Source organism: Molossus molossus, unplaced genomic scaffold, assembly GCF_014108415.1.
Source record: "Molossus molossus isolate mMolMol1 unplaced genomic scaffold, mMolMol1.p scaffold_m16_p_4, whole genome shotgun sequence".
Taxonomy (NCBI): domain Eukaryota; kingdom Metazoa; phylum Chordata; class Mammalia; order Chiroptera; family Molossidae; genus Molossus; species Molossus molossus.
Window position 1 is genome coordinate 54,555,528 of NW_023425377.1, and position 72,089 is coordinate 54,627,616.

The window sequence follows — 72,089 nt, forward strand, 5'->3', positions numbered from 1 at the left end:
ATAAGAGGTTAATTTCCAAATATATATACAAATCAATAAAAGAAAGACAAAGAATCCAATTAAGTAATAAGATTAGGATTGGAATAGACACCTCTCCAAAAAGAACATACAAGTGGCCAAGAGACACATGAAAAAATGCTCAATGTCACTAATCATCAGAGTGATGCAAATTAAAATGACAATAAGGTGTCATCTCACACCTGCCAGGATGGCTACCATCAATAAATCAACAAATAACAAGTGAAGGCAAGTATTTGGAGAAAAAGGAACCCTAGTATACTGTTGGTGGAAATGCAGCCTGGTGAAGCCACTATGAAAAACATTATGGAGTCTCCTTAAAAAATTAAAGTTAGAACTGGTGTTTGACCCATTGGTCCCACTTCTGGGAACATATCTTATGAACCCTAAAACACCAATCAGATAGGCTATTTGTACCCCTTTGTTTATAACAGCACTATTTACAATAGCTAAGATCTTGGCACATTCTAAGTGACAAATGTACCAAAAACTGTGGTACATTTACCCAATGGAATACTATGTGGCTCTAAAAAGAGGATCTTTTACACTTTGACACAACATGGATGGCTCTGGAGGCCATTATGCTAAGTGAAATAAGCCAGTTAGAGAACAACAAATATTACATGATTTCACTTATAGGTGGAATCTAATAAAAAGACAAACTGATGAACCAAATAGGTCCAGAAGCAATGATGTAATAGACACAATGACAGATCTCAGAGGCTCCCCTCTTAGTGAGAAGAATGGGAGAAAATCAACCAAGGAACATATATGCATATATATATAGCCCAAGGACACAGACAATAGTGTGCTGAATACCTGGGCTGCCATGGGGCCTGGGTGGAGGGGTTGGTGGAGGTGTGGGGTTAAAATATGTGACATCTGTAATAATGTCAACAATAAAAATAAACATTAAAAGAAAAAAAAAACAATACCAATAAAGATAATTTTTAAAATAATTGTATAAGAATGAAGAAAAAATAAGATTATTTCTTATTATAAGAAGAAAGAGAAAAATAATTGCAAAGATAAGAAAAAGGAAAACAGTAAAAAGAAAAAGAGACAAAAAATGTAAAAGGTTAAAAGAAGACAAAGATTAATAAAGCAAAATAAATAATAGAACAAAAAGAAAATTATAGATTAAAAAAATGGGAAAAGAATTTCAAAATGGCGGCCGAGAGAGTGGAAGTTACACAGACCTTCTCCCAGGACCAAACAATGAAAATAAAGACAAATTGATGGGGGAAAGCAACAGAAAATCAGCTTGCAAGGATTATATAACCAGGGATACTGACTCGATCCTGGTAGAATTGCAGAAGCACAAGAGGGGAGATGGGAGCCCACAGACAGCAGCAGCCTTAGCTGTGAGCAGTGCCCTCAGAGCTCCACAGAGCAGAGCTGGGACAGACACTAAAATAGCCACAGCCACTCTCCTTGGGCTCTGGCAGAGGGAGGGTAGACTGGACTGGAACTGTGTGGGGACACTTGGGATTTGGTTGGGGCTCAGAGTTTTGCTGAGTTGCAGCCACACAGGACGGTGGCCATCTTACTCCTTCCCAGGGCTCTGGGGAGAAGTGGCAGCCCCTCCCTCAAAGATTCAACTCCACCCAGGTGGGCTATTGACATGTAAATTGAGGATCACTAACAACAAGCATCTGCCCACCCTTGGGAAATCCCCTTATGCTGAGCACCTGAGGGAGTTTTTTAATTTAACTGAGAACCCAAGGCTCTTCAAGAAACCACTACTGATAGCCTCCAGGCAAAATGCTATAGGATAACTGAACCATTTCTGGGCTAGCAACTCTAACCAGAAAAGTAAGACTTGACAGTGGTGGTTAATGTGGGTCCTCCCTCGATCATCGAAAAAACCCAGGAGACAGACACCAACACCCAAAATGGTGAAACACAGAAACAAAAGCCAAATGAAAGAACTAAAGACCTCAACTGAAGATGAGATAAATGTGGAGCAGTTAAGCAAGTTCACAGAGCTAGAATTCAGAGCCATGATATTGAGGATGCTCAAAAGCATGAGTAAGGATATAGAGATGTTGAAAATCAACCGACTGGAAATTAAAAACCACCAAGAAGAAACCAAGAATAACATATCAGAAATAAAGAACACATTGAAAGGTCTAAACAGCAGAGTAGAGGAAGGTGAGGACCAGATCAGTGAATTAGAAGACAGGGTAGAAAAAAATCAACCAGTCAGAACACCAAAAGGAAAAAACGATTAAAAAACAGAAAGACAGCTAAAGAGAACTGTGGGACGACTGGAAACATAATAATATTTGCATCATAGGAGTACCCAAAGAAAAAGAAATGAGCAAGGGTTAGAGAATATATTTGAAGAAATAGGGAGAGAAAAATTCCCTAATTTGGTGAAGGAAGAAGGCATTCAAGTTCATGAAGCACAGAGAGTGCCAAGTAAAAAGAACCCAAACAAGCTGACACGAAAACACATAGTAATTAAAATGCCCAAAATTAATAAAAAAGAGAGAATACTAATAGCAGCAAGAAATAAGCAACAGGTTACCTACAAAGGAACCCTCAAAACACTATCAGCTGAGTTCTCAAGAGAAACACTACAGGCCAGAAGGGAATGGCATGAAGTATTCCAGGTCACGGAAACAATGATCTGAATTGAAGACTACTCTATCCAGGAAGGCTATCATTCAAAATAGAAGGTCAAATAAAGAGCTTCCCAGACAAGAAAAGGCTAAGGGAATACATATATGCACCCAATATAGCAGCACCAACATATATTAAAAATCTTCTGGAGGACTTCAAAGGAGAAATCGAGAGCAATACAATCATAGCAGGAAACTTCAACACCCTGCTTAAACCAATGGATAAATTCTCAGGTCAAAATGTTAGCAAGGAAATACAGAGGCTAAATGAAGCACAACACCAAATGGATTTAATAGATATCCACAGAGAATTACACCCCAAAACTGCAAAATTCACATTCTTCTCAAGTGCACATGGAACATTCTCAAAGATAGACCACATGATAGGACACAAACTAAATCTCTACAAGTTCAAGAAGATTGAAATCATATCAAGCATCTCAGATCACAATGGCATGTAACTAGAAATCAATTGCAACAAGAACATGCAAAGACATTTGAACACATGGAGGCTAAATAGCATGTTATTCAACAATGAATGGGTTACCGAGGAGATCAAGGAAGAAATTAAAAACTTTCTGGAAACCAATGACAATGAACACACAACAACACAAAAATCTATTGGATGCAGCAAAAGCAGTTCTGAGAGGGAAGTTCATAGCACTACAGGCCTACCTCAAGAAACAAGAAAAATTTCTAATTGACTGTCTAACCTCACAACTTAAAGAATTACAAAGCAAGAAAACAAACAAACAATAAAAACCCCAGAGCACCTAGAATAAGGAAATAATGATCAGAGCAGAAATAAATGACATAGTAACCAAAAACACAATTCAAAGGATCAATGAAACAAAGAGCTGGTTTTTTAAAAAGATAAACAAGATTGATGGACCCTTAGCTAGATTCACCAAGAAACAAAGAGAGAGAAACCAAATACACAAAATCAGAAATGAAAGAGGAGAAGTAAGAACTGACACCACAGAAATACAAAAGATCGTTAACAACTACTATGAACAATTATATGGCAACAAATTTGACAATCTAAGTTCAATGGACAAATTTCTGGAAACAGTCTCCCAAAACGGGACCGGAAAAAGATAGAAAACTTGAACAGACCAATAACAACTAAGGAAATTGATGAGACAATCAAGACTCTCCCGGCAAACAAAAGTGCAGTCCCAGATGGCTTCACGGGGGAGTTTTACCGAACATTCAAAAAAGAACTAACACCCATTCTCCTCAAACTATTTCAAAAAATGCAAGAGGGAAGATTTCTAAATGCGTTTTATGAGGCCAGCTTAATTCTACTTCCAAAATCAGAAAAAGACACTGCAAAGAAAGAAAACTACAGAACAATATACCTGATGAACGCCAAAAACCTGAACAAAATACTAGACAATTGGATCCAGAAATACATGAAAAAAATTATTCACCATGACCAAGTGGGATTCATCCCAGGGATGCAAGGCTTGTACAATATTTGCAAATCAATAAATGTGATACACCACATAAACAAAATGAAGAATAAAAATCACATGATCATATCAATAAATGCTGAAAAAGCATTTGACAAAATCAAGCATCCAATTCTGATAAAACACTCAGCAATGTGGGAATAGAGAGATCATATCTCGACATAATAAAGACCATATGTAAAAGACTTACAGCCAGCATCATACTCAATAGGCAGAAACTAAAAAGCATTTCCCTTAAGAACAGGAACAAGGCAAGGATGCCCACGTTCACCACTCTTTTTTAACATAGTCCTGGAAGTCTTAGCCACAGCAACCAGACAGGAGGAAAAAATAAAAGGGATCCAAATTGGAAAGGAGGAAGTGAAATTCATTATTTGCAGATGACATGATATTATACATAGAAAGCCCTAAAGACTCCATCAAATCTATTAGAGTTAATAAATAAATTTGGCAAAGTAGGAGGAAACAAAATTAACATCAAGAAATTGACAGTATTTTTACACACCAATGATGAACTCACAGAAAGAGAAACTAATAAAACAATCTCATTTACCATCGCGGCAAAAAAATTAAGATACCTAGGAATAAACTTAACCAAAAAAGTAAAGGACCTATTCAGAAAACTATAGGACATTGAAAAAAAGAAATAAAGGAAGATATAAAAATGTGGAAGCACATACCTTGTTCATGGATTGGAAGAATTAACATCATTAAAATTCCCATGTTACCCAAAGCAATCTATAGATTCAATGCAATCCCCATCAAAATACCAATGGCATATTTCACAGAACTAGAACAAATACTTCTTAAGTTCATATGAAACCAAAAAAGAACTGAAATAGCCACAGCAATCTTGAAAAAGTACAAAATTGGGGGGAACACATTACCAGAATTCCGCTTATACTACAATGCCACTGTAATCAAATCAGCCTGGGACTGGCACAAGAACAGGCATATAGACCAGTGGAACAGAACAGAGAACCCAAAATGGACCCAAGGCAAAATGCTCAATTAATATTAGACAAAGGTGGCAAGAGCATGCAGTGGAGTAAGGACAGCCTCTTTAATAAATGGTGTTGGGAAAATTGGACAGCTACATGCCAAAACATGAAACTAGACCATCAACTTACACCCTACACAAGAATAAACTCAAAATAGATAAAAGACTTAAATGTTATCTGTGAATCCATAAAAATCCTAGATTAAAATGTAGGGAACAAAATTTTGGACATCATACGCAGTAGAATTTTCACTGATACATTACCTAAGGCAACAGAAACAAAGGAAAAAATGAACACATGGGGCTACATCAAACTAAAAAGCTTCTGCACAGCAAAAAAAACCAACCATCAAAATTGAAAGGCAACCCACTGTATGGGAGAGCATAATTGCCAATGATATATCAGATAAGGGGTTAATTTCCAATATATATAGAGTGCTCATACAACTCAACAAAAGGAAGACAAAGAACCCAATTGAAAAATGGACAGAGGAACCAAATAGACACCTCTCCAAACAGGACATACAAATGGCTAACAGACATATGAAGAAATGCTCAACATCACTAATCATCAGAGAGATGCAAATTAAAACAACAATGAGGTATCACCTCACACTTGTCAGAATGGCTGCCATCAACAAATCATCAAACAAGAAGTGTTGGCAAGGGTGTGGAGAAAAGGGGACTCTAGTACACTGCTGGTGGGTATGCAGACTGGTGCAGACAGTATGGAAACCAATATGGTGTTACCTCAAAAAATTAAAAATTGAACTTCCATTTGACCCAGTGATCCCACTTCTAGTAATATACCCTAAGAAACCTGAAACACCAATCAGAAAGAATATATGTACCCCCCTGTTCATAGCAGCACTATTTACAATAGCTATGATCTGGAAACAACCCATGTGTCCATCAATAGACAGATGGATAAAACAGCTGTGGTACATGTACACAATGGAATACTATGCAGCTTTAAGGAAGAAAGATCTCTTATCTTTTGAGACGACATGGAGGGACCTGGAAAGTATTATCCTAAGTGAAACAAGCCAAGCAGAAAAAGACAAATACCACATGATCTCACTTATTTGTGAAATACAATGAACATAACAGTCTGAGGAATAGGGTAGATGCAGAAACATGGAAGTTCGATACAGACGGATAACCCTCAGAAGAGGGGCTGGTGGGGGTGGGAAGAGATAAACCACAGAAGTTATATGCATGTACACATAAACAATGGACTTAGACAACAAAGCCGGGACAGGGTCTGAGGGATAGAGAGGAGGGTGTCAATGGGGTAAAAAAGGATAATCATCTGTAGCAAAAATAAGATTAAAAATTAAAAACAACAGGAAAAAAAAGAAAACAAAGGAGGCAAATAAGATATGTGAAAGAAATGAGAGAAAAGAACAAAAATAACAATAACAATATTACCGAAGCAATAAAAAATATAATATTAGAGGGAAAAAAAAACAACGAAGTGAAATTTGTCTTGGCAAAATTTAGTGCCTTCCAGGGTTTCCTTTTGGATTCTGCTCTTATGTTGTTTGAGGCTACGTGTTTTGTAAGCTGAATTCAGCTCTGCCAGGTGTTACTTTTGTGCCAGCCAATGTCGGAAGCTGTCCAAATTTGGCTATTGGTCTCCTGTTAGAAGCTTTAAGAAATCCACAGCTTTCAGCTGCTTTCACTGGCTTGTGAAATTCTGCCCACAGGAGGGGCAGAATTGAACCACTAAGTCAGCTTTTAAGCAACTCAGGGCCCTAAGGCAGGTGGAGGGTGTATACCTAGAGTATTTTTCTGTCCTAGGCCAGGCAGATACCCTCTTAGGTAGGCCAGTTGGGTCTGCTGGAAGCCAGGCATTTCTATCAGCTCTCCTGTGAGATAGAAGTTCCAGGTAGGTCCCAGGATTGTGGGCGTATGTCCTCTTCCCACAGCCAGCCATTGATGCTCCCTGAGGTTGCTGCTCCCTGAGATTGCTGCTCCCTGAGACTGCTGCCTCCTCAGCTGGATTCATGGTGCAGGGTGGGAACAGCAGGATTCCAGAGGGTGGGTTGAATGTGACTCGTTTGGGTGTGGCAAGCTATATCCAAGCGAAAAGGGTATTGGCCTTTCCCTAGCCTTCAGCTGTTGGGAGGGACTTGTGTCTCTCAGGAGAAATGGTCACTGTGATATTGTGGGTATGACTCAGCACAGATATCTCAGCAGCATTCTTCTCTGCCACTCTTCCCAACTCCCTTCACCCTTTTCTCTCCTCGGCAACTCAAGCCCAAACCACCCTCCCTTTGCAGAAAACCAGGGTAAGTCTCTAGAAATGAAAATCCTATGTGCAGGCCCCTCAAAAAAAGTGGCTTTGAATTCCTGCAGCTCAGCTATCTCTTTGATAGAAGCCCTGTTGCTGGTCTCACTGGGGTAGCTGTTGCAGAATTCTGGTTGTTCTGGCTGGGGTGCCCTGCCTGGGGTTCTGGCCCCTCTCCTCTTCAAGGGAATTTCTGCTTTCCCTTTATAATCTCTTATTAAGAGCACACCAATAGCACAGAAAAATTTTGTTCTTTTAGCAGAGAAATAACATTCAGTTTTAGCTTTACATAAGTACACCACTGATTTTAAAGCTTAGTTAAATTTTAAAATTTTAATAACAATTTAAATTTAGCCAGCATAAAAATCTGAAATAATCAGGACACAGTTACTTTCATTTTTTTTTGATAAAAATATGCCTCTATATTTTATATCATTTATTGAAGCCACCTATTATTTTTTTAATATTCATTAAAATTCTTAACCCTTAGAAATATTAATTTCTAGTAACAACTAAAAGCAAGCAATTATCATTCTTTAGATTGACAAATTTATGAATAAATTTTATAACCTCTAGAAACATAGGCTTTTTTTTTAATCCTCACCTGAGGATATTTTTCTATTTATCTGCAGATAGAGTGGGAGGGAGGGAGGGATTCAGAGAGAGAGAGAGAAAGAGAGAGAGATAGACATCAACTGGTTGCCTCCTGCACGACCCTGGCTGGGAACAAACTGCAACCCAGGTACATGCCCTTGGCCAACCAAGGTACATACACTTGGCCAGAATCAAACCTGCAACTTATTGGTCCACAGACCAAGACTCTACCAGTGAGCCAAACTGGGCAAAATATAGGTTTTTTGGTAAACACATTGTTACTGGTGAGATGACAAGACCTCCATTCTTGTCTTCTTGAAGGACAGATTTCAAGTGCAGCAAATCAAGCATGGATTTCTTGGCCACAGCAAGTGAACATTTGAAACAGTGAAACAAGAAAGTTCATAGAAGTCAGAAAAAAGTGGCCTTGGAGACAGGTTTAGGCTGTAAGCATAGAACTAGTGGCTGAAACCCATTGCTCCCATGGTTGCAAGTCTCCTTCTCTGGGCCTAGAACTGAAATACAACTGAGGCTTAGATGTTATTTTAGGGAGAAAAAGACAAGGGTTCCAAACCACATGACCAGCAATATGCTAGGGTAGATATGCTAGGGTGGGAAAGATTACCCTGGAAGCAAGGTCCTTGTTTGCCCTGTTTTACCCCTTGTTAATCACCTGCCCTCTTGCCTTTCTGTACCTGGGCCTTTGTTCTTTGGTTTGCTCATGTGTGTCTAACTGTCTATTACAATATTTTGTGATTTTTAGAAACAAGTGCTTCCTTAAAGCAACACATTTGTTAACAAATCCAGATTTATTTTTTTTAGTTTCTCCATAATGTGAATGAAAAAGGAGCCACATACTAAACATGACAAGCTCAGGGGAGGCCTTCATGTTGGATCTTACAAACTCAGAGAACTAAAGTAATAAAAACTAAAAGTCAGTAAATTTAGATTATTTTAGCAATTAAATGATTGGGTTGCAGCCAAAGTCTCTACTACCTTCTCCCTTGATATATGCCAAGGTCTCCAACTCTCCCCTCCCTTGATATATGAAGAGAATTCTGAGAAACAGGATGTTCCAGAACACTACCACAGGTTTCTAGGTTGAATCACCCTAGGAGTGGAGACCCCCTTGGTCTTCTTGTGGTTATACCTACACAAGTAGCCAAATTACATTGTCTTCTAGGGCTGCCAGCCCCTCACCTATAAATACCCTATGTAATCCTGCCTGTTAGAGATACTGGCGCTGACCTTACCTTAGGAGTCAGCCCAGCAGGTAACTCCTCAATAAAGTTCTCTTGCCTGAACCCAGGTGGGTTTCTCCTTCAGCCGACCTTTCAACTTGGTGCCAAAACCCGGGAATGGTGCCTGCCAGGACCTGCTGGGTCACTCTTTTCTCCCTTTACTCTCTCCCTGGGCTTGATCCACCTCCTGGCTGCCCCTCTTGAACCTGCCAAGAGGGCGCACTCTCTCTCTGGGGCTCTCCACCCCTGCCATTGTCAACTATACAAACACCGCTGGCCTGATTTCTCCCCCTATGGGTGAGTAATGCGGTCTCCTAGTTCAGGTCTCCTGTCTCTCTGTCAGCTTTAGTCCTTGAAAGTTCCAGCACTAGGCCTGGAAGACCCTCTTGACCTTTGGGTACTGATCCTCACTAGTTTGGAAATGCTCAGTTTGTGACTGAACCTTCTCTCTTTCCTCTTGGAGACTGACCAGGGTAACAGGGATGCCCCTTCTTTTTGCCCTTCTCCTCTTAGGGACACTCGCATTCACCCTTGATAGCGTCCAACTCCACATCATGGGAACCTCACAATCTTTTCCTTTGAAGGACACTCCATTGGGATGTCTTCTTTAGAATATTGACCCTCTTGGTTTTTAAGATGTAGTCAAACCCAAAAAACTCATCTTTTATTGCAATACTGCTTGGCCCCAGTACCGGCTAGATAATGGGTCTCAATAGCCTATAAATGGCACTTTTGACTTTAACACACTTCAAGATCTTGATAACTTCTGTCAACGCAATGGCAAATGGTTGGAAATCCCCTACATTCAGGCCTTCTCCACCCTCTGATCTCTCCCCACTCTATGTCAAGCCTGCTCCATATGTCAAATTCTTTTAGCACACTTCAAATCTCCTCTTCCAGCCAACTCTGAAGCTCTCCCCTTTGATCCTGCTGATCATAGTGTCCCACCATCAGCCCCTTTTATTCCCCCTCCCTATGCACTTCGTCAAGACCCCCACTCCCAGATGTCTCCTTGCCATAAGGGGACCATTCAAACTCAGAGTCATTTTTTGACTCCCCAGATATCCCTTCTCTCCCTCATACTTGCTCACGCATAGGATGGCGGGCCCCTGGGGACCCTCCGGCACTTCTCCTCCCCCTCCAAGAAGTAGCAGGTGCTGAGGGGATTGTTAGAGTCCACGTCTGTTCTTTCTCTCAGACCTGTCTTGGACAGAAAAGAGACTAGGCTCCTACACCAACCCAGACACTTATTTGAAGGATTTTAGATACCTAACCCAGTCATATGACCTGACCAGGCATGACCTCTATATCATCCTCTCTTCTTCCTTACTACCTGAAGAATAAAAGCAGGTCTGGCTGGCTTCACAGGAACACACAGACACCCTCCATAGGGCAGACAACCAAAAACCTGTGGGAGTGGCAGCTGTTCCCTGGGAAGACCTCAATTGGGACTATCAGGTTGGTAAACCTGGTAGAGACCTTCATAATCATATGGTCACCTGCCTAATAATCAGGCTCCAGAAGGCCACTCAAAAAGCAGTTAACTATGAAAAACTGAGAAATTTTACAAAAGGCAGATAAAAATCCAGCCCAATTCTTGGCCCGCCTAACAGAGGCACTCCTAAAATACACTAAAATCGACCCCACTCGGTTGAGGTGGCTATCTATACTTTTTTTTTTTACATCCTCACCCGAGGACATTTTTCCATTTTTTATTCAGATAGAGTGGGAGGGAGAGAGAGGAAGAGAGAGAGAGAAACATCAACGTGAAAGGGACACATTGAATGGCCACCATCTGCACGACCCAACCAGGACCAGGGACAAACTGTAGCCGAGGTACATGCCCTTAATAGGAACCAAACCTGGCTCTCTGTGGACTGCAGGCTGATGCTCTAACCGCTGAGCCAAACCAACCAGGGTGCAGCTATACTTCTTAACACTCATTTTATCTCCCAGTCAGCCCCCTATATTTGGAAAAAACTTAAAAAGGCAGAAGAGGTCCCTCAAATACCTCAACGAGATCTCTTTAGTATGGCTTTTAAAGTCTATAATAACCGAGAAGAACAGGCAAAGGCAGAAAAGGCCCAAAGAGATTAGGTGAAATACCAGCTGCTTGCAGCTGCCCGAAAGGGCTCCCACAAGAGAAGCATCTCCAAAAGAAGGTCTCATAAGACTCCACCAGTGCCCTGCTTCAAATGTGAAAAGAAAGGTCACTGGAAAAAAAGCCTGTCTGGCTCCACAGCCCCTGCCAGAGCCATGACCTCGCTGTGGGAAAAAGAGACACTGGAAGGTTTGTTGTGACGCGACAGAGTCAAAGAAAGATCACTAGAGAATTGAAGTCCAATTAAAAGCCATTTATTAGCCGGTCAGCATCTGATTCTGAACACCTCTATGACAGAGTCTTCGGAGATCAGCCCCGACCTCCTTACACACACACCTTTTAAAGCTTAAAATTGCATTTCAGTATGCACTGGGACATAGCAAGCAAGCATGTACAGAAGCAAAAATATGCAGTTAGGCAGTTGGTTAACCTGGCTAATCTGGGAACCTGACATGTCTTGGTCCAGTGCCTAGGGACCTGACATTTCTTGGACATATCTTAGACATTTCTTGTCCAGGGAGTATTCCAATTTACTAAGGTTATTTTGATCTCTATCCTGTTGATTAAATTCTTTACAAAACAGGTTCAGCTAGAGGGCACACAATGACTTTCTCAATCATCAATTATGAAGCTATAAACAAGTCAGCACAGGTTGACTGCCCCCTCTCCCCTCAAAGGGAGGGTTCATCCCCTTCAACCCTTACCTCAGCCACTCCTGACCTAACCTTGCCCAGCCTGCTGGGACTTGCCACTGAGAACTGAAGGTGCCCAGAGCCATTGGCCCCATCTCACATCACCATCAAAGAGCCTAGGGTAACCATCCAAATAGCAGGTAAGCCAATCTCATTTTTTATAAACACGGGGGCCACTTATTCTGCCTTACCTAAATGTTTGGGTCCTGTTCATCCCTCTAAAATCTCTGTTGTGGGGCTTGATGGTCTTATCTCTTTCCTGCTCACCATGGATACTTTGCTTTGTCTTATATATAATGTCTTCTTTACACACCCTATTCTCCTTCTGCCCAGGTGCCCGACACCTATTCTAGGCGAAGACTTACTCTCCAAATTTAGGACCTTTCTCTCCTTCTACCTCCTAACCTCGGAGTTTGCTTTGTTGCTTGTCCTCAGCCAGCTTGACTGCCTACCTTTATTAAAGACCTACCCTTGCCTCCAGATATAGTGAATCCCAAGGTGTGAGACACCTCCCTACCATCAGTAACTTCTCATCATACCCCTGTACAAATCAGGCTCTGGGACTCATCCCAGTTTCCCAACCAGCTTCAATATCCCATATCCCTCACACATCAGAAAGGCTTGAAACCCATTGTTAGGAAACTCTTAAGTTGAAGCCTCCTTCGACCCACCCATTTTCCTTATAATACTCCCATTCTACCTGTAAAAAAGCCAAATGGCTCTTATAAATTAGTCCAGGATCTTCACATCATTAATGCAGCAGTACTTCCTATTCACCCCATAGTACTCAATCCTTATACCCTCTTGTCTCAGGTCCCTCCAACAACCACCCATTTCATGGTCCTAGGCCTTAAGGATGCATTCTTCACTATCCCCCTACACCCTGATACTCAAGATTGTTTATCTTCACCTGGACCAACCCAGACACTCAACAGTCACAATAACTCACATGGACAATTCTGCCCCAGGGCTTCAGGGATAGCCCCCACTTCTTTGGTCAGGCTCTAGCCTCAGATTTAGCCACCTTCTCCCTCTCCCCTAGCACCTTCTCCAATATGTCGATGATCTCCTTTGCAGCCCCTCCTATGAGCTCTCTGTCCAGCATACAGCTATTCTTCTAAATTTCCTAGCCAATCAAGGATACCAGGTTTCACCCAAAAAGGCCCAACTTTCAACCCCTGAGGTCATGTACCTTGGAGTCTCCCTTACTCCAACAGAGAGAAGGATTACTGCCAATCTCCAGGGCGTTATTGCCTCACTTGCCCCACCCACTTCCAAGTCAGACATACTTTCCTTCCTAGTCCTGGCAGGTTACCTCCACCTATGGATCTTAAATTTTATCCCCCTAGCCAAACCCCTTTGGGCAGCAAAAGGAGACTTAAATGAGCCCCTCGATCCTGCCAAAAACATTCCCAGCCTTTAAAACTCTACAAAAGGCCCTTGTGACTGCCCCAGCTCTTGCCCTACCTGATATTACCAGACCATTTTTGTTATATGTAACAGAGAAGCAAGGCATCGGTCTGGGAGTCCAGGGGTAATATAAGGGCCCCACTTTTGCCCCAGTAGCCTACCAATCAAAACAGCTGGACACTACTGTACAAGGCTGGTCAACCTGTCTTTGTGCTGTAGCTGCAGTGGCCCTTCTTGCTCAGAAAAGCCAAAAATTCACTTTTGGCCAACATACTACCATTCTCTCACCTCATCATCTAAAGGGTCTCCTTTTCTATAAGGCCCTGGGACAGCTTTCCTCCTTTAGACTCTGGCTCTTACATGCTAGCTAGCTTCATTGAATTCCCAGAATTTTTAGTCGATAGTTGCCCCTCACTGAACCCAGCCACACTTTTATCAGACCCAAACATAATAATTACACACTCCTGCGTAGAGACTTTGTGACTCATTTTAGTCACATCCTCACTGACCCATTAGATGATCCTGAAGACACCTGATTTATAGATGGTAGCTTTACTACTACCCCTGATGGATCCAAGGTCACAGGATATACCATTGAACTCTTACAGACATAATTGAAGCCAACTCCTTACCTAGGAGTACCTCCTCCCAGAAGGCAGAACTTATAGCCCTCACCTAGGTATCAGCTTAGCCCTAGGATGGAGGATTAACATCTATACTGACTCTAAATATGCCTATCATATTCTTCACTTTAATGCTGCCATTTGGCAGGAGCATTGATTCCTCTATATGAAGGGATCTCCCATCATCAATGCGCCCCTCATCCTGCACCTATTGAAGGCTATAGACCTTCCACAAAAGTTCTGTGTAATCCACTGCAGGGGCCATCAGACAGAGGATGATCCCATCTCAAAAGGAAACAACAAGGCAGATACAAAGGCCAAAAGGGCCACTCTTTGCCCTAAAAGTTGTTATCTTTGTAAAAAGATAACAAAGGTTTAAGCTTTTTATTTGTTCTTGATGAACAATTTTTAAGGAGATTGAGACAAGGGTGCTGCTTGGGTAAGAGAAACTTTTCAGCCACGTGTTTTTTTCTTGTTGTTTATTTGTTTTTTTGTTTTGTTTTGTTTTTCTAAAAATTCCTCTTTCTTTTTCCATTTTTTTTTATCTTATTTACTTTTTTTTAATTTATTTTTTATTGATTAATTTTTGTTACAGATGATTCTCCTTTTTCCCCCCACTGATTCCCCCCTCCCTCTCCCCTCCCTGCCCCTTCCCCAGATTGTTGTCCATGTCCACTGTTCATGCATACATGCGTATAAGCTCTGTGGTTCATCCCTCCCCCACCTCCCCACTCCGTAGGGGATTGTCAGTCTGTACCTCGCTTTTGCGTCTCTGGGACTACCCTGTTCCTCAAACTGTTATGTTCATTATATTCCACAAATAAGTGAGTTCATATGAAATTTGTCTTTCTCTGTTTGGCTTGTTTCACTTAGGATGATACTTTCAAGATCCCTCCATGTAGTCTCAAAGGATAAGAGATCTTTCTTTCTTACCACTGCATAGTACTCCATTGTGTGTATGTACCACAGCTTTTTGATCCATTCGTCTACTGATGGGCACTTGGGCTGTGGGCTGTGTTTACATTTCTGATTATCAGTAGGAAGAACGTGGAAGTTATTGAGGCTTAGCAAAGTCCTAGTAAATTTCTAATTTTGCCAAATTTCTTTCTCTTTCTATTGCAATTTTTTATTTTTTCAATTACAGTTTACATACAATATTACTTTGTATCATTTTTAAATGTACAGAATAGTGATTACACAATGTTGTACTTTACAAAGTGCTACCCCCAACATTTTAACTACTCACGTGGCACCATATATAGTCATTAAAATATTGTTGATTATATTTTCTATGCTGTACTTTACAACTCCATGATTATTTTGGAACTATCAATCCGTACCTCTCAATCCCTTCACCTTTGTCATCCAGTCCCCTAAAGCTCACTCCTCTCTGGTAACCATCACTCTGTTCTCTCTATCTATGAGTCTGTTTCTGTTTTGTTTGTTTGTTTATATTATTTTTTAGATTCCATATATAAGTGAAATAATATGGTATTTGTCTTTCTATGATTGTCTTATTTTACTTAGTATAATAGTCTGTCTAGATCCACTCATGCTGTAAAAATGGTAAGATTTTATTCTAATTTTGCCAAATTTCCAATCAGAATTATTAGATTCCTTGAAATACTGTGCGAGGTTTCAGGCAGGACAAACAGTAAGAAATTTTAAAGTACTTGCTCAGATGGTCAAAGTTGATTTTTTTTAAAAGGATTTTTGTTTTGTTTTATTTATTTATTTATTTATATTAATTTATTTTTGTTACAGATGTTTCTCCTTTTCCCCCCATTGACACCCTCCACCCCATCCCCTCCCGCCCTGTCCCCAGTTTGGTTATCTGTCTATGTCCACAGGTTATGCATACATGCCTATAAGTTCTATGATTTATTCCTTCTCTCCCCTTGCCCTTCTGAGGATTGTCAGTCTGTACCCTACTTCTATGACTCTACTTCTAGGACTATTTTGTTCATCAGCATGTTTAGTTTATTATATTCCACAAATCAGTGAGATCATGTGATATTTGTCTTTCTCTGCTTGGTTTGTTTTGCTTAAAATAATACTTTCCAGGTCCTTCCATATTTTCTCAAAGGATAAGGTATTTTTTTTTCTTACAGCTGCATAGTACTCCATTGTGTATATGTACCATGGCTTTTTTATCCACTCGTCTACTGATGGACACTTAGGGTATTTCCAGTTCTTAGCTATTGTAAATAGTGCTGCTATGAACCTAGGGGTACAGATATCCTTTCTGATTGGTGTTTCAGGCTTCGTAGGGTATATTCCTAGAAGTGGGATCACTGTGTCAAATGACAGTATAATTTTTAATTTTTTGAGGTAACATCATATTGTTTTCCATAGTGGTTGCACCATTCTGCATTCCCACCAGCAGTGTACTAGGGTCCCCTTTTCTCCACACCTTCACCAGCATTTGTTGTCTGATGATTTGTTGATGGCAGCCATTCTGACAGGTGTGAGGTGATACCTCATTGTTGTTTTAATTTGCATGTCTCTGATGATTAGTGATGTTGAGCATTTCTTCATATGTTTCTTAGCCATTTGTATGTCCTCTTTGGAGAGGTGACTCTTTAGATCCTCTTCCTATTTTTTAATTGGGGTTTTTGTCTTCCTTTTGTTGAGTTGTGTGAGAATTCTATGTATTTTGGAAATTAACCCCTTATCTGATGTATCATTGGCAATTATGCTCTCCTATACAGTGGGTTTTCTCTCCATTTTGATGATTATTTCTTTTGCTGTGCAGAAGCTTTTGAGTTTGATGTAGTCCCATGTGTTCATTTTTTTCTTTGTTTCTCTTGCCATTGATGATGTATCAGTAAAAATTCTGCTGCGTATGATGTCTGAAATTTGTTTGTCTGCATTTTCTTCTAGGATTTTTATGGAATCATGAGTCACATTTAAATCTTTTATCCATTTGAGTTTATTCATGTGTATGGTGTAAGTTGGTAGTATAGTTTCATTTTTTTGCATGTAGCTGTCCAATTTTCCCAACACCATTTATTAAAGAGGCTGTCTTGACTCCACTGTATGCTCTTGCCAAGTTTGTCAAATATTAATTGAGCATATTGTCTTAGGTCATTTTCTGCGTTCTCTATTTTGTTCCATTCATTTATGTGCCTGTTCTTGTGCCAGTACCTGGCTGTTCTGATTACAGTGACTTCGTAGTATAACCTGATGTCTGGTAATGTTATCCTTCCTACTTTGTTTTTATTTTTCAAGATTGCTGTAGCTATTTGGGGTCTTTTTTGGTTCCGTATAAACTTTTGGAGTATTTGTTCTAATTCTGTAAAGTATATCGTTGGTATTTTGATGGGAATTGCATTGAATCTATATGTAGCTTTGAGTAGTATGGATATTTTGTTACTAATGATACTAATTCCTCCAATCCATGAACAAGTTATATGTGTCCACTTTTTTCTATCTTTCTGTATTTCTTTTTTCAATGACCTGTAGTTTTCTGTGAAGAGATCTTTTACTTCTTTGGTTAAGTTTATTCCTAGGCATCTTTGTTTTTTTGCTGTTATGGTAAATGGGACTGTTTTTTTAGTTTCTCTTTCTGTGAGTTCATTGTTGGTGTATAAGAAGGCCATCAATTTCAGGATGTTAATTTTGTATCCTGATACTTTGCCAAATTCATTTATTAAGTCTAGTAAATTTTTGATGGAGTCTTTGGGGTTTTCTATGTATAGTATCATGTCATCTGCAAATAATGACAGTTTCACCTCCTTTTCAATTTGAATCCCTTTTAGTTTTAGTTCATGTCTAATTGCTGTGGCTAAGACTTCCAATACTATGTTAAATAAGAGTGGCAATTTTTTCAACACCCTTCCTTGTCACTGTTCTTAAGAAAGATGCTTTAATTTTTGCCCATTGAGTATGATGTTGGCTATAGGTTTTTCACATATTACCTTTATTATGTTAATATATAATCCCTTTATACCTACATTGCTGAGTATCAGAAATGGGTGCTGGATTTTGTCGAATGCTTTTTCAGCATCTATTGATATGATTATGTTGTTTTTATTTTTCATTTTGTTTATGTGGTTTATTACATTTATTGATTTGCAAATATGGTACCATCCTTGCATCCCTGGGATGAATCCCACTTGGTCATGGTAGATGATTTTTTTGATGTATTGTTGGATCTGATTTGGTATAATATTTTGTTAAGAATTTTGGCATCTGTATTCATCAGGGATATTGGCCTGTAGTTTTCTTTCTTTGCAGTGTCTTTATCTGGTTTTGAAATTAGGATTATGCTGGCCTCATAAAATAAGGTTAGAAGTCTCCTATCTTCTTGGATTTTCTGGAATAGTTTGAGAAGAATCGGTGTTAGATCTTCTTTGAATATTCAGTAAAACTTCCCCGTGAAGCCATCCGGACGTAGGCTTTTGCTTGCTGGGAGTTTCTTGATTACATCTTCAATTTCCTTTGTTGTTATTGGTCTGTTCGAGTTTCCTATCTCTTCCCAGTTCAGTTTTGGGAGACTGTGTGTTTCTATAAATTTGTCCATTTTACATAGATTGTCCAATTTGTTGGCATATACTTGTTCATAGTATGTTTCAATGATCCTTTGTATTTCTGTGGTGTCAATTGTTACTTCTCCTCTTTTGTTTCCGATTTTGTTTATTTGGGTCCTCTCTTTTTATTTCTTGGTGAATGTGGCTAAAAGTTCATCAGTCTTGTTTATCTTTTCAAATAACAAGCTTTTTGTTTCATTGATCTATTGAACTGTGTTTTTAGTCTCTATGTCATTCATTTCTGCTGTGAAATTTACTATTTCTTTTTTTTCTTACTCTGTTTTTTTCTCTCTCTCTCTCTAGATCTTTAAGTTGTAGAGTTAGAGAGTCAATTAGAAAATATTCTTGTTTCTTGTGGTAGGCCTGGAGTGCTATGATCTTCCCTTTCAGGACTGCTTTCACTGCATCCCATAGATTTTGTGTTGTTGTGTGTTTATTTTCATTGGCTTCTAGGAAGTTCTTAATTACTTTATTGATCTCATTGGTAACTCGTTTGTTGTTTAATAACATGCTATTTAGCTTCCAAGTGTTTAAATATTTTTGTCTGTTTTTGTTATAATTGAGTTCTAGTCATGCCATTGTGGTCCGAGAAGATGCTTGATATGATTTCAATCTTTTTGAATTTGTAGAGACTTACTTTGTGTCTTAATATGTGGTCTATCTTTTACAATGTCCCATGTACACTTGAGAAGAATGTATATTCTGCAGCTTTGGAGTGAAGTATTTTGTAAATATCAATTAAGTCCAACTGATCTAGGTCATCATTTAAGAACTCTATGTCCTTGTTAAGTTTTTGCGTGGTCCATCTATCCAGTTGTCTAAGTGGGGTGTTAAAATCACCCACTAAGATTATATTGCTTTTGATCTCTCCCTTGAAGTCTTTCAGAAGTTTTTAAATATATTTTGGAGGTCCCATATTTGGTGCATATATGTTTACCAGGATTATATCCTCTTGTTGGATTGATCGTTTTAATATTATATAGTGACTTTCTTTGTCTCTTATTATGGGCCTCGTTTTGAAGTCTATCTTGTCAGATATGAGTATTGTTACACTAGCTTTTTATTTTATTTCCATTTGCTTGGTAAATTTTTTTTCTTTTTCTTTTCAAATCTTTATTGTTGGATGTAAAATGTATTACAGATATTCCACATTTTCCCCCCATTGACCCCCTCTTCCCCACTCCCGCCCCCCTCCCACCTTTTCCCACACTATTGTCTGTGTCCATTGGTTATGCATATAAGATCTTTGGTTTATTTCTTCCCACCCCCCCAACCCCTTTGCCTTTGAGGTTTGTCAGTTTAGCAATGAATTTGTGCTTCTTAATCCCTTCACCTTTTTCACCCATTCCCCCAACCCCCCTTGGAACTGGCAACCAACAAAATGTTCTCTGTATCTATGAGAATGTTTCTGTTCTACCTGTTCATTTTGTTTGTAGATTCCATTGTTGATAGATATGTATTCATTGCCATTTTGTTTGTTCATACATTTTATCTTTTTCTTCAAAAAGACCCTTCATCATTTCATATAATAACAGTTTGGTAGTGATGAACTCCTTTAACTTTTTCTTGTCTGGGAAAGTTTTTATATGTCCATCGATTCTAAATGACAGCTTTGCAGGATAGAGTAATTTTGGTTGTAGGTTCTTGGTTTTCATCACTCTGAATATTTCTTGCCACTCCCTTCTGGCCTGCAAAGTTTCTTTTGAGAAATCAGCTGACAGCCTAATGGGAACTCCCTTGTAGGTAACGAGCAGCCTTTCTCTTGCTGCTTTTAAGATTCTCTCTTTGTCTTGAACCTTTTGCATTTTGATGATGATGTGTCTTGGTGTGGGCCTCTTGGAGTTCATCTTGTTTGGGACTCTCTGTGCTTCCTGGACTTGTATGTCTGTTTCCTTCACCAAGTGAGGAAAGTTTTCTGCCATGATTGTTTCAAACAGGTTTTCGATTTCTTGTTCTCTCTCTTCTCCTTCTGGCACCCCCAAGATGTGAATGTTGGCACACTTGAAGTTGTCCCAGAGGCTCCTTACACTATCCTCATTTTTTTGGATTCTTTCTTCTTTTTGCTGTTCTGATTGGGCATTTTTTGCTTCCTTATATTCCAAATCGATGGTTTGCTCCTTGGATTTACATACTCTGTTATTGAAGCTGTGTAAATTATTCTTTATTTCAGTTAATGCCTCCTTCAATTCTAATTGTGTGTCCATGATTTCTAACTGGTCCTTTTTTATGCTCTTGAGGCCCTCACTAAGTTCACTGAGGTTCTCACTAAGTTCATTGAGCATCCTTATAAGCAGTATTTTGAACTCAGTATCTGTTAGGTTGCTTATCTCCATTTCACTTAGTTCTTTTCTTGGGGTTTTGTTCTTTTCTTTCATTTGGGACCTGTTTCTTTGTCTCCTCATTTTGGCTGCCTCCCTGTGTTTGTTTCAGTGTACTACTTAATGAGATGTATGGGGCTCGCTGAGACCAGATGCTGCTCATTTGAAAGAATTTAGGAAAAACCTGAAGCAGGATCCAAGACAGGCCAATCCTATGGTTTAACAAGTGGCAACAGCTTGGGTGGGCTTGAAAGTTGGGTGGGACAGGGCGGGGCCTCAGGGAGTCAGCAGGGCGGGGCTACCAGTGTGAGCCAGGTTGCTGGAGTCCCAGATATGGCGACTATCTGCCGCCCCCGGGAAGGGCTCACCAAAGGAACAAAGGCCTCTTACAGCACGTTTGTCCCTGAGAAAACCCCCTCTCCAGCCCTTGCTCCAGTGCCAAACAGCTCAGTTCTTCCCTGTATGTCTCTGTTGCGCCTTGAGCTGCCTCCCCTCCAAGCTTAGAGGGAGACAGTCCAATAAGTCTGTGTGCAGGCCCTTTAGGGAGCTGCCTGGGGCTCCAGCCATGTTAGCTTCCCTGAGCCTCAGTTCCTGCTGGTTTTTCCAGCCAGAAGTTATGGGGACTTCTCTTCCTGGCACTGGAACCCTGAGCGGGGTACCTGGTGTGGGACAGGGACCCCTCAGTCCTCAGGAAGGACCTTCCCAGCCGTGGGAGCCTCCTGATTTTTATCCGCCACACTTGGGTGTGGGACCAGCCCGTTGCCTGCAGCCTCCGCAGCCACCGCTGCCGCCCTTTGCGCCGCCGCCCCTCCTACCAGTCTGGATGTGGCTTCTGTTTTAATTTCGTAGTTGTAGGACTTCCATTCAGCTTGATTTCAGGCGGGTTTGAATGATGGTTGTTCTGTAGTTTAGTTGTAACTTTGATGTGGTTGTGGGAGATGCGATACCGCGTTTACCTACGCCGCCATCTTGACCGGAAGTCGCTTGGTAAATTTTCTTCCATCCCTTCACTTTCACCCTGTGTGAGTCTTTTGTTGTGAAGTTAGTTTCTTGTAGACAGCATATATATGGCTCATGCTTTCTTATCCAGTCAGCTATCCCATGTCTTTTGATTGGAGCATTTAAGCCATTTACATTTAAGGTAATTATTGATAGTTATTAGTTTTATTTTATGTCTGTTCTCTCTCTCTCTCTCTCTCTGTTTCTTCTTCTTCTTACAACAGTCCCTTCAGCATTTTTTGCAGTGCTGGTTTGGTGGTGGTGAATTTCTTTAGTGTTTTTTTTTTTTTTTTTTTTTTTTTATCCCTGAAGCTCTTTATTTCTTCCTCAATTTTGAATAATAGCCTTGCTGGATAGAGTAGTCTTGGATTCAGACCCTTGAGTTGCATTACTTTGTACACTTCATGCCACTCTCTTCTGGCCTGCAGCATTTCTACTGAGAAAGCAGCTGACAGTCTAATGAGAGCTCCCTTGTAGGTAACTTTCTGTCTCTCGCTTCTTTTAAGATTCTTTCTTTATTTTCAATGTTTCCCATTTTTATTATGATGTAGCTAGCTGTGGGTCTTCTGTGGTCCATCTTGCTTGGGACTTTCTGTGTTTCTTGGACTTGTGTGACTTTTTCCTTCACCAGTTTAGGAAAGTTTTCTGCCATTATTTCTTCAAATGGGTTCTTTATTCCTTTCTCTGATTCTTCCCCTTCTGGTATCCCTATAATGCAAATGTTGTTATGTTTTGTATTATCCCACAGCTCCCTTAAAATATTCTCCTGTTTTTTTTTTTTTAATTATTAATTTTTGTTACAGATGTTTCTCTTTTTGCCCCCACTGATTCACCCCTCCCCTTCCCTCCATGCCCTTTCCCCAGTTTGTTGTCCATGTCCACTGTTCATGCATGCATGCATATAAGTTCTATGGTTTATCTCTCCCCCACCACTCCCTCTTTAGGGGATTGTCAGTCTGTACCCCAATTCCACATCTCTGGGACTAACCCATTCCTCAGACTCTTATGTTCATTATATTCCACAAGTAAGTGAGATCATATGAAACTTGTCTTTCTGTTTGGCTTGTATCACTTAGGATGATACTTTCCAGGTCCCTCCATGTAGTCTCAAAGAATAAGAGACCTTTCTTTCTTACAGCTGTGTAGAACTACATTGTGTATATGTACCAGAGCTTTTTTTTATCCATTCATCTACTGATGTACACGTGGGCTGTTTCCAGATCTTAGCTATTGTAAATAGTGCTGCTATGAAGAGGGGGGTACATATATTCTTTCTGATTGGGGATACAGGCTTCTTAGGGTATATTCCTAGAAGTGGGATCACTGGGTCAAATGGAAGTTCAATTTTTAATTTTTTGAGGTAACACCATATAGTTTTCCATAGTGGCTACATCATTCTGCATTCCCACCAGCAGTGCACTAGAGTCCCCATTTCTCCACACCCTCGCAAACTCTTGTTGTTTGATGACTTGTTGATGGCGGCCATTCTGACAGGTGTGAGGTGATACCTCATTGTAGTTTTAATTTGCATCTCTCTGATGATTAGTGATTATGAGCATTTCTTCATTTGTTTCTTAGCCATTTGTATGTCCTGTTTGGAGAGGTGTCTATTTAGTTCCTCTGCCCATTTTTTAATTGGATTCATTGTCTTCCTTTTGTGGACTTGTATGAGCACTCTATATGTATTGGAAATTAACACCTTATCTAATATATCATTGGCAATTATGCTCTCCCATACAGTGGTTATCCTTTCCATTTTGATGATTGTATCTTTCGCTGTTCAGAAGCTTTTGAGTTTGATAGAGTCCCATGTGTTCATTTTCTCCCTTGTTTCTATTGCCTTAGGTGATGTGTCAGTAAAAATTCTGCTGTGTATGAGGTCTGAAATTTTTTTGCCTACAGTCTCCTCTAGGATTTTTATGGATTCATGAGTTACATTTAAGTCTTTTATCCATTTTGAGTTTATTCTCATGTAGGGTGTAAGTTGATGGTCTAGTTTTATTTTTCTGCAAGTAACTGTCCAATTTTCCCAGTACCATTTATTAAAGAGGCTGTCCTTACTCCACTGTATACTCTTGCCACCTTTGTCAAATATTAATTGAGCATATTGCCTTGGGTCTATTTCTGGGTTCTCTGTTCTGTTCCACTGGTTTATATACCTGTTCTTGTGCCAGAACCAGGCTGTTTTGATTACAGTGGCTTTGTAGTATAACCTAAAATCTGGTATTGTGATCCCTCCAAGTTTGTTCTTCCTTTTCAAGATTGCTGTGGCTATTCGAGGCCTTTTTTGGTTCCATATGAACTTTTGAAGTATTTGTTCTCATTCTGTGAAGTATGCCATTTGTATTTTGTTGGGGATTGCGTTGAATCTATATATTGCTTTTGATAATATGGACATTTTAATGATGTTAAATCTCCAAATCCATAAACTGGGTATGTGCTTCCACTTTTTTATATCTTCCTCTATTTCTTTTTTCAATGACCTATAGTTTTCTGCAAATAGGTCCTTTATTTCTTTGGTTAAATTTATTCCTAGGTATCTTAATTTTTTTTTTTGCCACAATGGTAAATGGGGTTGTTTTCTTAGTTTCTCTTTCTGTGAGTTCATCATTGGTGTATGAGAATACCATTGATTTCCTGACGTTAATTATGTATCCTGCTTCTTTGCCAAATTCATTTATTAAGTCTAGTAATCTTTTCATGGAGTCGTTGGTGTTTTCTATGTATAGTATCATGTCATCTGCAAATAATGACAATTTCACTTCCTCCTTTCCAATTTGGATCCTTTCTATTTTTTCTTTCTGTCTGAATGCTGTGGCTAAGACTTCTGGTACTATGTTAAATAGGTGTGGTGAAAGTGGGCATTCTTGCCTTGTTCCTGTTCTTAAGGGAAATGCTTTTAGTTTTTGCCCATTGAGGATGATGTTGGCTGTAGGTCTTTCATATATGGCCTTTATTATGTCTAGATATGATCCCTCTATTCACACATTGCTGAACATTTTTATCAGAAATAGATGATGGATTTTGTCGAAGGCTTTTTGAGCATCTATTGATATGGTCATGTGGTTTTCATTCTTCATTTTATTTATGTAGTGTATCACATTTATGGATTTGCGAATATTGTACCAGCCTTCCATCCCTGGGATGAATCCCACTTGGCCATGGTGGGTAATTTTTTTGGTGTATTGCTGGATTTGATTTGCTAGTATTTTGTTCAGGATCTTGGCATCTATGTTCATCAGGGATATTGGCCTGTAGTTTACTTTCTTTGTTGTGTCTTTTTCTGGTTTTGGAATTAGAATTATGCTGGCTTCATAAAACGAGTTTGGAAGTCTCCCTTCTTCTTGAATTTTTTGAAATAGTTTGAGGAGAATGGGTGTTAGTTCTTCTTTGAATGTACGGTAAAACTCCCCTGTGAAGCCATACGGGCCTGGGCTTTTGTTTGCTGGGAGAGTCTTGATTACATCTTCAATTCCTTCTGTTGTTATTGGTCTGTTCAAGTTTTCTATGTCTTCCTGATCCAGTTTTGGGAGACTATGTGTTTCTAGAAATTTCTCCATTTGGCTTAGATTGTCAAATTTGTTGCCATATAATTGTTCATAGTAGTTGTTAACGATCTTTTGTATTTCTGTGGTGTCCGTTGTTATCTCTCCTCTTTCATTTCTGATTTTGTGTATTTGAGTTCTCTCTCTTTGTTTCTTGGTGAGTCTAGCTAAGGCTCCATCAAACTTTTTTATCTTTTCGAAAAAAACAGCTCTTTGTATTATTGATTTTTTCAATCTCTATATGATTTATTTCTGCTCTGATCCTTACTATTTCCTTCCTTCTACTTGCTCTGGGGTTTTCTTTTTGTTTGCTCTCTAGTTCTTTAAGTTGTGAGGTTAGATAGTCTATTAGAGATTTTTCTTCTTTTTTGAGGTAGGCCTGTAGTGCTATGAACTTCCCTCACAGAACTGCTTTCGCTGCATCCCATAGATTTTGTGTTGTTGTGTCTTCATTTCAATTGGTTTCTATGAAGTTTTTGATTTTTTCCTTGATCTCCTCGGTGACCCATTCATTGTTTAATAACATGCTATTTAGCTTCCATGTATTCAAATGTCTTTGTATGTTCTTCTTGCAATTGATTTCTAGTTTCATGCCAATGTGGTCTGAAAAGATGCTTGATATAATTTCAATCCTCTCGACCTTGTCGAGACTATGTTTGTGCCCTAACATGTGGTCTGTCTTTGAGAATGTTCCATGTGCACTTGAGAAGAATGTGAATTCTGTAGTTTTTGGGTGTAGTTCTCTGTAGATATATATTAAATCCATTTGGTCTAGTGCTTCATTTAGAGTCTCTGTTTCCTTGCTAATTTTTTGTCTATAGGATCTATCCAGTGATGTCAGTGGGGTGTTGAAGTCCCCTGCTATGATTGTATTGCTATCGCTTTCTCCTTTGAAGTCCTCCAGAAGTTTCTAAATATATTTTGATGCTCCTCTATTGGGTGCATATATGTTCATCAAGGTTATATCTTTTTGTTGGATAGATGCTTTCAATATTACGTAGTGGCCTTCTTTGTCTTTAATTATGGCCTTCATTCTGAAATCTATTTTATCATACATAAGTATTGCTACCTCAGCTTTTTTTTCTTTTCCTTTTGCTTGGAAGATTTTTTTCCATTCATTCACTTTCAATTTATGTGAGTCTTTGGTTGTGAGGTAGGTCTCTTGTAAACAACATATAGATGAGTCATGCTTTCTTATCCAATCAGCTACTCTGTGTCTTTTTATGGGAGCATTCAGTCCATTTACATTTAAGGTGATTATTGATATGTACTTATTCATTGCCATTTTTGTGTAGTGTGGTTCTATTTTTCTTCCCATTTCTCCTGGTAATTACAGCAGTCCTTTGAACATTTCTTGCAGTGCTGGTTTGGTGCTAATGTATTCTCTTAGCCTTTTTTTTTTTTTTTTTTTTGTCTGGGAAGCTCTTTATTTGACCTTCTATTTTGAATGATAGCCTTCCTGGGTAGAGTAGTCTTGGATTCAGATCCTTGTTTTTCATGACTTTGATTATTTGATGCCATTCCCTTCTAGCCTGTAGTGTTTCTTGAGGGAAGTCAGCTGAGAGCTTTATGGGGTTTCCTTTGTAGGTAACCTGGTGCTTATCTCTTGCTGCTTTTAGGATTATCTCTTTGTCTTTAAATTTTGGCATTTTGATTACTATGCGTCTTGGTGTAGGCCTGTTTGGTTTCTTCTTACTTGGGGCTCTCTGTGCTTCTTGAACTTGAATGCCTTCTTCCTTCACCAAATTAGGGAAGTTTTCTGTCACTATTTCTTTGAATATATTCTCTAACCCTTGCTTATTTGCTTCTTCTTCAGGGACTCCTGTGATGCGAATATTATTCCATTTCCAGTTGTCCCAGAGTTCTCTTAAGCTGTCTTCCTGTTTTTTAATCGTTTTTTTCCTTTTGCTTTTTTGATTTGTTAATTTTTTTCTACCCTGTCTTCTAATTTACTGATCCGGTCCTCAGCTTCCCCTACTCTGCTTTTTAGACCTTCCAATGTGTTTTTCATTTCTGATATGTCATTCTTTATTTGTTCTTGTTTGTTTTTAATTTCCAACTAGTTGATTTTCAACATTTCCATGTCTTTACACATGGTGCTCATGTCCTTACACATGCTGTTGAACTTCCTCAACATCATTGCTCTAAATTCTAGTTCTGTTTCCTTGCTTAACTGTACCTCTTTTAGCTCATCTTCCATAGATGTTTCTTATTCTTTCATTTGGCTTTTGTTTCTGTTTTTCACCATTTTGGCTATCACAGTGGGCTTTGGAGTCTGCCAAATTATCCTGTGGGTGTTGGTGTTCTGCTGTTTGTGGCTCCCTCTCCTGGGTTTGGAGGCACCATGGTGGACCCACTTTAAAGACCACTGTCAAGTCTTAGCTTTTCTGGTTAGTGATGCTAGCCCTGGGAGTTATCTTCTAGATTTTTTTTTTTTTTTTTTTGCCTGGAGGCTTTTAGTAGAAGTCACCTGCAGACCTTGGTTTCTGAGTTGCCTGAAAAACTCCCTCTGGTGCTCAGTGTAAGAGGACTTCCTGAGAGTAATGCAGCTGTTGGTTGTTAATGGGCCTCAATTAGCATTTCAATGGCCACCAGGTAGGGTTGAATCTCTGAGGGAGGGCCTGCCACCTCTCCCCAGGGCCCTGGGAAGGAGTAAAATAAGCACAGTCCTGCATGGCTGCACTCAGTGAAAGCTGTTAGCACCCTCCAGAACTTGAGTGTCTCCACACAGTTCTAGTCAAGTCTGCCTTCCCTTTGCCGGAGCCCAAGGTGAGTGGCTGCTGCCAATTTAGCCTCTGTCTGGACTCTGCATCGTGGAGCCGCCTGGGACTTTTAACCCGAGGGCACTGCTTCCAGCCAAAGGAGGCCCTGCAGGGGCTCCAACTTAGGGCGTTGCACTCAGCAGAAACCCCAGGACCAAGCCACGGTAGCGGGACACTGCTGAGGTGGCAGTAGCGTCCAGCACAGTCCTCTGGTCCCCGCGAGTCCGTGTGGCACCAGCCGAGGGCTTAGCACACAGAGTTTGTGGGACTCAGCCTTGGTAGCAGCGTCCCGCCGAGTCCCCTGTTCCCCCCCGAGACTGTGCGGCACCAGTTGAGGGCTTAGCAGGCAACAGAGTTCCCAGGACCCACGCAGGGTCACAAGGGCAGCGGTAGCAGTAACTTCCCGCCTAATCCCTGGTCCCTGCCAAGTCCGCTGAGGACCGTGGGCTCCCGGCCCCCTCTCGCGTCCTTGCAAGCCTGCCAGGATTGAATCGGTGTTTCTGGTTATGTGGTCCTCCAAGGTGTCTTTCAATTACCCCTTCCTGATGATTTGCCTTTATTTTCGTTGTAAATCCAGTTTGGTCCTGGGAGATGGTCTGTGTAGCTCCATTCACTTCGCCACCATTTCGGTCTCCTGGTTCCATATGCACTTTTGAAATGATCGTTCTAATTCTGGGAAGTATGCCATTGGTATTTTGATGGAGATTACATTGAATCTATAGATGGCTTTGGGTAATATGTGCATTTTAATGATGTTAATCCTCCCAATCCATGAACATGGTATGTGCTTCCACTTTTTTATATCTTCCTCTATTTCTTTTTCAATGACCTGTAGTTTTCTGCGAATAGGTCCTTTATTTCTTTGGTTAAATTTATTCCTAGTTATCTTAATCTTTTTGCTGTAATGGTAAACGGAATTGTGTTCTTAGTTTCTCTTTCTGTGAGTTCATCCTTGGAGAATGCCATTGATTTCTTGACATTAATTTTGTATCCTGCTACTTTGCCAAATTCATTTATTAAGTCTAGTAAACTTTTCATGGAGTCTTTGGGGTTTTCTATGTATAGTATCATGTCATCTGCAAATAATGACAACTTCACTTCCTCCTTTCCAATTTGGATCCCTTTTATTTTTTCTTCCTGTATGATTGCTCTGGCTAAGACTTTGAGTACTATGTTAAAAAGGAGTTGCGAAAGTGGGCATCCTTGTCTTGTTCTTGTCCTTAAGGGAAATGCTTTTAGTTTTGCCCATTGAGTATGATGTTGGCTCTACGTCTTTCATATATGGCCTTTATTATGTCTAGATATGATCCCTCTATTCCCACATTGCTGAGCATTTTTATCAGAAATGGATGCTGGATTTTGTCGAAGGCTTTTTCAGCATCTATTGATATGGTCATGTGGTTTTTTTTCTTCATTTTATTTATGTGGTGTATCACATTTATGGATTTGCAAATATTGTACCAGCCTTGCATCCCTGGGATGAATCCCACTTGGTCATAGTGGATAATTTTTTTGGTGTATTGCTGGATCCGATTAGCTAGTATTTTGTTCAGGATCTTGGCATCTATGTTCATCAGGGATATTGGCCTGTAGTTTTTTTCTTTGTTGTGTCTTTTTCTGGTTTTGGAATTAGAATTATGCTGGATTCATAAAACAAGTTTGGAAGTCTTCCTTCTTCTTCAATTTTTTGAAATAGTTTGAGGTGAATGGGTATTAGTTCTTCTTTGAATGTTCAGTAAAACTTCCCCGTGAAGCCATCTGGGCTTGGGCTTTTGTTTGCTGAGAGAGTCTTGATTACATCTTCACTTTCTTCTGTTGAAATTGGTCTTCTCAAGTTTTCTATGTCTTCCTGATCCAGTTTTGGGAGACTATGTGTTTCTAGAAATTTCTCCATTTCGCTTAGATTGTCGAATTTTTTGCCATATAATTGTTCATAGTAGATGTTAACGATCTTTTGTATATCTGTGGTTTCAGTTGTTAACTCTCCTCTTTCATTTCTGATTTTGTGTATTTGGGTTCTCTCTCTTTGTTTCTTGTTGAGTCTAGCTAAGTGTCAATCATTCTTGTTTATCTTTTCAAAAAACCAGCTCTTTGTTTCAGTGATCCTTTGAATTGTTTTTTTTTGGTCTCTATGCCATTCATTTCTGCTCTGATCTTTACTATTTCCTTCCTTCTACTTGCTATGGGGTTTTATTTTTGTTTGCTCTCTAGTTCTTTAATTTGTGAGGTTAGATAATCTATTAAATATTTTTCTTGTTTCTTGAGGTTGGCCTGTAGTGCTATGAACTTCCCTCTCAGAACTGCTTTTGCTGCATCCCATAGATTTTGTGTTGTTGTGTCTTCATTTTCATTGGTTTCCAGGAAGTTTTTGATTTCCTCCTTGATCTCTTCAGTGACCCTTTCAGTGTTTAATAACATGCCATTTAGCTTTCATGTGTTCAAATGTCTTCATATGTTCTTCTTGCAATTGATTTGTAGTTTCATGCCATTGTAATCTGGAAGATGCTTGACATAATTTCAATCTTCTTGAAACTATAGAGACTTAGTTTGTGCCCTAACATGTCGTCTATCTCTGAGAATGTTCCATGTGCACTTGAGAAGAATGTCAATTCTGTAGTTATGGGTTGTAGTTCTCTGTATATATCTATTAAATCCATTTGGTCTAGTGCTTCATTTAGAGTCTCTGTTTCCTTGCTAATTTTTTGTCTAGAGGATCTATCCAGTGATGTGAGCGGGGTGTTGAAGTCCCCTGCTATGATTGTATTGCTTTCGATATCTGCATTGAAGTCCTCCAGAAGTTTTTTAATATATATTGGTGCTCCTATATTGGGTGCATATATGTTTATCAAGGTTATATCTTCCTGTTGGATAGATCCTTTCAATATTATGTAGTGGCCCTCTTTGTCTCTAGGTATGACCTTCATTTTGAAATCTATTTAATCAGATATGAGTATTGCTACCCCAGCTTTTTTTCTTTTCCGTTTGCTTGGAAGATTTTTTTCCATCCCTTCACTTTCAATCTATGTGAGTCTTTGGTTGTGAGGTGGGTCTCTTGTAAACAACATATAGATGAGTCTTGTTTTCTTATCCAATCAGCTATTCTGTGTCTTTTTATGGGAGCATTCAGTACATTTACATTTAAGGTGATTATTGATATATACTTATTTATTGCCATTTTTGTGTAGTGTGGTTCTATTTTTCTTCCCATTTCTCTTGCTAATTACAGCAGTCCTTTTAACATTTCTTGCAGTGCTGGTTTGGTGGTAATGTATTCCCTTAGACTTTTTTTTTTGTCTGGGAAGCTCTTTATTTGATCTTCTATTTTGCATGATAGCCTTGCTGGGTAGAGTAGTCTTGGATTCAGATCCTTGTTTTTCATGACCTTGATTACTTCATGCCATTTCCTTCTGGCCTGTAGTGTTTCTTGTGAGAAGTAACCTGAGAGCCTTATGGGGTTTCCTTTGTCGGTTACCTGTTGCTTATCTCTTACCTCTTTTAGGATTCTCTCTTTGTCTTTAATTTTTGGCAGTTTGATTACTATGTGTCTTGGTGTAGGCCTGTTTGGGTTGTTCTTACTTGGGGCTCTCTATGCTTCTTGAACTTGTATGCCTTCTTCCTTCACCAAATTAGGGAAGTTTTCTGTCACTATTTCTTTGAATATATTCTCTAACCCTTGCTCATTTTCTTCTTCTTCAGGGACTCCTATGATGCGAATATTATTCCGTTTCCAGTTGTCCCAGAGTTGTCTTAAGCTGTCTTCCTGTTTTTTCAATCGTTTTTTCCTTTTGGTTTTCTGATTGGTTGATTTTTTCTAGCCTGTCTTCTAATTCACTGATCCGGTCCTCAGCTTCCTCTACTCTGCTTTTTAGACCTTCCAATGTGTTTTTCATTTCTGATATGTCATTCTTCATTTCTTCTTGTTGGTTTTTTTAAATTTTCAACTGGTTGATTTTCAACATTTCTATGTTTTTACTCATGGTGCTCATAACCTTACACATGCTGTTGAGCTTCCTCAACATCATGGCTCTAATTCTAGTTCTGTTAACTTGTTTAACTGCACCTCATTTATGTCAGCTTTCATAGAGGTCTCTTTTTCTTTCATTTGTCTTTTGTTTTGTTTTTTCATCATTTTGGTTATCACAGTGGGCTTTGGAGTCTGCCAAATTTTCCCTGTATGTGTTGGTGTTCTGCTGTTTGTGGCTCCCTCTCCTGGGTTTGGATTAGCTAGGAGGACACACGTTAAATACCACCTTCAAGGTTTAGCTTTTCTGGTTAGTGTTGCTAGCCCAGGTAATGGTAATTATCCTCCAGCATTTTTTGCCTGGAGGCTATTAGTAGAGGTCACCTGAAGATCCTTGGTTTCTGAGTTGCCTGAAAAACTCCCTCAGTTGCTCAGTGAAAGTGGATTTACTAAGGGTGGGGCAGACACTGGTTGTTAATGGACCTCAATTAGCATTTCAATGGCCACCAGGTGAGGTTATATCTTTGAGGGCGGAACCTCCGCTTCTCCCCAGGTCCCTGGGAAGGAGTAAAATAACCACAGTCCTGTGTGGCTACAGTCAGCAAAAGCTCTTAGCACCCTCCAAAACCCAAGTGTCCCCACACAGTTCCAGTCCAGTCTTCCTTCCCTCTGCCAGATCCCAAGTTTATTTTCTGCTGCCAATTTAGCCTCTGTCTGTACTCTGCTTTGTGGAGCCACGTGGGACTTTTAACCCGAGGGCGCTGCCTCCAGCCAAGGGCAGCCGCGGCTGTTGCACCAGCCGAGGGCGTTGCACTCAGCATACACCCCAGGACTATGCCGCGGTAGTGTGACTCTGCCGAGGTGGCAGCAGCTTCCCGCAGAGTCCCCTGGTTCCAGCAAGTCCGTGTGGCACCAGCCGATGGCTTAGCTCACAGAGTTTGCAGGACTTAGCTGGGGTTGCAGCCAAGGTGGCAGCAGCATCCTGCTGAGTCCCCTGGTCGCAGCGAGTTCATGCCTGTCTGTGTGGCACCATACGAGGTCTTAGCAGGCAGCAGAGTTCGCAGGACTCATGCAGGGTCATAGCCGAGGCAGTAGCAGCAACTTCCCGCCGAGTCCCCTGGTCCCTGCCCAGACCACTTTGGACCATGTGCTCCTGGCCCCCTCTCGCGTCCTCGCAAGCCTACCAGGATTGATTCGGTGTCCCCGGTTATGTGGTCCTCCAAGGTGTCTTTTGGTTGCCCCTGACGATTTGCCGTTATTTTCATTGTAAATCCCGTTTGGTCCTGGGAGATGGTCTGTGTAGCTCTGTTCACTCTCCCGCCATTTTTCCTATCCAGAGCAAAGTCCGTGCCAGTGATTTTTAAACTCTTTCTCCTCCACAAAACCTATGAAGTCAGTCCCCCCTGTTCTCCTGCTTTTTAAACTTTTTGTCCATTTGCTGCTCTTTTTGGGTGTTTTTCTCTACCTTGTCTTCTAAGTCTCTGATTCAGTCTTCAGCTTCTTCTATTCTACTATTGAACCCTTCTAAGGTATTTCTCATATCAGCTAAGTCATTCTTTATTTCCCCTTGGTATTTATGTATAGCTTCAACCACTTTATGCATAGCTTCTACCTCCTTTTTAAAGCTGAAGTAGTTGCTTAATTAAGTAGTTCTTAATTCTTATTAACTTGCTTGTAATTCTCACCAAATTTTTTGAGTACCCTTAAAGTACTTTGAGTTCTTTATGTGACAATTTGCTTTCTTCTGGTTCCTGCAGTTCCTTTTCTGGTGATTCCTTTTTTTTTTTTTCATCTGGGTGTTGTTTCTTTGTCTCACCATTTTAGCAATTTGGTAGTTCTACGCCTGGTGAGGGATGTTGAAATGTGTAGGCAGGTCAGTGTGCATCAATTAAGGCTGCTGTGTCTCTCAGCCTGTTTTGGTGTATGACTCCTCTTGTCTGCTGTGGGTCCTGGAGAGTTGACAACTGGAGGCTAAAGTTGGTCTGTCATGCAGATCGTGGTTTTCCAAGACTCACTGCTGCTTGGGCTGAGACATTGCTCTTGATCAGCTTCTGCTGATGCTGCTAGAGATGGGTTTTAGCTGCCAATATGTGCTGCTGCTTCCTGGGGTGCATGAGTTCATCTGGTGCCCTGCTGGGATTTTTGGATCCCTCTGATATGCTGCTGGGGTGTGTTGGTCCAGCTGGTGTCCTTCTGGGGTTTGTGGGTTCCACTGGTGCCCTTCTGGGGTTTGTGGGTCCCTCTGGTATGCATCTGGGGTGGGTGGGTCCCTCTAGTGTGCTGTTGGGAAACTCTGCTGCCTTGTGGGGCTTAGCTTCTAATTAGTCGCTGCTGGGGCAAGTGTCAGTTGCTGCTGCTACTGCTGTTGCTGCTGCTGCTGCTGCTGCTGCCAGGAGGTGTTCTTATGTCCCAATCCTTTACTGCTATTGGGGGCTGAGGATGCTCCACACCTGGGATTTTGCTGCTGCTGTGGGGAGGGGCTCCACTCCAACTTCACTGCTGCACTTGTTAGGGGCAGGTTTCAGCTGCTTAGTCTGGGGTACTGCTCTTGATCAGTCTTTGCTGATGCCACTGGGGATGGTTTCAGCTGCCAGTCTGAGCTTCTAATGCTTGTTTGGGGCTCTACTCCCTCCCAGTCACTGTTGCTATGGGGGGAGGTGCCGAGCTACCAAGCTGGTGCTAGTGCCTCCACCTCAGAGCCTGGATAAGCTGCCTTGAGCCTGGGCTGGCTGCTGTGCTGTTGCAGGCCTGGATCCTGGGCAGGCCTGGAGCCTGGGAGGGCCTGCATGCCACTGAGGGCTTAGAGCCTGGGCTGGCCTTCACACTGCCATGGGCCTGGAGCCTGGGCTGGCCTCCACACCACTGCAGGCCTGGAGTCTGGGCTAGCCTCTGCACCTCCAGGGGCCCGGAGCCTGGGTGAGCCTGTGTGCAGCCGGCCTAGGCTGGCCTCCATGCCACCACGGACCTGGGGCCTGGGCTGGCTGTGCACTGGCCTGGAGCCTTTGGGGCCACAGCTCTGTCCTGGGCCTGGATGAACCACTGCTGCTGCTGGAGATGGGGCTCCGGCTCCCAGCTGGTTTGGGCTACTGCTGCAGGTATCTGACCTTGCCAACAAAACTGAGTCCACTGGATGGATGGTGCAGGGCATTCTAGTGGACTCAGTTTGCTGGGCCACAGCTGCTCCCTGTTTCCTCCTCCCAGGGATGACCTGGGATCCTTCAAAATGGTAGGGCCTCCCGGCCACACTGGGGAAAGTTTGCCGACTTGCCGCTTACCACAGAACCATCTGCTTTCTGTCCACAGCACAGGTACCTCTGTCTTGTGTCTCTACACTGCTCAAGGTTGGTCTTCCATGCTCACATTCACTCACAGTCTCACACTCACCCATGCTCCAGTCCTGCCCATTGCCATCTTCTCAATCCCTAAATAATTTTTTTAGAAGTTATTCTATCTTTTAGAAGTTTCTGCTTATCAATGAAAGAATGAATTCTATTATCCTCAAGAGGTTTGGGTCTCTCTCCTTATGAAATCTCTTTCTTATGATAAACAGAATTACAGAGAGAGACAAAAAAGGAGACAAGAGAGCACAATTCAATGAGTACTGGCCTGCCAGGGAAACCCTTTGAGCTGCTTAACCCCCATCTGGCACTTCTTACATCTGTGAGCTGTGGAAAGTCCATCCTGAGAAAGGAAAAAAAGACTTCCATATATTATGAAATTCCAGTGGCATCTTGTCATTTGCTGGCACCTGGGCTATAGGGAAACAAATTATTTCCTTATTTCAAATAAAGGCCTTTGACCTTAATCAACAAAAACAGGCGATTTGGATTTAAGCAGGCTTCACCGTCAGGAAGGCAGCAGTCCATGAAAGTACTGAGCACAAAAGAGGCTCTGTAGGTACCATACCTATTTCCCGAGGACCCAGGACCATGAAGGTGAGTCATATCTTGTTTGACTATGCCAGATATGTTAACCTAAAAGTAAAAGCCTTTTAAAGTGAGAGGCAACAAGCACTTATTTGAGATATCAAAGAATGGCTGTTCCAGAATCCCTGATTCAAGCAGAAACCCAAATAGTACTTTGATTAGGAGACAAAGTCAAGGGATATTTATGATATGGGGAAGGGAAACAATTATATCAGTAGAAGGAAGGAAATGCTATTGGTTCAGATAAGCTAACATACTGATGTTAATTTTAAACAATGTTTTTAATTTTTAGTCCAGTAACCACCAATCCAGTAGTTATATCTTCTTTGTTGTTATCCTTGCAAACAGTTCTTTGGGATACAAGGTGGCTTCAGACCCAGTCCTAAGGTTATTTTGTACTGTGTTAATAACATCCAAAAGTTTTGAGGTATAAGACATGCATGGCAATTCTTTTGGGATGGCAGCTGCAGCTCCATTTTAAAGTGTCTCTATTTTGCCTTGGCCAGGTGAATCAGTTGGTTGGAGCATCACCCCTTGCACCAAAGTTTGCAGGTTTAATTCCTGATCAGGGCACATACCTAAGTTGCAGGCAACCAATCGATGTTTCTAACATTGATGTTTTCTCTCTCTCCCTCTCTCTTTAAAAATCAATTAAAAAACATATCTTTGGGTGAGGATTAAAATAAAGAAATAAAGTGGCTTGCCTTGGCTGGTTTTGCTCAGTGGTTAGAGCACCGACCCACAGACCAGAGAGTCTTGGGTTTGGTTCCCACCAGGAGCACATACCTTGGTTGCAGTTTGTCCCCAGAACTGGTTGGGGTAGTGTGGGTAGCAACCAGTTGATGTGTCTCTCACATCGATGTTTCTCTCTCTTCCTCCCTCTCTCCTTCCTACTTTATCTGAAGATAAATGCAAAAGTGTCCTTGGGTAATGACAAAAATAAATAAATTAAATAAATAAATAAGTGGCTCTATTATTATTATTATTTTATTTATTTTTTTAGAGAGAGAGGAAAGGAGAGAGAAATAGAAACATCGATGTGAAAGAGAAACATCAATCCACTGCCTCCTGCACGCCCCCTACTGGGGTTTAAGCCCACAACCCAGGCCTGTGCCCTGACTGGGAATAAACTAGGATCTCTCAGACCATGGGACAGCGCTCAATCCACTGAGCCACACCAGCTGGGCTATATTACATTTTTATTCTCAGGTCCTCTACACCTACTAGTAGCTTTTGTAACTTCTCATCCTGGGGCTTGGAATTAAGCTCCGGGTCCTTACGCAGATACTATAAGGTTCTCCAGAGAAACAGAGCCAATAGAAAATTTATATATATATAAATTAATATTAACATGTATTATAGACTGAATGTATCCCCCCCAATTTTATATGTTGGAACCTAATCTCCTTTGTGATATTATTTGGAGTTGGGAATTTGGGGAGGTTATTAGGTTATGAAGATGGAACCATCATGAATATGATTAGTGGTCTTAAAAAGATAACCCTCACTCCTTATGCCTTGTGAGAATAAAATGATGGCCTTCTATGAACCAGCAAGCAGGTTTTTATCAGAACAGTGAGAAATAAAAGTTTGTTTCTTAAGCCACTCATTTGATGGTATGGTATGTTGTTATAGCAGCCTGAGCAGACTCAGACCCTATATATGTATATATTACATATATACATATTATATATCTATATCTATTTCTATGTTTGCAATCTATATATAGAGATAAATACTTTAAATAGTTAGGTAGTGCAGTTGAGGTGCTGCAGTCTGCAATTGCAGGGCAGGCTGGAGGCCCAGAGAAGTTCTGTTGCAGTCTTAAGTCTGAAGGCAACCTGCAGGTGAAATTCCCCCTCCTTCTGGGGACCTCAGTCTTTTCTTTCTTTTTTTTTTTTTTTTTAATCATCCTCACCTGAGGACATTTTTCCATTTTTCATTCAGGAAGAGTGGGAGGGAGAGAGAGGAACAGAGAGAGAGAGAAACATCAATGTGAAAGGGACACATTGAGTGGTCGCCACCCGCACAACCAACCAGGGCCAGGGACAAACGCAACCGAGGTACATGCCCTTAGCGGGAACTGAACCTGGGTCTCTCCGGACCGCAGGCCAATGCTCTAACCGCTGAGCCAAACCGGCCAGGGCAAGTCTTTTCTCTTAAGGCCTTCAATTCATTAGAAGAAGCTCACTCACCTTATGGAGGGCAATATGCTTTACTCAACATTTACTAATTTAAAGGTTAATCTCATCTAAAAAAACACCTTCACAGCAACATTCTGACTGGTGTTTGACCAAATACCTGTGTACTGTGGCCTGGCCACGTTATCACATAAAGTCCTCCACTGCAGGAGCTCCCAAGTATCTATTTCTCTGATTCAGTTTTCTTTTGAAACTTTCGTGATTTTTATTTATTTATTTTTCTTTATTGATTTTAGAGAGAGAGGAAGTGAGAGGGAGAGAGAGATAGAAACATTAATGTGAGAGAACATCAATTGACCACTTCCTATGTGCCCCCCCACTGGGGATTTAGCCCACAACCTGGGCATGTGCCCTGACTGTGAATCAAACCAATGACCTCTTGGTGCATGGGTTGATGCTCAACCACCCAGCCACACAAAACTTTCATGTTTTTTAAAATTGTTCTACATCATTTCACAATCTTCTATTTGCTATAGTTTATGAGATAAAATTTATTCTCTGAGTTCATGAATATTCACATAATTTAAAGCTCAACAAATCTCTCTCTCAGAGCCCACTTCATCATGAAAGCTCTTCATTCAAGACCACTGTTCTGGAAGAAAACTTGACTAGGGGTGGTGAGCATACAATACAATATACAGATGACATATTATAGAATCATATACCTGAAACCTATGTAATTTTATTAAGCAAAGTCACCCCAATAAATAAATACAAAAACTCTTAAAAGACAGTTTAGGGAAGTGTGCTCTCTTTTACTCAAGCAGATCAAATCTGAAAATCTACATAAATTGAAGATATTTAAGGGGAAGAATGAAGAATGTAATTAACAATGAAATATGTAAATTTCTAAAAATAGCTTAAATAAACAATTTAGAAGAAATATGGTAGAAATCTACTATTTATAAGTTATATGTTTTTAGAGAGTTGTATAGTTATTTAGTACCAACTGTCTGTATGGCTAAGAATATTGGGATGAGATCAAAAGAAAAGGCAATATTTTAAGTCACAATATAGTTCTTGGAAACTTTGTAAATTACTTTATACTATTATTGTCTTATATATCCAAATGGGGGAAAGTTTACTATCCCATGGTGGGGGGAGGTCAGAATTCTGGAGCTTAGAGTTAAAAAATAGAAACAAAACAATTGTTCTAATTTGAAATTTAGAGCTGGCTAATATTATTTTGTGGCCATGTTTGCCACAGGGAAAACCATGACGGGCAAATGTGGAGGAATAATTGTGGCTGACAGCATGGGTCTTTCAAGAAATACTTAATAATCTGTAAGGAATAGATTTCTACCCATTACACAGGCACTAGCTGTCAGCAAAGCTATACCTGTATTAGTATTAGCACAGTGTCTGCTCCAGGGAAATGGGAACTCACAGAGAATAGTCACCAAATCAAAAATAGCACCTACTGTGTAAGTTACCTTTGGATCTCAGCAACAATATTAAATTGCTTTAAAAACAAGGCATGTTGGACTGATTGCTTCAGTGAACTTGTTCCTTCCATCTCTGGCTCTGCCATCCTCTGAGTGTTTGAAGCTCCTCCATAGTCACAAAATGTCTACAGCAGTTTCAGATATCATTCCCTACATGACCACATCTATTGGCAGCAAAAGACAAAATATTATAAAAATTATTTCTTAGTGACATAAGCTTTTTTTCTATAAAGTTCTGGTCTTGTAACCAGAACTTACTCACCAGCCCCACTCCTTATACAATCATTACTAACGCAGCAGGAACATACGATTGGCTTGTAAAACTAGAATACTCTCCTGGAGTACAAGGGCTAACTCTTTCAGACTTCTGTAGGGAAGGGGCCAATACTTGCACAGAATTGGGGTCTTTTTAGCAAAGAAGGCAGCCAATGGATTGTGGTCTGACCACCTAAGGGATCTGCTCCACTCCTGTGAAATTCTGCGCTCTTCATAGAACATAGTAAATGCCTAGCATTTTTGCAGTTTGTGACTTGGCATAGATTAGAAGGCATAGGCAAGAGAACTAGCACCTATTAGGGGAGCAGGGGAATAACAAAGAGAACTGTTAGATAAAAGACTGGTGTCGTGATGAAGAATAGATAAACAGGGAAGCCCAACTGTCAGGAACATCTTATTTCAAGACCACCAAATGCCTGTGTTCTGTGTGTGTGTTTCTGTTTTAATTACAAAGTTATATGTGTTTGTTGGAAAAAGGTCAAGCAATAATAAATGTATAATTAGAAAATAAACATCCTCTGTATGTTCCCACTTCTTATTTCCTGTTTTAAATACAGTTCTTCCAGATTTTTCTACAAAGTACCAATACATGCATATGCATATATTAAAAAATAAGTAATAGTATACATACCTTCAATAAGTTGCTTAATGTCTGATAGAATATTGTACTTCAGGAAATTCTTTAAGGTTTACAATCATGAAGAATTAAGCTCCAGGAAGTTCTTCCAGGTGACAGGCGGAGTGAGACTAGGGCTGACCAGTAAAACTCGACAGTAATGTAGTGTCCTATTTTGCACTGCTGTCCCTACATGGGACCCTTAAAGCGTTTAAAAATGCCACTAGTGCTCCTAGCACTGAATTGTTAATTTTTATGGATTTGTATTCTAAATGTGCCTTGCAACCACTGTGTTGATCAGTGCAGGGTTGACAAATGGAAAGCTTCAACAGCCAGAGAGTCTCTGCCAGAAAAACAAGGTGCGTTCTCACGCACATGTAGAAGAAGTGAAACTACCTTCCCAACTCCAGAGTGGTAATCACTACCCAGAGAGAGGGTTGAGGGAAAATGTAGCCAGCTGGGTGAGGACTTGGAAGCATTTGAGCCAAGAGATATGAGCAGATTTTTTTTTTTTTTTTTATCCTCACCCGAGGACATTTTTCCATTTTTTTGTTTAGGTAGAGTGGGAGGGAGAGAGAGGAACAGAGAGAGAGAGAGAAACATCGATGTGAAAGGAACACATCGAGTGGCTGCCACCTGCACAACCGACCAGGGCCAGGGACAAACTGCAACCGAGGTACGCGCCCTTAGCGGGAACCGAACCCGGGTCTCTCAGGACCGCAGGGCGAAGCTCTAACCGCTGAGCCAAACCGGCCAGGGCATGAGCAGAATTTTTGGTGTCCAGCTGTTATTACTGTTTTACTTTGGGCTTTCCAATAGAATCTTGAATTTAAATGATGTGGGTCTTTGTCCCCACACCTATACTTTAATGTCTACTGTCCGGATTGTTGGGTTTCGAAAACCCCAGTGGCATTTCCTCTGGGAATGCTCTGTTCTCACTCATAGAACCAGGGTTTGTCTCAGTCACATGTATTTGGGGGGGGGGTATATCTGTCCCCACCTTTGACAGTCTGTTGTCTTTGCAGTTTGCATCAGTCATTGATTTCCTAGTGTCATTTTTATTTGTTTGTTTCTTGTAGTTTATTTAATTAGAAATAATTTATGGCAAATTTGGGTTTGAAACCTAGTGCCCTGAATTCCAGTCTACTTTTCTTCATAGAAATGAGCTTTAAATATTTAAGGGCATAATTATTTTTCTTCAGTGCACAATGTTAAATCATTATTCTTCACTTTTTTTTTTTTTTTGGAGTGTGATGTGAATGACATAGTAAGTATAATCATTATGTCCTACTTTTGTGACCTTCCTTGTTTATAATTTGTGTTGATTTTGGTACTCCCATATCTGGAATATAACTTTTTTTTGGAGTGAAAAATAACAGACAAAGCATAGTAATTTTTTCTTGACTAGTTTTCACACATAATTAAAGTATTTTTTCAAAATTATGAAATGACATTTAAATAATGCTTTCTACTTGCATTTCCCTCTCACGTATTGTTTTATTTGAGCCTCATAGCAAAGGGGATGGGCCAGTGAGAGGGGCTGCATGCAGCTGTACATGGGATGGTGAAGTCTGGAAATCACATCTGCTCTTCCTAAGTCTCTTGGTGCCTAATGTCCTTAAATAACTACAACCAGTTTAACTGCATAAATTGTAAAAACATTTCTTAGTTATATTCTCTAGTTCACTACAAACTGTCAACCAAAGACCATCATCACTGCCAATTCATTGCCAACAGGAGACTCCAGTTTGTGTGGTGAGAGACTTTATTTAATGAAAACAGTTCACTTGTCGGTTTGGCTCAGCGGTTAGAGTGTCGGCCTGTGGTCCAGAGAGACCCAGGTTCGGTTCCCGCTAAGGGCATGTACCTTGGTTACAGTTTGTCCCCGGCCCTGGTTGGGTCCTGCGGGCGGCAGCCACTCGATGTGTGCCTTTAATGTCAATGTTTCTCTCTCTCTCTCTCTTCCTCTCTCTCCCTCCCGCTCTATCTGAACAAAAAATAAAAAAAATGTCCTCGGGTGAGGATAAAAAAAAAAAAAGAAAGAAAACAGTTCACTTGTGAAACCACTCAATAGTGATAAAATTCAATAATGATACAGCAAAGCTGTCGAACAGCTTGGGAGAACTGGCCTAGTGTTACAACTGGAAAGATAGCGCCACTCTAGTAAGACAGCTCTAGTTCCAGGTGTGGAAAGGCACTCTTCAATGAAAACTGAAAAGTGCACTCTGGTGAGGCTGATATATAAGAGAATATTACCTATTCCTGGTCCCTGATTGACCCATTCTTATGCAAATGAGGACTTCAAATCTTCATAGTTTGATAGGTCCAAATAACACCATCCTGGTTGATTGGAGTAAAGCTGCTCTGATTGGTAAATTTGAGCCCAATCAGTCACCAGGAGTTCTTCTTAACAGACACATTCATTCTCTGGGTTGACAAAACCTTTTAGACTTGCTTAAACTAGTAAAACAGAACTGATATTGCAGAGTACTGTCAAGGAGGTGAAGGGACTGGGGCCCTCATGCATCACTGGTGGTAATGCAAAATGGCATGATCACTTTAGAAGACAGTTTAACAGATTCTTATGAAGTTAACATATTCTTTTCATATTTTCTAGCTGTTCCACTCCTAGGTATTTACCCAAGAGAAATAAAAACATGTTTATACACAAATCTGTATTCAAGTGTTTGTAGTGGCTTTATTGACCATTGCCAAACTGAAATGTGCTTGTGTAGGAAATGGATAAACACATTGTAGTGCATTCATAACATGGAAGACATCCTAGAAATAACCAGAAATGAAGCACTGATAGATACAAAAACATGAGTTATGATGAGTAAATGACCTACCTTCAAAAGTCTGCACACCACCCCTGTCCGGTTTTGCTCAGTGGTTAGAACATCGGCCCGTGGACTAAAGAGTTCCAGGTTTGTTTCCCACTAACGGCACATACTTCGGTTGAGGTTCATCCCCAGCCCCCGTTGGGCTTTTGCAGGTGGCAACCAGTCAATGTGTCTCTTTCACATCGATGATTCTCTCTCTGTCTCTCTCTTCTTCCCTCTCTCCCTCCTGCTCTGTCTGAAGATAAATGCAAAAATGTCCTCGGGTAAGGTTAAGAAAAAAGTCTGCACACCATAACATTCTGTTTGTAACACTCTGGGAAAGTCACAACTTCAGCTACAGAAACCAAGTCTGTGGACGCTAGGATCTGTGAGTAGAGACAGAGGTTGTTTATGAAGTGGCACATGGAGAAATTTGGAAGTGATGCAAGTGTTCTGTCTCCAGATTTTGGTGATAGTTATGTGACCATATATGCTTGTGAGAACTCAGACCTGCACATGAAAAAGACATGGATTTTTATGGCATGCCCAGTAACCTCATTCACTCAATTTATCCAAATAAAAACAAACAAACAAAAATCTCCTTTCAAGAGATTTGGAGGATAAACTACAGTTCAATAGAGCCCAAGCATTTATTATATTAGAAGGTATACATATATATTATTAGGAAAACATGCAAAGTACATAATTGTTCTAGGAGAGAAAAAAAATCACAATTTGTTTTGATCATTCAAAAATGAAAAATTAAATCTTGTCTTAGGAGTCAGAATCCTCAACTTCAAGTATTAATTTCACCATTAACTAGTTGGCTGTATCCTTTAAAAGCCCTAAATCCATCCAGTGTCTATTTTTTCATCTGTACAACTGCATGTAGCACTGCCTGCTTCCTTTGCAGGCAGGTTCTGATAACTATTTAAATGGGAGAATTTCTTTTAGGGCTTATTCTAAAGAAGCAGTGTTAGTTAATTTTACTTATCATTTGTTCTTTTATTTTCATATGAATAATGCATGTTCATGGCACCAAAATAAAGATTCAAATAGCACAGCAAGGTATGAAGGTAGAAGGAAAGTTACTTCATTCTTTTTTTTTCCAAATAATTTTTTTTATTTCTACTTACAGTTGGCATACATTATTATATTAGTTTCAGGCATATACCCCAGTGACCATACATTACATAATTTAATAAGTGATCACCCCAATAAATCCCACACCCATTCAGCACCATGCCTGGTTATTAGAATATTACTGACTATATTCCCTATGCTGTACTTTACATCCCCATGACTATTCTGTAACAATCAATTTGTCCTTCTTAATCCCTTCACCTTTTTTGCTGATCCCCCCAAACCCCTCCCATCAAGCAACAACATTTTCTATATTTCTGAATCTGTTTTTGTTCTGCTTGTTCATTTTATTTGTAAATTTAATTGTTGACAGATATGTATTTATTGCCCCTTTATTGTTCATATTTTTCTTTTTCTCTTCTTCCTCCTCTTCTTCCTCCTCCTACTCCTTCTACTTCTTCAAGACCCTTTAACATTTCCTATAATACTGGTTTGGTGCTGATGAACTCCTTTAGCTTTTTCTTGTCTGGGAAACTCTTGATATGTCCATCAATTCTAAATGATAGCTTTGCAGGATAGAGTAATCTTGGTTGTAGGTCCTTGCTTTTTATCATTTATCATTCCCAGAGGTTCCTTATACTGTCCTCATTTTTCTGGATCCGTTTTCTTCTTTTCTTTTTGCTGTTCTGATGGGGTATTTTTTGCTTTCTTATATTCCAAATTGATGGAGCTTTACTTACTCTACTTTTGATTCCCTGTAAATTATTCTTTATTTCAGTTAGTGTATTTTTCATTTCTGACAGGTTCTTTTTTATGCTGTGATGTCCTCACTTCGTTTCTTGAGCATCCTTATAATCAGTGTTTTGAACTCTGCATTTAGTATATTTCTTGTTTCCATTTTGTTTAGTTATTCTCCTAGAATTTTGTTCTGTTCTTTCATTTGGGACATGTTTCTTTGTCTCTTCATTTTGGCTGCCTCCCTGTTTTTGCTTCTATGTATTAAGTAGAACTTCTATGATTCCTAGGCTTGGTAGTATGGCCTAATGTAGTAGGTGTCCTGTAGGATCCAGTGGAACAGCCTCCATGATCATCTTGGCAGGGCAGTCGATGTGTACCTCCTATGTGGACTGTATACCCTTGTGTTCTGATTGAGTCTTGATTGATGTTGGCATGTCAATTGGAGGGATTTACCCGGGCAGATCAACTGCCAAGACTGGCTGTGCCCACTGACCACAGATCTCTGACCACTTTAGAGGATCAGCTGTGCAGGGGCCCATCACACAGAGCAGGACTTACTCTAGCAGGACTCTGGTACCCACTGAGTCCACCCCTTATGTGTGTCACTTGTGGAAGTAATTTGATGGTAATGTTTTGATGTTGTCTGAAACTGTCTACTTGGTTCACTGGCTCTGGGACCTCCTAAAAGGTGCAGGCCAAGGTCAGTCACTGCCTGTGTTCTTCCCTGGGGCCACCAGACATAAGTTACAAAGCTGCTTCTTGTGCTGGGCTTGGAGGTGCCCAGGTGAGGCCAAGCTGTTAACCAAGGCTGGCTGCTGCTAGTGCCAGGCCTGTGGCCACTTATTGAGTGGTATAGGGCTTGCTGAGGTCAGATGCTGCTTGTTTGAGAAATTTTAGAAAAATGTGAAGCATGAGCTGAAACAGGCCAATCCTATGCTCAAGCCACTAGAAACAGCTTGGGTGGGTCCCAAAATTGGGTGGGGTAGGGTCTCAGAGAATCACCAGCGTGGGCCAAACAATGTGACCCAGGATGATGGAGTCTCAGATAAGGCATCTGGTGGGGGAGGGCTCATCAAAGGAACAACAGCTTCTGCCAACACTTCTCTCTGGGAGAAAGCTACCCCTCCAGCTCTTTCTCTGATGCCAAACAATTCAGTTCCTCTCCATATGTCTCCAGTGTCTTTCAAGTTGCTGCCCCTGTGCTGAAGCTCAGAGGGAGTGTGTCTGAGTAAGTCCATGCACTGTCCCTTTAAGACAAACTGCCTGGGTCTCCAGCATCCTCAGCTTCTTCTAGCCTCAATCCCCACTAGTTTTTACAAACTGAAGTTATGGGGACTTTCCTTCCTGGCACTGTAACCCCATGTGGGGGCCTGGTGTGGGACTGGCACCCCTCACTCCTCAGGGGGGGATCTCTGCAGCTGAAATATCCCTCCCAATTTTTATCTACCACACAAGGGTGTGGGACCAACCCTTCTGTGTTTCTGCCTCTCTTACCAGTCTTGATGTGTCTTTTCCTTTAATTTTGTGGTTGTTAATTCAGCTTCATTTCAGGTGGTTCTAAATGATGGTTGTTCTGTAGTTTAGTTGTAATTTTGATATGGCTGTCGCCATCTTGGCCAGAAGTTCAGTTCTCTCATTCTTAAAAAGAAAATCCCTGGTTCCTGGGTAAGCCAATAAGCAGCTCCTTTCCCTTTGAAATTTTACCTTATTTGCTATTAGTGGAACCTCAGCCTCCAAGGCCTTCACCGCTCCTGCAGGACCCTGGCCCTAGTGACATGGACGGTTGGGACTCAGGTCTGCTCTCTTGCCCTGGAATCTGCAGGAGCAAAGACTTCTCTTTTATCTCTCAGAGCTCTGCATAGTTTTATAACAATAGTAGTACCAGGAGCTAAACATTGATACTAGCTTCTCTGAAACAGGCTCTGTTTGCAAAGCTTCCCATTTACCCATTTGCTTAATCCTTATTACAGCTACTGTTGTCCCATTTTACAGATAAGGAAACTGAGGTACAAAGAGATGAAGTCATTGCCAATGCTGCTCTGCTGGACTTGGACACTTGTTCTTCTTGTTCCAGATTTCCTGCACCCACCTCAGTGCTGAGTTCACTTTATTAAACTCATGCCATTGTCAGATTGTGGTCCTGTGGCCACTGAAAGAGACAGACAGGAAAGCAGGCCTGCTTCTCTCTCCTCTAGCTCCTTAAGGATAAGGCTGGGTGCTTTCCAGCTTTGTGTTTGTCCTGGTACTAACCAAGTGCTCCATAAATGTTAGTCAAACAAGTGAGTCAATGAGTCTGGGAGAAACGTTTGTGCCTATCCAAAAAAAAAAATTAAATCAGGATTTTGGAGAGATATCTTCACTCCCGTGTTCATCGCAGCTTATTCATAATAGCCAAGACATGGGAGCAGGCATGAAAATAATAAAATCCTGTCATTTGTGACAATATGGATGGATCTAGAGGGTACTACACAAAGTGAAATAAGTCAGTAAGAGACAAATAGTATATAACCTCACTTATATGTGAAATCTTAAATAGTCAAACTCATAGTACAGTTTTTGTTATGCAAGATTACTAAGTCCTAGAGGTCTATTGCACAGCATAGTGCCTGAATCTAATGTTGCTGTATTATGTATTTACTGTTTTCTGAAAGGGTAGACCTTATGTTCAGTGTCCTACACACACATATCATCATCATCATTTTAATGTGGGAAGAAACTTTGGGAAGTAATAAATATGTTTTGGGCATTGATGGTGATGGTTTCCTGGTGTATATTTACCTCGGTAGGTGGTTAAGAAATAGCAGGTAATGGAGAAAACTCATACTATCTGCCACCAAATCCACACGGTATCTTATAGAGCACAGGATCTGTGAGTCACGCTCTCTGTCTTGATCCTCTACTCACCAGCTCCAGTAGGACTCCCATCCTGCTCCTCTCTGTCCTCACAACACTCACACCACTGCTGAGAACCCCCTCCCACTTTGCTTCCACATCACCCTGGTGGTTATCTAGAGAGGCCAGACACTGTGATGTGAGTAATCGTTCATTTCTGCGTTTGCCTGTGATGCAATCTTGTTCACTCCACACTGAGACCACATCCTTCCTGACCCTGCTGGGCTGTGACAACTATAAATTCATCAAATTTCCCCTAGGGCTGTTCTTGAGGCTGGAGTCTGGATGAGTCCAGCTTTATGGAACAGTGTTGCCGAACGGGCCTGGGGAGGAATAGGGAGAGTGTTTTTAGGGCTAGAACTTGACTAGGGATTTCTCCTGCCAACCTCCTATTTGTCCTTCAATAAAGTTTCTGGAATATTATTTTATATTTATCATTATGTGGGTTCTGTCTGAGTATTTGTGTGGGGGTAGGGACAGGAGCATCATCATAGCTTACATCCAGGACTCTCGTTGATTTTCCAAGTGGCCCCCAGGTACTGGATGGGAGGGATGGGCATTCTTCAAGACCAAGAAACAGAGGAGAGAAAAGTCAGGGTGAGTGCACTAAGGTTAGGGATAAGGGTGCATGGAGGAGAGCTGGAGTCCTGACGTGAATGGAACAGTTGGTGGGGCCAGTTATTTTCAACCTTTTTCACCTCATGGCACACATAAACTAATTACTAAAACTCTGCAGCACACCAAAAAATATATATTTTGCCACACTGACAAAAAATAGGTATAATTTTGATTAATTCACACCAGATGGCTATTGTTATGTTGGCTGTTGTCATTTTTTTTATTTGACAGTCTAAAAGAAAAAAGTTCAGTGCCCCTGACTATATAGTCAGGTATTGTATGTTTTAAAAATTCTTGCAGCACTCCCATTGAAAATCACTGTGTAGGGTGGATGGGGAGGGTCTGCACAGCTGGTGGATCTATCTGAAGGTATTCCACTACCATTAATGCCTAAGAGGAAGGACTTGGGCGGGTCATGAGGCAAGAAGTAGAGAGTCAAGGATAGAACTAGAAGAAGGGTGATGAGCATGTTTAAAGTGTTGAACATCAAACTATAGTCATCATGAATCATAATTTGGCCACTCCTGTTATTATCATTTATAATTTTGGCTGATTTGCTTTTTCCACACAGCAGTGGGTGTTATAAACAAACTGCACATAATAACGCAATTGTAATTGTATCAGTAATTATATACTCAGTAACTAAAGTTAATTCATAGTTGCAGAAGTATTTCTCTAAGCAGTTTCTATAGATTTTGTTCATTCCTCACAAGAATTCCATGAGGCCAGCACTTTTAAATGAATTTTCTTTTTTTCTTTTCTCTTCTTTATTGATTTTAGAGAAAGAAGAAGAGAGAAGGAGAGAGAGATAAACATTGATGAGAGAGAACATTGATTGGTCACCTCCTGCATGTCCCCCAAAAAGGATTGGGCCCACAACCTGGGCATGTGCCCTGACTGGGAATCGAACTGGCAACCTCTTGGTTCATGGGTTGATGCTCAACCACTGAGCCACACCAGCCGGGCTTAAATGAACTTTCAATTTCATTATACTAAGGGCAATAAGCCAGTCACAAAAATACATATACTATATATGATTCCATTTATGAGAGATACCTAGAGTAATCTAATTTGCAGACATAGAAAGTGGTGTTTGTCAGGGGCTACAAGGAGAGGGGAATGGAAAATTGTTACTTAATGAGCATAGATTTCCAGTTTTTGCAAAAATTCTGAAATTGCCTAACAATACGAAGTGAGCCCCTAAGTTCTGGTTACCCATGACTGTTTCCTCATCAGAGCCAAGGCCAGGATTCAATGCCAGAAGTGTCTTTGGTATAAGCTTGGCTCTTAACCACTCTGAAATCTTGGCTTCCACATCTGAGCTTGAGGTGGAAGAATTATTACTAAGGTGAGGACTTATTTTGGAGGGTGTAGGGATAGTGGCTACAGTTGAGCTTTTTCTTATAAGTTTTATTTATTTATTTTTTATATTTTTGCTCTGGAACTTACTGAAGAATTTCCATGTTTATATTTTAGTCAGGAAATTAGTTACTGATATTGCCACCATAAGGTAACACCATGCTATGTAACAGGTGCCACTTCCAGCATAAAGGCATTTTTTTTTTTCCCTCCAAGAAGAGAAGAGAATGTGTATCTTTTTTTAAAATTAATTAATTTATAATTTATTTTTGTTACAAATGTTTCTCCTCTTTCCCTCACTGATTCTTCCCTCCTCCTACTTCTCCACCCTGTCCCCAGCTTTGTTGTTCATGTCTATTGTTCTTGCATACATGCATATAAGTTCTGTGGTTTATCTCTACCCACAATCCCCCTTCTGGGGATTGTCAGAATGTACTCCATTTCCACATTTCTGGGACTATCCCATTCCTCAAACTATGTTTATTATATTTCACAAATAAGTGAGATTATATGTTACTTGTATTTCTCTGCTTGGCTCGTTTCACTTAGGATAATACACTCCAGGTCCCCCCATGTCATATCAAAGGATAAGAGACCTTTCTTTCTTACAGCTGCATAGTACTCCATTGTGTATATGCACCACTGCTTTTTTATCCATTTGTCTACTGATGGACATTTGGGCTGTTTCCAGATCTTAGCTATTGTAAATAGTGCTGCTACAAACTTGGGAGTACATATATTCTTTCTGATTAGTGTTTCAGGCTTCTTGAGTTTATTCCTAGAAGTGGGATCACTGGGTCAAATGGAAGTTCAATTTTTAATTTTTTAAGGTCCACCATATTGTATTCCATAGTGACTACACAAGTCTGCATTCCCACCAGCAGTGTATGAGAGTCCTCTTTTATTCACAACCTCGCCAACACTTTTTGATTTGTTGATGGTGGCCAATGTGGTAGGTGTGAGTTGATACCTCATTGTTGTCTTAATTTGCATCTCTATGATGATTAGTGATGTTGAGCATTTCTTTAGATGTCTCTTAGCCATTTGTATGTCCTGTGGGGAGAGGAGTCTATTCAGCTCCTCTGCCCATTTTTTAATTGGGTTCTTTGTCTTCCTTTTGTTAAGCTGTATGAGCACTCTCTATGTATTGGAAATTAGGCCCTTATCTGATATATCATTGGCAATTATGCTTTCCCATGCAGTGGGTTGCCTTACGATTTTGGTGGTGGTTTCTTTTGCCCTGCAGAAGCTTTTTAGTTTGATGTAGTCCCATGTGTTCATTTTCTCCTTTGTTTCTATTGCCTTAGGTGATATATCAGTGAAAATTCTCCTGCGTGTGATGTCTGAAATTTTGTTGCCTACTGTTTCTTCTAGGATTTTTATGGATTCATGAGTCACATTTAAGTCTTTTATATATTTTGAAATTATTCTTGTGTATATTATAAGTTGATGGTCTAGTTTCTTTTTTTTCATATAGCTGTCCAATTTTTCCAACATCAATTATTAAAGAATCTGTCTTTACTCCACTGTATGCTCTTGCCACCTTTGTCAAATATTAATTGAGCATATAGTCGGGTCTATTTCTGGGTTTTCTGTTGTGTTCCATTGATCTATCTGCCTGTTCTTGTGCCACCACAGGGCTGTTTTGATTACGGTGGCTTTGTAGTATAACCTGAAATCTGGTAATGTGATCCCTCCAACTTTGTTCTTTTTCAAGATTTCTGTGACCATTTGAGGTCTCTTTTTGGTTCCATATGAACTTATGAAGTATTTGTTCTAATTCTGTGAAGTATTTCATTGGGATTTTGATGAGGATTGCATTGAATCTATAGATTGCTTTGGGAACTATGGACATTTTAATTATGTTAATTCTTCCAATCCATGAACAAGTTATGTGCTTCCACTTTTTTATATCTTCCTCTATTTCTTTTTTCAATGACCTGTAGTTTTCTGCAAATAGGTCTTTTATTTCTTTGGTTAGGTTTACTCCTAGGTATCTTAATTTTTTTGCCGCAATGGTAAATGGGTTTGTTTTTAGTTTCTTTTTATGGGAGTTCATCATTAGTTTATAAGAATGCTGTCAATTTCTTGATGTTAATTTTGTATTCTACTACTTTGCCAAATTCATTTATTAAATCTAGTAAATTTTTTGTTTGTTTATTTATTTTTTATTGATTAATTTTTGTTACAGATGTTTCTCCTTTTTCCCCCACTGATTCCCCCCTCCCCCTCCCTCCCTGCCCCTTCCCCAGATTGTTGTCGATGTCCACTGTTCATGCATACATGCGTATAAGTTCTGTGGTTCATCCCTCCCCCACCTCCCCACTCCTTAGGGGATTGTCAGTCTGTACCCTGCTTCCGCGTCTCTGGGACTACCCCATTCCTCAAACTGTTATGTTCATTATATTCCACAAATAAGTGAGATCATATGAAACTTGTCTTTCTCTGTTTGGCTTGTTTCACTTAGGATGATACTTTCCAGGTCCCTCCATGCAGTCTCAAAGGATAAGAGATCTTTCTTTCTTACCGCTGCATAGTACTCCATTGTGTATATGTACCACAGCTTTTTGATCCATTCGTCTATCTAGTAAATTTTTGATGGAGTTTTTGGGGTTTTCTACATGTAGTATCATGTCATTTGCAAATAATGACAGTTCCACTTCGTCTTTTCCAATTTGGACCCTTTTATTTTTTTATCATGTCTGATTGCTGTGGCTAAGACTTCCAGGTCTATGTTAAATAAGAGTGGCGTAAGTGGGCATTCTTGTCTTGTTCCTTTTCTTAAGAGAAATTCTTTTAGATTTTGCCCATTAAGTATGATGTAGGCTGTAGGTCTTCCATTTATGACCATTATTATAGGCCATATGATTCCTCTATTCCAAGATTGCTGAACATTTTTATCAGAAAAGGGTGCTGAATTTTGTTGAATGCTTTTTCAGCATGTATTGATATGATCATATAACTTTTTTTTAAAGTACCCCTATATTTATTCATTATCTTTTATTGATTTTTTAAATTTAATTTAATTTTTGTTACAGATGCTTCTCTTTTTTACCCATTGACACCCTCCTCCTTATCCCCCCCCCCCCACGGCCTTGTCCCCGGCTTTGTTGTCCATGTCCATTAGTTATGCATACATGCATATAAGTTCTGTGGTTTATCTCTTCCCACCCCCCACCACCCCTCTTCTGAGGGTTGTCAGTCTGTACCCTATTCCGTGTTTCTGGGTCTACCCTATTCCTCAGACTGTTATATTCATTATATTCCATATATAAGTGAGATTGTGTGGTATTTGCCTTTTTCTGCTTGGCTTGTTTCACTTAGGATAATACTTTCGAGGTCCCTCCATGTATCAAAGGGAAGGAGATCCTTCTTTCTTATAGCTGCATAGTACTTCATTGTGTATATGTACCACTGCTTTTTTATCCATTCGTCTACTGATGGACACTTGGACTGTTTCCAGATCTTTGCTATTGTAAACAGTGCTGCTATGAACATAGGGGTACATATATTCTTTCTGATTGGTGTTTCAGGCTTCTTAAGGTATATTCCTAGAAGCAGAATCACTGGGTCAAATGGAAGTTTAATTTTTAATTTTTTGAGGTAGCACCACATTGTTTTCCATACTTTCTTCACCAGTCCGCATTCCCACCAGCAGTGCACTAGAGTCCCCTTTTTTCCACACCCTTGCCAACACTTGTTTGATAAATTGTTGATGGCAGCCATTCTGACAGGTGTGAGGTGATACCTCATTGTTGTTTTAATTTGCATCTCTCTAATGATTAGTGATGTTGAGCATGTCTTCATATGTCTCTTGGCCATTGGTATGTCCTGTTTGGAGCGGTGTCTATTTAGCTCCTCTGACCATTTTTTAATTGTTTTTTTTTTTGGTCTGCCTTTTGTTGAGTTGTATGAGTACTCTATATAGTTTGGAAATTAACCCCTTATCTGATGTATCATTGGCAATGATGTTTTCCCATACAGTGGGTTGCCTTTCCATTTTGATGGTTGTTTCTTTTCCTGTGCAGAAGTTTTCCAGTTTGATGTAGTCCCATATGTTCATTTTTTCCTTTGTTTCTGTTGCCTTAGGTGATGTATCAGTGACAATTTTGCTGTGTATGATGTCCGAAATTTTGTTACCTACATTTTCATCTAGAATTTTTATGGATTCACGGGTCACATTTAAGTCTTTTATCCATTTTGAATTTATTTTTGTGTATGGTGCAGCTTGATGGTCTAGTTTCATTTTTTTTTTTTTTTTTGGATGTACCTGTCCAATTTTCCCAACACCATTTATTAAAGAGGCTGACTTTACTCCACTGTATGCTCTTGCCACCTTTGTCAAATATTAATTGAGCATATTGCCTTGGGTCCATTTCTGGTTTTTAAGTTCTTTTCCACTGGTCTATATGCTGGTTCTTGTGCCAGTACCAGGCTGTTTTGATTACATTCGCTTTGTAGTATAACTTGATATCTGGTATTGTGATCTCAACTACTTTGTCCTTCTTTTTCAAAATTGCTGTGGCTATTCGGGAACTTTTTTGGTTCCATGTGAACTTTTGAAGTATTTGTTCTTGTTCTGTGAAATATGTCGTTGGTATTTTGATGGGGATTGCATTGAATCTATAGATTGCTTTGGGTAGTATGGACATTTTAATGATGTTAATTCTTCCAATCCATGAACAGGGTATGTGCTTCCACTTCGTTATATCTTCCTCTATTTCTTTTTTCAATGTCCTGTGGTTTTCTGCAAATAGGTCCTTTACTTCTTTGGTTATGTTTATTTCTAAGTATCTTAATTTTTTTGCCACGATGGTAAATGGGATTGTTTTTTCAGTTTCTCTTTCTGTGAGTTCATCATTGGTGTACAAGAATGCCGTCGATTTCTTGACGTTAATTTTGTATTCTGCTACTTTGCCAAATTCATTTATTAAGTCTAGTAGATTTGTGATGGAGTCTTTAGAGTTTTCTATGTATAATATCATGTCATCTGCAAATAATGACAGTTTCACTTCTTCCTTTCCAATTTGGATCTCTTTTATTTTTTCCTCATGTTGGATCACTGTGGCTAAGATTCCAGTACTATGTTAAATAAGAGTGGCAAAAGTGGACATCCCTGTCTTGTTCCTGTTCTTAATGGAAATGTTTTTAGTTTTTGCCCATTCAGTATGATGTTGGCTGTACGTCTTTCATATATGGCCTTTATTATGTCTAGATATGATCCCTCTATTCCCACATTGCTGAGCATTTTTATCAGAAATGGATGCTGGATTTTGTCGAATGCTTTTCAGCATTTATTAATATGATCATGTCGTTTTTATTCTTCATTTTGTTTATGTGGTGTATCACATTTATTGATTTGCGAATATTGTACAAGCCTTGCATCCCTGGAATGAATCCCACTTGGTCATGGTGAATAATTTTTTTGATGTATTGCTGGATCCGATTTGCTAGTATTTTATTCAGGATTTTGGCATCTATGTTCATCAGGAATATTGGCCTGTAGTTTTCTTTCTTTGTAGTGTGTTTTTCTGGTTTTGGAATTAGAATTTTGCTGGCCTCATAGAACGTGTTTGGAAGTCTTCCTTCTTCTTGAATTTTTTGAAATAGTTTGAGAAGAATGGGTGTTAGTTCTTTTTTGAATGTTTGGTAAAACTCCCCCATGAAGCCATCTGCACCTGGGCATTTGTTTGCTGGGAGAGACTTGATTATCTCTTCAATTTCCTTATTTGTTATGGTCTGTTCAAGTTTTCTGTCTCTTCCTGGTCCAGTTTTGGGAGACTGTGTATTTCTAGAAATTTGTCCATTTCACTTAGATTGTCGAATTTTTTGCCATATTTCTGTTCATAGTTACTGTTAAGGATCTTTTGTATTTTTGTGGTGTTGGTTGTTACTTATCCTCTTTCATTTCTGATTTTGTGTATTTGGGTTCTCTCTCTTTGTTTCTTGGTGAGTCTAGCTAAGGGTCCATCGATCTTGTTTATCTTTTTGAAAAACCAGCTCTCTGTTTCATTGATCCTTTGAATTGTTTTGTTTTTTTTTTTTGGTCTCTATGTCATTTATTTCTGCTCTGATCTTTACTATTTCCTTCCTTCTACTTGCTCTGGGCTTTTCTTTTTGTTTGCTTTTTTAAATTCTTTAAGTTGTGAGGTTAGACAGTCAATTAGAAATTTTTCTTGTTTTTTTGAGGTAGGCCTGTAGTGCTATGAACTTCCCTCTCAGAACTGCTTTCACTGCATCCCATAGATTTTGTGTTGTTGTGTCTTCATTTTCATTGGTTTCCAGGAAGTTTTTATTTTCTCCTTGATCTCCTCAGTAACCCATTTATTGCTTAATAACATGCTATTTAGCCTCCATGTGTTGAAATATCTTTTCATGTTTTTGTTGCAATTGATTTCTAGGTATATGCCATTGTGATCTGAGAAGATGCTTGATATGATTTCAATATTCTGAACTTGTCGAGATTAACTTTTGTAAATATGTGCTCCTATGACTTTGTCTTAATTAAATAAACAAAAGGCCAACTATGAAGCTTTCAGAGGAAACCTGAGGAAATACCAGCTGGTCTGATACTCCTCTAAATGAATGTGTCCTCTAAGCGCATTTGTTAGTTTCTAGAACTTAGATAATAGAATGAATAGCAGGATAGATGTGTGCTGACCCAGTTCACCCAGTTCCCTTTCGCCTCAGCTCCCTCCCACCTCTGTTCCGACCTGCTTATCGCTAACGCTTCTGTACACGCTGCTTGCTTGCTCTGCTAAACTCTTGAGTGACCCCTGTCCTATATAAGCAACCCTCCCCCTGAGCTCGGGGCTGCAGTTCTCCTCTGTGTAGGTTGGCTGCAGTCCCTGTGCAGGTAATAAAGCTCCTAATATTCAAAATTACTTGGTGTCTGAGTGAGGATGACTCTCCTGGGTTACAACATTTGGAATCCCCAGCGAGATCATCCCGGGAGGTCCCCCTTTTCTGTGGGGTCCACCTCCTCAGAACACGCGGAGGGCTGCCTCCTCTCCCTCAGCTTCTACATTGTTCTGGCTTTCGATTCGACTAATTCTGATCAGGACTTTGCTCTCGAGGATTTGGGTAAGGGATTTTCCCTTCCATTTGTTTTGGTAGCTCTGGAGCGATCTGGGATTGTTGCAAGTGGGACGCCGCTGAACCGCACATCCCCATCAGGGTCAGGACGCCGACTCCTGGCTTGGGAAACCATTCGGTTTCAATCTGGCACTTCCAGGTGCATTTGTTCTGAAATTAGTATTTTGTGTCTTGACCACGGTTGTTTGTCTATTTATCTTCCATGTTCTCTGCTGCTCTAACTGTTTTGCTTTTGGTATGATGGGATAGGGACTGTCAACGCCCTGCATCCCCCTTGAATGCATTCTTGCTAAATTTTTCTGACTTTTCCAGGAGATCCCAAGGCTACGGAACACCAGCCGATCCTAGGGTCCTCCGGACCCTCTGTGAATTGGAGTGGCCAACATTTCGAGTTGATTGGCCATCCAAAGGGTCTTTTGACTTGAGTCTTTTGTTTGCTGTGTGGTCCGTTGTGTACGGGGTTCCCCACCCCGATCAAAGGGTATACATTGATATTTGGATTGACATAACTACTGACAAACCCAATTATATTAATAAATGTCAGTGTCCGGAGATTCAAATGAAAGGAAAACAGTTTTGTTAACAATGCCTCAGCTTTCCCTGAAGGACAGTTAACTCCTCCCAGCCCCCGAGGAAATTCTATCCCGTCCTTCAGGACTCCCTTGAGGATATACTAAAATGTCAATTAAACTGAGTTTGCCTAGTTTGTTTCTTATTACAGAAAAGCTAGAAGATGAATTTAGATCTGCTATGATCTATTGATTCAAAAAATGTCTATTGAAAATATGAATATATTTGCCAATAAGAGGAATGTCAATTACTTGTACTTGTCAAAAAAAGAAAAAATATTCAATGTTTCTAAAAATTAAAAGTTCAGATTAGGTTAAAAAGAAATTATATGGTTTTGATAAAAGAAAATATAAGATACGGAAATATATATATATAAATTTTAAATTGTTCTAAAACTGGTTATTTCTGACTGGATAAAAAGGTTTATTAAAGTTAAAGATTTATTAAGATAAATCTTAGAACGAAATTATAAATAAAATAAATAATAAATTTAATAAGATACATGAATCTAAAATAAATTAATATAGAATTTATTTGGTTCTTTTTCAGCCTGTTAAAAGGGAAAAACATTTTTTCCCAATATTTTCCTGGGAAGCAAAAGTTATATATATTATTGAAATGGTTTTATGTTATGTTAATCAAGTAGTTGATTCCTTAAAGAACCATTTTTTAAATCATAAGAACTGAAGTTTCACTGACCTATGTTTATGTTTAACATCTGTCATTGTCACTTTAAATGAATAATTAATTAAATACTATTTAATAATAATAATGATACTATATAATCTTTTGGTCAAATATGTTTGACAACCTTTCCAGGATTTGAATTTTAAGAAACTTTTTCTTGACCTGGAATTAGTTTTGAGTCATTCCAATAGGACCTGGAATTCCTCAAAGATTTGTGTTCACTCCTTATGAAAGGAAATCAAATGGAAAGCAGATGGCTTAACACAGTCTGTTTCCTCACTGGAGTATGGATAAGAGGACAACACACTCCAAATGCAAGAGCATACACACTACTAAGAGTGATTATTTGTTCACTTAGCAGATGCACAGATGCCTCTTATATGTGGGTCTCTACTAATGCTGTGGGTTATGCAAACAGTCCTCACTTTAAAGGGGCTTATAATATATTTTGTAAAGTCATGCTTGGATTATTTAAAGAAAGAACATGATTAAGCCCCAGAGACCTGAAGATCAAGCTCTTTTTGGTTTAACTAAGAAAGTTTTTTCTTTCATGATGCTACAATGTACTCACATATAAAAAGAAAAATAAATAAATAAATCTGAGCTATGATTACTATAGCATGAATAAAATGATACCTCTGATGTACTTGGGTCTCCACCTGAGAAGGACTTTATGAAAATAAAATCATAAAAATAATAAAGATTTAAGATTTATGAATGATAGAAAATAAAAAAAAAATTGACATAAAGGAATAAAAAAAAAGATGATGATTCTTTGCCGCTTTCTCCTGCCTTGTCGGCAGTGCAGGCTTCGCTCAGAGCCTCTGTTGCTGTGTCCCCTGTGTATGGGAGGACCCAATGTCTGAATGGATATGGATGTGTTCGGATGTACTGACTTCTTTATGATGAGGTCTCAATGCCTCTCTGCAAGGCTTAATAATATTCTCACAGGCAAACTGTTTAACCATTGAAGTGCCAGCCAGGGCTGCTCATCCACAGCGGGTTTGATGGCAACTAGTTTCCAACAGGCAACTCCTTTGGGGAGTTGAATATAGGGATCCCAGGCATGGATATGAAATTCTCTTAAGAGAGTTAAAAAACACTCTGCCCCGTGTAAACAATGTTAAGACATTGCTCCCCTTTCCTGCGTCCTTTTGTAAACCTGGGGTCAGAGGAAATGTTCCCATTTCTCTGCTTACCGTAAGGACCCAAATACTGTCGGGGGAAGGGCTTCCTTAGACCACTTTTCACTGTGTTCTCCTGTTAGGCCTATTGGCTCAATTGGCTGAATTAGCAAAGGTAGTAGTAGCAGCCTTAAGAGAAACAGGGCACATGGAATAGGGTCACCCTAGGAAGGGAAACATGAGGAAGGGTCAGGACCACAGGCCTAGGTCCCAGTTAGGGATAGAAAAGACAAGACCAAAGTCAGATACAGAGGAACAAAATAAAAAAGCTGTCCTTAATTTAGGAAAATGACAGGGCTAGGGCTCTGTCCAGCTGAGCCCTCTGGAACCCAGAATAATACTAAATAATAGGGGACAAACTAGTTAGTTTCCTGGTAGACACTGGTGCAACAGACTTAGTCTTGACCAAGCCAATAGGACCCTAACCTACCTCTGGACTTCAAAGAGGACTATAGACCTTGGGAAAAATACTGTAACTCATTCGTTTCTGTTCCTGCCGGAATGCCCATACCCCCTACTCAGACGTGATCTACTCCAGAGATCATGCAATTGCTGATCACTGCAGGCCAGCCCCCACATCAAGTTCCACAAGACGTTGGCAGTCAATCCTGCCAGCCTGCCTCCAGATGATGACCCGGAGAAACATCTGCAGGACGGCCTGGAGGCAATCGACACTGCAGATGGCCGCCCAGACCTCAGGGATGACCCACTGCCGTCATCCAATGAGGTATTGTTCATGGACGGGAACAACTATATCCAAGAAGAAATCAGGTATGCTGGGACAGCAGCAATAACTCTGGACCATGTCATTAACTAGGGGAACTTCAGCCCGATGGGCTGAACTCATAGCCCTAATCCAGGCTCTCTGATGAGACAAGGGGAAACCATGCTGCTAATAAGGAAGATCGACATGTGGCCCTAAAACCAGTGGGGACCTCTCCAGATATCAGTTACCACACCAAACCCAAGTTCACCTCTGACTCCTACTTACACTGGGTCAGAAAATGACTTAACTGAGCAGAAACAAGTCATAAAGAAAATAAACAAATAATGGACACTTCCTGCTGGGAGATTGTTGGTCCCAGAGGCTCTAGGTCGGACTTTAGTCAACCAGCTGCACCAGCCTACCCTCTTAGGTTACACCAAGCTTACTAAACTCCTGGGAGGCAGGAAATGTCCAATAAGGTCACAGGGAAAAGGAAAAGATGGAAGGAAGCAGGAATATATAAATCTAAATAGGGAGGAAAAGAAAAAGGCTAGGGGATGTGCAGACAATAGATTGAGCAAGCTCTCAGGTTCACGTCAGGGGGACTAAGAAAGTCGCAGAGGGTCTGTGTAAGTTGAAGAAGGATTATAGACAGGGAAAAAATAAAAAGAGAAGGATTATGCGGAGGAAATAAAAAGATAAGGAAGGATAAAAGAAAGGGGCATACATATTACAGGAAGACAGGATAGTGGAGGAATACTCAAGAAGGGAAGAAGATAGGACACTGAGAGGGGAGAGCTTACCCCTAGTAATAGAATAACAGTCTGGGATGTAGTAAAGGAAGTAACAGGTTTAGGCTACTCCTGGCCCTTAGATCAGACAATGACCCCGCCTTAATAGCAAAAATATCACAGGATATCTCTAAGGTGTTAAATATAAATTAGAAACTCCATTCTGCTTACTGCCCACAGAGTGCCAGGCAGATAAAGCACATAAACAGGACTTTAGAAACTGGTGAAAACTGGACCACTATGCTCCCCCTCGCCCTCTTACAATTCTTGCAGGCCCTGCAGTCTGCCCAGAAGGCCATCCATAAACACATCTGCGATGCCCTGCCTGTGCCTACCTCGAACTCTGTGCACCTTTTACAGCCCGAGGACTCAATGTAAATAAAGAAATTCACCACCCAGGGACTAACTCCAGCCTGGAAGGGACCATACACTGCCATCCTGTCTGCACCAATGGCTGTCAAGGTCAACGGCATCCCAGTCTGGCTGCACCATTCCTGACTGAAGGCGGAAATAACAAAATGGACAGTGCAGGCCTCGCCAGATCCCTTAAAAATAAGACTCTTACGTTTATTGGGACTCCAATTTTTCTGATTATGACTATACAGGGGTCTAATAAGGATGTTAGGCAGCAGATAGATCCAGAGATATATACAAACTAAGTCCCTTCAGGTGTTATTAGGACCCAAGGTAAATTATCGTCATTGTCTCTGTTGAGATGTCAGCTCACTACTCTTTTCTCTGCCCTAGCAGGGCCCCTCATACTCCTATTTCTAGGACTGACATATAGACCTATAATTATAAACAACAGCTTTTATAAGAGAGAGGGTCCAATCTGTCAAATTATTAGTCCTGGCCTCTTATGGCCAAAGGTTGCCATTAGATGAACAACAAGAATCAAAGATTTGACTCCCCTGAAAACCAGTGGGGAATGTAATAACCTGTTCCTATCACTTTGTCTTGATTAAATAAACAAAAGGCCAACTATGAAGCTTTCAGAGGAAACCTGAGGAAATACCAACTGGCCTGATACTCCTCTAAATGAATGTGTCCTCTAAGCAAATTTGTCAGTTTTTAGAACTTAGATAATAGAATGAATAGCAGGATAGATGTGTGCTGACCCAGTTCACCCAGTTCCCTTTCGCCTCAGCTCCCTCCCACCTCTGTTCCCTCCTGCTTATTGCTAACTGCCTCCGCTTCTGTACACGCAGCTTTCTTGCTCTGCTAAACTCTTGAGTGACCCCTGTCCTATATAAGCAACCCTCCCCCTGAGCTCAGGGCTGCAGTTCTCCTCTGTGTAGGTTGGCTGCAGTCCCTGTGCAGGTAATAAAGCTCCTAATATTCAAAATTACTTGGTGTCTGAGTGAGGATGACTCTCCTGTGTTACAACAACTTTGTGTCCTATCATGTGGTCTATCTTTGAGAATGTCCCATGTGCATTTGAGAAGAATGTGTATTCTGTAGTTTTGGGGTATAATTTTCTGTAGATATCTATTAAATCCGTTTGGTCTAGTGCTTCATTTAGAGTCTCTGTTTCCTTGCTAATTTTTTGTCTAGAGGATCTATCCAGTGTTGTCAATGGGTGTTGAGGTCCCCTGCTATGATTGTATTGCTGTTGATTTCTCCTTGGAAGTCCTCCAGAAGATTTTGAGTATATTTTGGTGCTCCTATATTGGGTGCATATATGTTTATCAAGGTTATATTCTCCTGTTGGATAGATCCTTTCAATATTATGTAGTGGCCCTCTTTGTCTCTAGTTATGGCCTTCATTTTGAAATCTATTTTATCAAGTATGAGCATTGCTACCCCAGCTTTTTTTTGCTTTTCATTTTCTTGGAAAATTTTTTTCCATCCCTTCACTTTTAACCTATGTAAGTCTTTTGTTGTGAGGTGGGTCTCTTGTAAACAACATATAGATGAGTCATGCTTTCTTATCCAATCAGCTCTCTGTGTCTTTTTATGGGAACATTCATTCCATTTACATTTAAGGTGATTATTGATATGTACTTATTTATTGCTATTTTTGTTTAGTGTGGTTCTATTTTTATTTCTGCTTCTTCTACTAATTACAGCAGTCCTTTTAACATTTTTTGCAGTGCTGGTTTGGTGCTAATGTATTCCCTTAGCCTTTTTTTTTTTTTGTCTGGGAAGCTCTTTATTTGACCTTCTATTTTGAATGATAGCCTTGCTGGGTAGAGTAGTCTTGGATTCAGATCCTTGTTTTTCATGACCTTGATTACTTCATGCCATTCCCTTCTGGCCTGTAGTGTTTCTTGTCAGAAGTCAGCTGAGAGCCTTATGGGGTTTCCTTTGTAGGTAACCTGTTGCTTATCTCTTGCTGACTTTAGGATTCTCTCTTTGTCTTTAATTTTTGGCAGTTTGATTACTATGTTTCTTGGTGTGGGCCTCTTTGGGTTCTTCTTTGGGTTCTTCTCTCTGTGCTTCTTGAACTTGAATGCCTTCTTTCTTCACCAAATTAGGGAAGTTTTCTGTCACTATTTTTTTGAATACATTGTCTATCCCGTGCTCATTTTCTTCTTCTTCGGGGACTCCTATGATGTGAATATTACTACGTTTCCAGTTGTCCCACAGTTCTCTTAAGCTGTCTTGCGGTTTTTTAATCATTTTTTCCTTTTGTTTTTCTGATTAGTTGATTTTTTCTACCCTGTCTTCTAATTCACTGATCCGGTCCTCAGCTTCCTCTACTCTGCTTTTTAAACCTTTCAATGTGTTTTTCTTTATTTCTGATATGTCATTTTTTTTTATCTCTTCTTGATGGTTTTTAATTTCCAGTTGGCTTATATTCAGCATCTCTATGTCCTTACTCATGCTGTTGAGCTTTCTCAAGATCATCGCTCTGAATTCTAGCTCTGTTAACATGCCTAATTGCTCCACATTGATCTTATCTTTGGTGGAGGTCTCTTGCTCTTTCATTTGGCTTCTATTTCTGTGTTTCACCATTTTGGCTATCACACTGGGCTTTGGAGCCTGTCAAGTTTTTCCTGTGGGTGTTGGTGTTCTGCTGTTTGTGGCTCCCTCTCCTGGGTTTAGATGAGAGAGGGAGGACCCTTTAAACACTACTGTCAAGTCTTACTTTCCTGGTTAAAGTTGCTAGCCCAGGAAAGGTACTGTTATCCTCTAGCTTTTTTCCTGGAGGCTAGCAGTTGAGGTTACTTGATGAGTTTTGGGTTGTCAGTTGATTGAAAAACTCCCTCAGGTGCTCAGCATAATGGGATTTCACGAGGGTGGGGCAGATGCTGGTTTTTAATGAGCTTCAATTAGTACTTCAATGGCTCACAGGATGGGGTTGGATCCCCAAGGGAGGGGCTGCTGCCTCTACCCAGAGCACTGGGAAGGAGCAATATGGCCACTGTCCTGCGTGGCTGCCACTCAGCAAAAGCTCTGAGTGCCCTCCAAGTCCTGAGTGTCCTGACACAGCTCCAGTCCAGTCTGCCCTCCCTCTGCCGGAACCCAAGGTGAGTGGCTGTGGGTTTTTTAGCCTCTGTCCCGGCTCTGTGCTGTGGAGCCACTTGGGAGTGTAACCCAAGAGCGATGCTCACAGCTGAGGCTGCTACCGAGCTGCTGACTGTGGCCGCCCAGCCCCCGTCTCACGCCTTCGCAAGCCTACCAGGATCGAGTCAGTGTCCCTGGTTATAAGGTACTCACAAGCTGCTTTTCTATTGATTTTTCTTGTCGATTTGTCTGTGTTATAGTTGTAATTCCAGCTTGGTTCTGGGAGATGGTCTGTGTAGCTTCCGTTCACTCTGCTGCCATTTTGGCATCCTGTTTCTATATCTTTACTCCTGGTGCTGATGATGTTACTCATGCTGTTGAGCTTTTTCAACATCATGACTTTGAACTCTAACTCTGATCATTTGCTTAGCTACATTTCATTGATCTCATCTTCAATAGAGTTCTCTTGTTCTTTCATTTGGGATTGTTTCTTTGTTTTACCATTTTGGCTATTTCAGTGGGTTTTGGAGCCTGCCAAATTTTCCCTGTGGATGTTGGTATTCTGCTGTTTGTGGATCCCTCTACTGGGTTTGGATAGGCCTGGGTAGGCCCATGTTAAACACCACTGTCAAGTCTTACTTTTCAGGGTAGATTTTCAAGCCCAGGAAAGGTTCAGTTATTCTCTAGTTTTTATCTGGAGGCTAGTACTCAGTTACTCAGTGCCTTGGAATATAGTAGTGGTGTTCTGTATAAGAGGATTTCCAGAGGGTCGGATAGATGCTTGATAAATGAGCCTCAAGTTGCATTTCTTTGCCTCAACTAGGAAAGGCTGAATCTCTGATGGGGGTGGGGTGGGGGAGCTGCTGCTTTTCCTCACAGCTCTGGGAAGGAGCACACTGGCCACCATCCTTTTTGGCCACAACTCATCAAAAACTCTGAGTACCCTCCAAATCCTGGGTGTCCCCACAGAGTTCCAGCCCAGTCTGCCCTCCCTCTGCCATAGCTCCCAGGTTTGTGGCTGTGGCTATTTTAGTGCTCTGTTCCAGCTCTCTGTACTGTGGAGCAGGCTTGGTCTTTTTTGTAAGGGTGCTGATCACAGCAAAGACCGCTGCTGTTAGTGGGCTCCCAGCCTGCCACTCTCTTGCACCTCCACAGATCCTACCAGTGTCCCTGATTATATGGTCCTGTCCTGCTGCTTTACTGTTGCTTTTTTTTTTTTTTGAGGATATGTCTATATTTTAGTTGTAATTCCTGTTTTGTCCTGGGAAATCATCTGTGTAGCTTCCATTCACTCCACCTCCATTTTCACATCCTCTACACCTATCTTGTGCACAGCTGGGTTGCACAGGCCTCTCTGGTGCTTCAACATCCCTCAGGTCCCTGAGATAACTGGATAGCACAGTCCCTGATGGGTCGCATAGGCCTCTCCAGTGCTCCTGCACTTTGCAGGTCCTGTGGGCAGGCAGCTGGATTGCACCAATCCCTTGTGGGCTGTGGCTTCCCACTGCTCTTGTGTGCTGCTGGGTCACACAGGTCTCTCTGTTGCCCCAGGACCATACAGGTCACATGGGCGGGTAGCTTGATCACACCAGTCTCTCTTGGGCTCCAGCTTCCCACTGCTCTTGTGAGCTGCTGGACTGCACAGACCTCTGTGGAGCCCCAGGTCCCACCGTTGGTGGCTGGGGAGTGCTGCTGCCTTTTGGGGGCTAAACTACTGCTCAGCCTTTGCTGTAGTTTTTGGGAATGGGTCTCAACTGCTGGTCTGTGCTTCTGTTGCCTAGGGATAGATGTCTGCTCCCCTGCCTCTGTTGCTGGGGGTACATCTCGACTTTGATCGGGCTGCTACTGTGAGGGATGGTGCTGGGCTCCCTGCTGTTTGTGGCTTCTGGGACCGGCACTTTGGGAGCTCCACTACTGTACACTGGTCTGTGTTGACACAGAGTGTCCACTGGTCCAGTGGTGCAAGGAGCACTGGTGGGCTCAGGGTGCTGGGGACTAGTCATTTCCACTTCCTCCTCCAAGGGAAGACCTGGGATCTTCCAAAATGGTGGGACCTCCCTGTGGTGCAGGGAGAAGCTCCCTGAAGAGCCACTTACCATGGTAGCTGGCTGCTTTTGTCCACAGTACAGGAACTTTCTGCTCTTCAGCTCTGCAATGTTCGGGTTTGGTCATCCACCTTCACATCCACTCACACTCTCTCACGCAATAGCTCACTCTCTCATACACTCACCCTCCCTCTGTCATCCAAGAATGTGTATCTTCTAGAGTTGGGCTTTAGGTAAGAGTTAAGTTGTGGTTTTTGTTTCAGTTAATGTTCGAATTTTATTTTGTATTTTGGTTACCAATCGCATTTGCATTCAGGATAAGCAGAGGAGTATTTGGAATCCTTCATGTCTCTCTTGGGCTCCTTCCCACGTAAAGTAATCCATACAATTTATTTCCCTGGTGTCTTGCTTTTGTTCTACAGTCTAAACTTCTCCTAGGAAATGCCTTTTTGAAATGTGTCATTTAGTGACTGTTTAGAGCTGTAATCAACTGTGGATGCAGATTGAAGCTTTAAAAATATAATGGTGCCAGACCCTGCCTCACAGAGGCTGAAAAAGAATCACAGGGGTGAAGTCCTGAAGTCAATATTTATGAAGCATCATAGGTGAATATAAAGTGAGCCATGATTCTGCACCACAGATTGGTAATTCTCCTTCTTGAAGACCCCGAATATGGGTAAAATAATTTCCAGGGACTTGGGATCAGGGAGGGATGATCCTGTGGCCCATGGCCATTTTGAAGATACTAGGGAGAATGGAGATTGCTTCAACACCAGATCACTGGGGTGAGGAATGGGTGAGGGTTTGGCTGCCAAAGACATATGAGGAATAGAGAAACCTGCCTGACCCACATGTTTGCCAGGTGCTTAACAGGCCTGGGGGAGAAATTCTCAGACTGAATTCTGTGGTCACACAATGCTCAGAAGGTGAATCAATGCCATCACTTTGAAATTAAGACCACAGTAATACCCCTGACTGGACCTTCAGCTGCATACCTTTTATTTGCAACTCTGAGCTGTGTTTTGGTTTAGCAGATATCCAAGCAGGTGCCTTTGACCCATACCTGGTGTTGGGTCTCAGTTACATTACCTTAGTCAGGAATGCTAGTTTTTGACACTTTGCTTTTTTTCCTTTTATTTTTAGATAATGCATGCTTCTGTGGTATGCCAGGAAGAAAGCTTCGAAGAGGAGTGGATGGGTTTATTGGGGTACCTTTCCAGAATCTCTATTTGTAAAAAAAAAAAAAAAGGTAATCATGGGGGTGGTGTTTTCAACTGGGTCTGAAAATGTCTGGGAGACACTGGAAAGCTGGGAAGTTGGTAATCATCTTAAGTGCTCCTCCTCTCTGTTGTGTAAAGACCTATCTCAGGAAATCCACTATAGCTGAAGATGTGGATACATGGTCACTTGGCTCCTTGCAGTCCCCAAACCAAAGGAAAGCTATTGAGTGTTTCAAATTTTAAAAGACATGGGCTTCAGGGAGTAAGACTAAATAATAATTTTTTGTCCAGGGGTAGCACAAAAGCACTTGGCTGTTCTGCTCAACAATGTATAAAAAGATTTTGACACCTCATATTTATACACAAGTAGTGGAAAGGAACTGCCCCCACCCCATTTCTTAGCTCCAGTCACCACTCCCTATGGACCCTGTTCAGAGCTCAACTCAGGTGGATGCGGTCGGGCTTCTCCCAGAGGCTAATTTTTTGTGTCTGCCACAGATTACTGTAAGAAATATATAAATCACATAAGAAGCAGATTCCAGTGTATCAAAGACAGAAATGCCTGTCTGGGTGAGAATGTGAACCTCAGCAAATGCTACACCAGGCTGCGTCTTGTCAAGGAACACCAGAGCTTGAAGGAGAGAGAACAAGACTTTGGTAAGACTTTGACCAAGACACGAGATGGTCTTTTGAGTTTCATTAACTTGGAATTGCTGTTTGGTCCTGAGGACCAACACACTGTGCACACAGTGGTGTTTCAGGGATCAGCAGGTATTGGGAAAACAATTCTGGCCAGAAAGATCATGTTGGACTGGGCATCAGAGAAACTTTACCAGGACCAGTTTGACTATTTGTTCGACATCCACTGTTGGGAGGTAAGCCTGGGAACACAGAGGAGGTTGGGGGACCTGATGGTCAGCTGCTGCCCTGACCCAAACCCACCCATATGCAAGAATTTGAGGAATCCTTCCAGGATCCTCTTTCTTATGGATGGCTTCGATGAATTGCAAGGAGCCTTTGATGAGTACACAGAGGCACTCTGCACAGACTGGAGAAGGTAGAGCAGGGAGACATTCTACTGAGCAGCCTCATCAGAAAGAGGCTGCTTCCTAAGGCCTCACTCTTCATCACCACAAGACCTGTGGCCCTGGAGAAACTACACCACTTGCTGGATTGTCCACAGCACATGGAGATCCATGGTTTCTCAGAGGCTAAGAAGAGGGAATATTTCTTTAAGTATTTCTCAGATGAGCAGCAAGCCCAGGAAGTCTTTAGTTTAATTCAGGAGAATGAGGTCCTTTTCACCATGTGCTTTATTCCCTTGGTCTGCTGGATCGTGTGCACTGGGCTGAAGCAGCAGATGGACAATGGCAAGAATATTACTCAGACATCCAAGACTACCACTGCAGTGTACATCTTCTTCCTCTCCAGTTTGTTACAATCACCAGTAGCGAGCCAGAAGCACCGTATTTCTGCCAACCTTCGGGGTCTCTGCTGTTTGGAATCTGGAACCAGAAAATCCTGTTTGAGGAGGATAATCTCAGGAACCATGGCCTACAGAAGGTAGATGTATCTGCTTTCCTGAGGGTGAACCTATTCCAAAAGGAAGTAGAATGTGAGAAATTCTACAGCTTTATCCACATGACTTTCCAGGAGTTCTTTGCTGCCATGTACTACTTGCTAGAAGAGGAGGAACAGCAGGGGGCGAAGAACACACCACAGAGTTGTTTGGAGCTTCCCAATCGAGATGTGACAGTCTTTCTTGACAACTATGGCAAATTTGAAAAGGGATATCTGATTTTTGTTGTCCATTTACTCTTTGGCCTATAAACTAAGAGAGAACTTCCTTCTTGGAGAAAAAAATTGAGTTGCAAGATTTCTCAGCAAATCAAGCTAGAGCTTCTGAAGTGGATGGAAGCAAAAGCCAAGGCCAAGACCCTGCAGATTCAGCCCAACCATCTGGAGTTGTTCTACTGCTTGTACAAGATGTAGGATGAGGACTTTGTGCAAAAGGCCATGGGCCATTTCCCCAAAATTGAGATCAGTGTCTCTACCAGAATGGACCATGTGGTTTCCTCTTTCTGTATCAAGAACTGTCACAATGTGCAATCCTTTTCTCTGAGGTTGCTTCATAACTAACCCAAGGAGGAGAAAGAGGAGGAAGATGATATAGCTCAACACTCTGATGTGGACCACTGTGCCATCCCAGGTCCTCACATGGACTCTTCTCCTCAGTAAGGAGACTGGCTTTAGGCAAGTGGTATAACATACCCTCTGCTTTTTAGCCACCTTTCTTTCTGGCTCCCTCTCCTGTCTTCTCAACTGTCTTTCTTTTCTTTTCTTTTTTCTTTATCCTCACCCAAGGACATTTTTCCATTTTATTGTTCAGATAGAGTGGGAGGGAGGGAGAGGGAAAGAGAGAAACATCGACGTGAAAGGGACACATTGAGTGGTTGCCACCCACACGACCAACCAGGGCCGGGGACAAACTGCAACCGAGGCATGCGCCCTTAGCGGGAACCAAACCCGGGTCTCTCTGGACCACAGGCTGATGCTCTAACTGCTGAGCCAAACTGGCCAGGGCTCAACTGTCTTTCAAATGTGATTGCCACAATTATGCAATGCAACCACTGTAATTTCTAATAGATACCTTCATTGGCAGACACTGACTATTAGAAGAAGGGTAGCTGGACAAGTGGGATTAGAAAAAGACAATGAAACAACAGAAAACTGAGTAACAGTGTTTAAAAACTCAAATTGCTTGTAATCCATTTGGGGCTCAAGTGCATAATAACCAGTCAATACTGAAGGGGCAAAACAACCACATGATTCCATTCCAGGATCACAGAGGACAGAGGGCCTTTAGCACAAATGCTGTGTGGAAGTTTCTTAGAGTGAAGTTAGCCTGCTTTGACAGAGTGGTAGGACATGGGTTAGTGAGACTTGGATAGTGAAGTCTGGTAAGAATAAGATATAAATGTGGTTTGAGGAAGAGTGTGTGTAGGAGACATTGGGGAGGGACATGGCTTCATTGAAACAAAGATGATAAGGGGAAATTGAGAAAAATTGGGCTAGGAAAGAGAGAGCATTCCTAGGCCTCACACTGTCCTTGCAAGCAGACTGTCACCAACAGCATCACCTTCATAGTCTGTTCACCCACTTTCTGGGGGGTTGGAAGCCTGTGGCCACATTGGTATAGTAAAGTAGTTGTGACCTGACTTCTGAAGTCCCTAAACAGAACTATCACAGCCATAGTAGCCATGGGAAGGTGGCCGCTCTATAAATGCATGGTTGTGACCTCTGTAGAAGACACTAGACATCAGATAAAATTAAGAAGAAAGGAGGCCAGACTGGTCCATTGGCAGCAGTGAATTTTCAACTCCTTTTCTCTGCCTCTCTAGCACATTAAAAAACATTTTTTTTTAAAAATTCTCACCTGAGGATATCTTTCCATTAATAGTTAAATAGAGTGGAAAGGAGGGAGAGAGAGAGAGACAATAACATCAATTGGTTGCCTCCCACATGACGCCATCCAGGGGTAGGGGTCAAATTTGCAACCCAGGTACATTCCCTTGATCGGGAATTGAACCCATGACCCTTCAGTCCGCAGACCAACCCTCTAACTGCTGAGCCAAGTTGGCCAGGGCTCCAGTACCTCTATTTTCCAGTCATCAAGGACCACCCTCTGGAGATTCAGTGGTGGCTAAGACTAAGGTCCTGTTTCCAGCAACTTAAGGTTCAGTTATGGGGACAGTTGGGAAATGCATACAGACTACTGAAGATGAGCTTTAGAAAGAACATACAGAATGCACCCAAGGCATCCAAAGGGGGAACCCCCAACCTACCCAGCATGAGAGAGCTGAGTGGAGCAGGGGTAGCCCAGACAGGAGCAGAGGCTCAGAGGGTGGGAGGTGGGAAAGTGAGATATGTTTCCATGGTGGCAAATAGTTTAAAATTGCTAGAAAGAAGATGGGGGAGGTGGAGAGAAAGAGGGAGTAAGAGAAGGCAGTTCCTCTCATTAGAGCCCTAAAAGTAAGGTTGAGAAAACGAGAGACCTGACCAAGACTCTACAACTGTGAGGAAGGCTCACAGAGACTCTGAAACATCTGATAAAAAGCCTGATGCAGCCTCTCCAGATTCCAGCTCTGTTATTCTGAGGGCTTGCTTCATGTGT